The sequence below is a fragment of the Platichthys flesus genome, chromosome 11 (assembly GCF_949316205.1).
Source record: "Platichthys flesus chromosome 11, fPlaFle2.1, whole genome shotgun sequence".
NCBI lineage: Eukaryota > Metazoa > Chordata > Actinopteri > Pleuronectiformes > Pleuronectidae > Platichthys > Platichthys flesus.
The window spans coordinates 14,499,668-14,571,756 of record NC_084955.1 but is presented as its reverse complement, the minus strand read 5'-3'; the positions used below and the strand labels follow the sequence as shown (position 1 = coordinate 14,571,756).

The 72,089-nt window shown below is 42.0% G+C and overlaps 3 protein-coding genes across 5 annotated transcripts; all 3 read left to right on the top strand.

The window, feature by feature from the left end:
- Positions 1 to 24,440: 24,440 nt before the first annotated feature.
- On the top strand, positions 24,441 to 26,833 carry sp8b (sp8 transcription factor b). Its single transcript, XM_062399410.1, has one exon. The coding sequence runs from the start codon at positions 24,471 to 24,473 to the stop codon at positions 25,773 to 25,775; it is 1,305 nt and encodes a 434-aa protein (XP_062255394.1). The 5' UTR covers positions 24,441 to 24,470; the 3' UTR covers positions 25,776 to 26,833.
- Positions 26,834 to 33,416: 6,583 nt separating this feature from the next.
- Positions 33,417 to 39,934, top strand: macc1 (MET transcriptional regulator MACC1). 3 transcript variants are annotated; one of them, XM_062399171.1, is made up of 5 exons: positions 33,417 to 33,529; positions 35,057 to 35,179; positions 35,273 to 37,320; positions 37,693 to 37,881; positions 37,961 to 39,934. In XM_062399171.1, exons 2-5 carry the CDS (start codon positions 35,065 to 35,067, stop codon positions 38,162 to 38,164), a joined length of 2,556 nt encoding a protein of 851 aa, XP_062255155.1. In that variant the 5' UTR covers positions 33,417 to 33,529; positions 35,057 to 35,064; the 3' UTR covers positions 38,165 to 39,934. The 3 variants fall into 3 exon arrangements, with proteins under 3 accessions (XP_062255155.1, XP_062255156.1, XP_062255154.1); XM_062399172.1 differs by having other exon boundaries at positions 33,417 to 33,628; XM_062399170.1 differs by lacking the exon at positions 33,417 to 33,529 and having other exon boundaries at positions 35,047 to 35,179.
- Positions 39,935 to 53,787: 13,853 nt separating this feature from the next.
- twist1b (twist family bHLH transcription factor 1b) lies at positions 53,788 to 55,137 on the top strand. Its single transcript, XM_062399328.1, has 2 exons — positions 53,788 to 54,454; positions 54,626 to 55,137. The coding sequence occupies exon 1, from the start codon at positions 53,910 to 53,912 to the stop codon at positions 54,420 to 54,422; it is 513 nt and encodes a 170-aa protein (XP_062255312.1). The 5' UTR covers positions 53,788 to 53,909; the 3' UTR covers positions 54,423 to 54,454; positions 54,626 to 55,137.
- The last annotated feature ends 16,952 nt before the right edge of the window (positions 55,138 to 72,089 follow it).

The window sequence follows — 72,089 nt, the reverse complement described above, 5'->3', positions numbered from 1 at the left end:
GATTTAATTTGATAACCTGCTTAGTGAATGTGAATTAAATGAGTATTTCACATACAAATTATCTCCTTTCACTGCGCCTGATTTCAAGAATTACTCTTTAGCTTTGCAAAGCACAGATGTCGCCGCACTTCTTGGGCATTTCTGATTTGCTCTGTTTTATGCTTCCAGATGAGTCTTCTTCCTCTGACTTGTAGTTAAGAGAGTTATGCAACTTAGCGAAAACGCCACAAATCATCCGTCCACAATGTCGCGCTTTTAGAGAAACTCTCAAAGGTCAGTCGACTAAAAAAGTTGACCCTCACATATGATGTGCGACTGTTGGAGCCTTCAGGCTGTCAGGTTTCTGTCCTGCGGCGCTCCCTCTAAAGCCTCCAGCTAAACACAAAGCCCCTCTGACCTGCAGATTATTCAGCGTGAGGCCAAAGGGTGTATTTTATGCCTGCCAGTCCCCGAGAGCTGCCTCCTGATGGCCTGATGTGTCCTTAATGGCCCCGCTAAACAGCACAGACAGCGGCGTGATGAGTGGATCGTCAACAATAACTGAAACCAACTGATAAAAGCGACACACACACACACACACACACACATGCTCATGCATACACAGCCTCAGGCGATGATGTCCTACATGACACAAAGCACAAGGTATAAACAAAGACACCAGCTGGAGGTGTGAGCATGAAGCAAACCACAAGCACTGATCAAACGAAACATAGGTGGGCACTTGGTGAAAAATGGCCTCCTGAAAGTTGATATTATGCAATGGTTTCTATAACCATCAATCCAGTGCGGACTGGAGGACTGAGTTCTCTCAGTGCTGGGAAGAAGTGTAATATAAAAGATGAGAAGATCAAGGTGAAACAGGAATGAATAAGTAAAAACAGCATGTCTAAGCACAGGGAATATCCCAGCAGACAGTAAACTGAGGAGCTAAGAGATGAGAAGTAGTAAATTAATCTTCCAGCCATATCTTGCGGGAGAGAAAAGCGCACCAGTCTTTATTTCTTATAACAACTCAAGACAAATGACCACAGCCGGTACATTAGTTCTGATAAAGGACATGCAACAAAGACAATGGCTTTTCAATTCCTGATTTAATCAACCGCTGGCATGACGTACTTCTGAAAATAACAAAATAGATTCATCAAGAATCAGGACGTGGAGGAGGCGCAAGGGCGAGCGTCTTATTCCTCTCGACGGCTGCGATGAAATACACACAGAATAATCAAGGGTCTGCTGCTTCCACGGCTGCAGGCACCTGTGAGATTGAAGCCGTGGACGCAACATTACCAAAATACAGACTGCGCTGAATTAATGAGACCGAACGCTCCAGCGTGGGCACATCCAGCCCGATCTGGGGAGTCTTAATTTATTTTCTCTTTCCAGCTCATCCTTTACAAAAATGACAGTGTCTCCGTATTGATTTTACACTCAGAGATCAATCAAGCTTTGCCCTGACTCAGAGGAAATTTACAGCCCCCATCCCTCCCCAACCTCCACATTCCCATTCAGTGAGCTCTTGGTCTGCTAAAATGGCAGGAGGGGTTATATGACCCCCCACCCACCCCCCCACACTTACACCCACATATACACACACTAAAACCCATCCTCTGTCGGGAGTGAAAGCCTGACCGCAGTTAAAATAAGCTAATCTACAGGAGAGGAGGAGACGGCTTCCTTGCTCAGACTGATCTGAGTCCTCTTTCTCAACACCCCCACCCACCCCCTCTAGCCTGCATTATACTCCCTCACCTCAGGAAAAAAGACGTGTGCACAAAAGAACTGAGGATGAGAGCTGTTTGTATATGAAGGTGACTGCACGCAGGGTGCTGCCAGAGCAGAATATGACTGGGCTGAAATAAAGCCTGTCACGGCCTCAAAATGGCCTGGGTCCTGCTTTAGATGATTGACTGTAATACCTCAAAGTCCCACAAGTGCGGATCCAACAGAGAAATAGATGAAAAACTGTTTTGGGTGTGCGGCACATAACCTTTTCTTTTTTTTAAGCGTTAACTGTGTCACATCAGACAAAAAAGATTAAATAAATGTACCAAGGGCGTTCTCCTAAAGTGTCCTCTCCCACGTTGGTCAAGAGCAGAGAGCGGCGGTACTAGTGATCCTGGCGGGACGGCACGGCTGCAACATTATCCCGGCCTGGCAGGGGCACGCCGATGCCAGCTGTATAGAGATGGCCATGCTGTCACGCTGCCCCCTCAGATAGAGCAAAGGGTGCCAGCGAGAGTCAGTGGTACCTGGCACCGGACTCACACGGCCATTAGCCAAGGCCATTGCTTTGCACTCAGGCCTGGCGGGTTAATCCAGGGTTAATTCTATTGGCCTGTCTGGCAGAGGAGAAGTGAGCAGACTGACAGCACTTCAGTACATTCAATAGAGGAGTACTGGGTCTGTCTGGGGAGGAGGGCTCCCTCTCATAATCATGCTTTTGAGACAGTGATGAATGAAAATGGAAGTTTGTAGCTGACTAGTGGACTGATGAGAAAAGTGTTAGATGGAACAGAATTAAAAGTAATTTGTCCGTGTTCAGGAGATTATCAAAGTTTGGACTTGGACAGTGTTTTATAAACCAACAGACACATGGATCCAAAATATTTATGTACCCATTAATTCCACAAATATCTTTATGTGGAACCTTTCATCTTAGCTGCGCCACACTTAGCATGTGCATTGTTAAGGGCCCAAGGAAGTGCAGTGTTGAATTTGTTGTGGTTAGGATGCAAGATACTCTCAATACCAATAAACTTTGAATAAACGGGACGTGGCAGTGGGCCTTCAGTAAATGGACCAAGTTGTCTTCTTCTACATCCTCAGATGAACTGGCTCAAAATCATAACTTTATAATCTGGTTATGTTTATTTCACCATCTCACAGATTTTATCGATAGTGTAGTGAATGCTGATCTCCACGATGGCATCAACATTCATAGATTCACGAAGAGCAAACATCCAATATATGCAAATATAACAGCAGTTCAGTAAATCACTCAAATGTAAATATAAACCAAACGTGAACAACAACGAAGCAAATTTAACCCCTTGACTATAACATTTTCATTGCAGATAAACCAGGTAGAATGAACAGAACTTGCCAAACAGGCAGGTTTAGAACAGTTACCGCAGTGATGATGTAATTATGAAAAAAAATCTGAAAAGTGTTGGTGCGTCTCAGAAGTGTGAGTGAAATCAGGGTCTTAGCATCAGGACTCATAGGGGAAATTCTGCTTTATGTTTATTTCTTAAATCCACAGCCGCCTGCTATAATGGCCACGAATGTTTAAATCTGAATGGCCACATTCAAAGCGTTATAAAGCCTACACCGTAGGTAAATGCCCATGATTGATAGGGTGACAAAATATTTATATTTTTAAACAAGGCTCTCACATGGACAAGGCTATTATAGGCTTATTACTGTCACACATGGACAGGGTATAACTAAAACAGTCCATCGTTTTAGCAGGGCTTCTACAAAACAAAACAAAATCGAATGAAAAAACAGCTAACACGCTCAACAACATCATATGAACGCAAATGACACTTTATTCTGCGGGAACCAGAAAGTTCATTTACAAAGGACTAGCTGTTGCAATCACAGCTCTAATGTAGTAGTGAGGAGGGAAAAAAAGGGTAATTGGTTTGGTAAAGATCGTTTTCCATCACACCATAAAGCACTACACAATAGAAAAGGTCGCCAATTAAGCAATCATGAATACCAAGTACCATAGCTGATGAAAATAGGCCAGTGGTTTAAATAGATTTGCAAGCAATTTACCTTTTCACAATGTTGGCAATCTGATGCAATTTGCTTGCAATTTTGTCTGCTTTCAGTAGTACTCCGAGCTGACACTACACGGTGCAAATGGCAAAGAGGAACACATAGAAAATGTAAAACTATCTTGGCCACATCAAGGTATCAGAATGGCGCTTTATCAGGAAAATTACAACAATTAGCATAAGTGCTCCAAAATCAACACTTTAAATGTCAGCGCCAAAGGTTGGGCCAAAGAGGAGCAAGGGTGTGCAATGTCCTCCAGGATGGACTCGCCGTGGAACGCAAAGCAATCACCCATCATCTCTTGCCGGTGATGACCCCACAATTGCTGTGACATTCTCTCAGGCCTGTCATTCTTGGCCACAGAGTGTTTTTCCTCTCTGCCTTGATTTCGCTCGCTGCAGAATTGCGACAGCCTCGCGTCTATTTCAAAGTCTAATTTTTTTTCTTCCTCCTCTTAACTTTTTCTTCACCGTCTCCACTCAGCCGAGGACTATTATGTATCTCAGGGTCAGGTCTGGGTTTAGATATCTTTCCATTTCAATTTTGAGGGTTCACTGATTTCTCACATAGAAGATGGAAAATCAAATACAGCAGTGACAGGAGCCAACCCTGTGGATCCCACGATGACTTGATGTTATATTAGATAAATATCAATATACAAATGGTAAACAATATCTTTACGCAAGTATTTATATGTGTTCCCTTCCTACACGGATAAGTTAACTGAAATGCTTGTTTTCTGTCAGTGTGTAAAATGTACTCACCAAATGAAGAATATTTTTAATCAGTCTCTAAGATAAATATATCTGGTGCATTTATCTTATTAATAAATCATCTTAGGACAACCTTATTTATTATATGAATACATTTAGAGAAACATCAATAACAGGAAAACATTCTTAAAACAGAGGTTATTTATTTATAGCTTAAATGTCTGTGTCACATCCAGGACATCATATTTTTCAGCTGCAGCTCACAATGTAGCTAACAGACAGAACATGATACGGATTGGATTAGTCAGTCATCAAATTGCCTCGGAGCTGACGGGAAGTTGTGCGTTTGGGGTTTTGAAGAGTACATCTGACGTTTCTGGCACCTGAAAGAACACAAGTTAGTAACACTCCACCGGACATGACAGGTCGTACCTGTCAGCTTTCAAATTAACCTCTCGATTTTAAAGGTGGCAAGGCGAGGACTTCTCTCACTTGTGGTTAAGTGTTTATGATAACCACTCAGCGTTTGTCTTTGTGTCACACATGGCGCCTTCAGGCACCACTCAAGCAGAACTTCTAGCTCTGGCCGGCGGCCCCTCCCCTCGGACCGCAGGCTCTCCAGTTAAACTTGTCAGGGAGATTGCCAAAGGGGACAGATGTGTGGGCTGTCTGACGATGTCATGACAGAGCAGGAGTCAGAGAGTTTTTACGGAGTGGAGGGAGGAAGTTTTACAGCTTCAGTGATAAAAATGTGGTGGAAAAAAGTGTGTTGCTTGCTGGTGATTCCACTTTTCCATTTATTTGAATCAATAAGTGTGAATGATTTTGGTAAACAATAACATGTCAATCAGGTTAGTTTCCATTAAAGAAGGTTTAGTCATGAGATTCCCATGAGATGAAGAGTTTATTTTTCCTGCCGATACTTAAACAATTCTAGTCGATTTAAATGTAAATAGAAGTGTTCACATCAATGTAGTTCAAGGCAACAAATTATAGTTTTCATGCAATTTCCTCCATGTTAAAGTTGATTTCCAAGACTGTTTATCAAAGGATGAAATTGGAAGGATGTGGTGTGGGTCAGGGAAGAACCCATTGAATTTTGGCGTTGATGCGGATCAGGGGTATGGTCATTGAGAGATTTCCCAGGGAATAATTCATGGACACATTTTTTTACCAAGTTGCACGAAGGGGAAAAAAATAAAAGTGAAAAAAAAATGTGTGAATGCAGAGCATAAAGCACACTTTTAAAAAGCATTGGCTCTGGCTGTGTTTATCTGTTTCCATTGTGAGACATTAACAAGAATTATTGATTAGCCACTGAAATGAATGACCTGACACATTGTGATGACTAGTAGAGGAGTTGACCTATAGCGATGGCATTACATTACATTTAATTTGTACTGTATTGTGTACATGATTAGTAGTGTCAATGTGTCAATGTTTAACATTGCGATAAAAATAAACTATTAGAGGATTAAGAAAGTTGGGTTTGATGCGGCAGTCTTAACGATAAATTGTATTAAAACAGCAAGTCCCAGTTTGAATGAAAACAGAATAGGCTGCGAGCGTCTCCTGTGTCTGTTAATTTGTCCATATGGATTTCAGCTCATTCCATCCCTCTAATGCTCGTCTTCTGTCAATAGCTGCTCAGTGTTGTCTCTTCCTCACTGAAGCTACATTTAATATTTACCAGCATCCGAGCCTTATTAAAGCAAGATGAATTAGCCCGGCCGCAATAGATTTTCTTTCAGGGCCCGAGAGTGAAAGAGAGCAAAGTGGAGCAGAAAGATGAAGGCAGGGAGGGGAGGGGAGGGGAGGCAGGGGGAGAAAGTTTGTGTGATCAGATGATCAGTGTGCAGGGGCCCGGCTCGGGAGCGGCCCCCAGTGTTGGAGGAGTTGCGAGCTCCCTGATGATGGGGTTGCACAGATGGGCTCGAGCCTGGCTCCCAGCTCGCTCCTTTGTATGGACCCTGCTCTCTAATTACAGCTGATGACTGTGTGTGTAGTTGTGTGTATGTGTGTATGTGTGTGTATGTGTGTGTGGGAGGGAAAGTAAGGGGGGAGAGGGAGAGGGGGAGGGGTACTGGGAAAGGGGAGAGGGAGGAGGAGGAGGGTGGGGGCACAAGCAGGTGACAGGACGAGGAGAGGAACCTGTGGCAGATCCCCGGCACCATCAGGCACAACGTAGCCGCGGTCTGACAGCTAATTAGAAACGACACGGATTTCTCCCAATGTAACAGATGTTGCCTAATCAGTCCAGCTCGGGAGAACCCCGCGCCAGCAACATTTCATGCACAATTTAACCATCTAGAAGGGATGAAATACTTAATGCATTGTAAGGCCAGCACAGCTGTTTCCCTCATCAGAAAATTTCCCAGTCAAAAATATGCATGTTTTATGTAACTCTAACCGAGTGATTATAATGCTATAATAGCTGAGAAAAAAAAAATTGCTGCCACACATCTGCCAAAGATTTCAGCTCTACCGGTTACCATAACACCGATGGAGCAAGAGAGCAAATGCAGATTTTTTTTGGGAGACTTGAATATTTTTCTCTCTCTGACAAATAATCAATACGGTTACAAGCAGTTATAAAGATTTTATCTGCAAATAAATCAGCAACTGCTATTTTAAAAAGACATGAAACTGAAAATAAAAACGATTTAATCTTAATTCTGATGTTTTATCCAACAAATAAAGTTTTGATTTTAAGACGCAACCTCCTGAAAATGACTCACTTTAAAATTATCGTTTCGTAGTCATTTGCATTTAAATGTCGGTGGAAATTGAAGCTCAGAGGCCACAAAGGCCAATTCAACCATGTTTTTTTTTACCCCCACTGCAAACTGCTAATCATTATCTACACCATTTAAAGCACATAATATAAATACAGATCTCTATGCCCAGAGGAAAGTGATTGTGATGGTAATAATATGTGCTACTTGCCAGACCACCAGATAAATGTAAACGCGATTCCTCCCTGTTCCTTTCACATCCAACATTCTCCATCCAGATCTTTTTCTTCCTATCTGCTCCGGTGTGTTGCTGTATCTCCTCAACTCTGCATTTTTATCTGATGCACTAGATGACAGGTAATCTAGCTGAAAGTTCCAACAATTGCACACAAAGGAAAAAAGAAAAAGCCCCGGCTGATGAAATCTGAGCAGTTATCACACTAACCATTACCTGTCAAGCCCTCCGCTTCAATTTAAGGGTGCATCAATTTTCTGAAGAGGAAATCAAGGGCGAGGAAGAAAAGCAGTCCAGATAAACAGTGACAAAGGCCTCTTTTCTGCTGCTTTTATTTATGATGGGATGTTGCTGTGTGGGGACCAGCGCAGGGGCTTTATCAGACCAACTGATACATCTCTGATAGCCTGGGAGTCTTCACCCTTGATGAAGTGCTGCACTTGCCAAAGAAGATTTCAAACTCAAATGACTGTCCCTCGCAAAAACCCGCGGAGATAGGGGAGTCCCTGAGCGGCTGCGTGCAGCCGTGTGGAATGACAAGCTGCACAAACAGAGACACAGGCTTGCGTGTAAAACTTGTTGTGTTTTTTAGTTTGTGTGAGAAAGCATGAATTCTACGGAAAATAAATAATCCCTGAAAATGGGGCAGTGATGTTTATGTGACACGTTGGTAACAGGTCACTTTGTAACTCGGTGGCACTTTGCCGCTCGTGTTATATATCTCTGTGTAAAAGGACCAAAGTCTTTATTTCCTCCCCTTGTTTAAAACGGGCCTTGGGAGGATCCATTTCTCTTTTCCGCGTGTGCACAAAAATACAAATACACTGTTTTATCAAACGCACAATCCTATATAAGAATACATATTATCAATTAAAATAATGAGCTGATAATGGTTTATGAAAAGGCAAAGGGGAGATATGAAAAATAAAAAAACAAAGAAAATTAATTAGTTGCAGTTGCACAAAGATACATAGTACACAACTACACAAAGTAAATACATAGAGCACACAAACTCATTAAATTATTTTCTAACCTTCACTTTCTTTTCCAAAAGGCCATAGAAACCAAATAAAGTAAAGTCCTCCCTCCACTGCACTTAGTTCTATCTTATAATTTTTTGTTTCCCTACATTTGCATATTGTTGATAAAAGGGATTCAAACTCCACCTGTAGGCCTTTAGGGAATGAGTTCAAATCCATCTGCTCACAACAACTGTGTCGTATCCAAACAAAACCTGAGCTCAAGTTTCACAGGAAATTAAATGTTGAAGTATGAGGGATCAGACAAGGGTGATTTCAGATTTCAGAATCATAAGAATGATTTAGCTGCCTGTCCAGAGAATCATTTAGTTTCTCAGAAGAGATACAGGAGTAATATCCTGAAAAATAACATCCATGGATCGAAAACTTCAGTTTGGTTTTCCAGGTAATTCACATCCGTGTATGAGTGAGATGCATCACAGCAGCTGATCCTTTGCCACCAGTTTTAAGGCTTTATGGAGGGATGTTAAGGAAGGAGGTGGGACCCTAAGTCAACGGCCCTAATGTTGTGATAGATCTGTGTGTGTGTGTGTGTGTGTGTGTGTGTGTGTGTGGGAGCACATACACAGACTAAGGGCTCCCATGCTGACAGTTAACTGAGTAGACAGAAAAGAACTATAATTAGATTCATCTACTGTTATTGACAGACGTGACAAGACTCCAGTCTGATCAATACACACACTCACCATATTGTTCCAAATACCAATAACTCAGAATATCCGTCCTCACTGCATTAGTTACAGTCAAATAATTAAACGTGCCCTTTTAACTATGGATGATTTTGTGTGTCAAATAAATCTATTTTTGGTTCAAAAAACAAAGATCCTCACATCTGGAAAATATCACTTTGTCTATGGAACGATAAAAAAGGAATTCGGAAATCTTTTGGGCAAAAACTGAAATTTCAGTTTTGAATACATTTTTGGTCAAATTAAGAGGGTTCGGCAACCACCGAATATTTTTTTTAGAGCAAAAATGTTTCAAAAAACCAACTTTGATTGTGACCGATTGCACAGCAACCCTCGGTTTGTGGTTGTCTAAGAAACAATGTTCTTGAAGGGAAGGGAATTTCATTTTTTATTGAAAATTAAAAATATTGAAGAGGAAGACACTGTATCCTCCATCTTCATCATGTGTTTGCTCAGGTTTACCAGTATGTACATGATATAGTGTTGTTGCATGAATGACTCTGGCCCACCGCATCCCGCCCACCAAAAGCTCTTCGCTGTGAGAATCCATTATTGACAATGCTAAACACTCTCCTACTCCCTGCCATTGACGTCTGACCCCCTCTGTATTTTTTCCTCTATTCTGAATCACTGATAGCTTTTTGTTTGCCACAACTGCCCCACTTATATTCCCGCAGACACTCTTGCATTGACTCACTCACTGAGAGCAATGCATATGGCCTCGCAGTGTTTAGTGCATAATCGCCACCATCTTTTAGCCCTAAACAATGCAGTTAGAACCAGTTCAATGGTGACATCTTAGCACCTGTCAGGGATGTCAATACATATTTTGTTCTAATGCACGTCAGAACTTAAGCTAATTGTTGTGCACCAAAATGAAAGACACGTGATAATTGATGCCAATTACCCGACGACGCACATTGTCCTTGTACGACTCACATTGGATATGTTGAAATCCATTCTCTATTCTATTTTTATTTGTTCCTTAACTAATTGACTGAGATGCGCAGCAACACATGAAACTGACAAACACGATTCTGTCCACTTTGTCGCACATTGATTGAGCCACTCTCACGTCCATCTGTCAAACAACAAGCCACAAGCAAATGACCGATACTTTATAAAAAGAAATAGAACGACACAAAGAGGCTGTTATAAACAACTAGCGCAGATTTGCCATGTAATAAAGGTTGAAGCATCAGTGAGAAGAAATGTGGGTTCTAAGTGAGATATTAAACAAGTGGGACGTTCGAGAGGAGAACAAGTGAATATGGTCATTGCTGAGGGGGCCTCATGGTTCACGTTAGCTGTTAGCGGTCACTCAAAACAGAAGAGACGCTCATATTTGATAAATGATTCACATGTATTTTAATTCCGTCTGTCCTTTGACCTCCCGGGCTGGCTAATGTCTTTCGGGTCACCCCCTGCACCCTCACACACACACAGACACGGTCTCCATCATTCTCCCTGACACACACACACACACACACATACACACAAACACACACACACACACACACACACACACACACACCCACGGGGAGAGTGGGCTACAGGAGTCTCAGTTAATGGGATTACCCCAGCAGTCCTCAGCCATCCCTAACCTCACCTCCAGGTCCCACTGTGGCAATCAGAGCCATCAGCATCCTTAACGCATCATGGAGAGTGCTTGTGATACCACGCCGTGGGGATCTCTGCTCTCTAACCTCTTAACACAGCAGCACTCTAACTGGAGCGACCTCTGCTGCTTTATAGCGCTAACCCCAGAGGAGACCTAAACGCAGAATCCACCGGGTCACAGTATAAGACACCATTAACCCCAAACCCCTAGGCTGGACTCAGTACATTTAAAAATCTCTCCTCCGGCAATCACAGCAGCATCAACACCTTGCGGGCTGACCCCGTCACACACGGGCCCTGATACTCGATCTTTAATGCGGGGGTCACCTCTCTAATGGATCTGTATTTGTGCATCAGTGCTACGTGTTGCTGACAATAAAAAGAAATGCAAATTTTTCGTATGCTGCTTTGATAATGAAAACACGGGAACGGGTACACATTCCTTCCTATCCACACTCCCAAACACGATTACTTAGAAATGAAGCGGAAAATGGAAGCGATTTATTAACGAGACATTAGAGGCACTTTTAATAACCTTCCCATCCTGCTCAGCAGGGAGCTGCGGATTACACCACACAGGTTTCGGTGACACCAGAAAGGAAGTCCCCCGCCGGGTGTGTGAAGAGCGCAGAGGGACACAATACCAAGCCTGGGGTTCTCACATCCCGCTCTGGGCCCTCACCCCAGGGGGAAGGACAATGGGTTAAAAAGGCATGAATGTCCTGCCTATCCAGGATATAATGTAGGTGGCTGCCACTGGGTCTGAATGGCCTGACAGAGCAGCGGAGGGAGAGGCACAAAGAGGCCGTAATAAAAGAGATTCCTCGGGTCAGTAAAGCATTGCATTCACTTTGGCCTCCACAGCTCACAGCCTCTCCTCTCGCATTCACCTTTAGACTAAACTGCAACAGCTAGCTATAGAATATATTTAAAACGGCGAATCTATCAGTGAAGTGTAAAAGTTGTTCTACTGTATAGAAATAAATCCAAGTTTTACAACATTTTTAAACCATTATTTATAACTTTTTAAAGAGAAACTAGTAAAAAACAAAAAGGCAAATATCAAAGCTCCTGCTGATTTATAATAACTATTGTGAGTCAGAAGTTGTATTGTCTGTGGTAGTTTTCGGAGGAAATGTAAGGCGTTCATCGGAGCTTGTTTGAGTGCACTTAAGAAATGAGATCCAGTTTAAAAGGAAAGTGTCACTCCCACTAAACGTACGGGAAGGATTAGAGGAATTCCACAGTATCGAGTGACACATGTTCGTGCAGAAGTGTGAGAAATCAACACCTTGATGATTTCCTTTTAAACATCTACGCGTCCGCAATGAGTCTACGCCAAAAGTTCTGCAAAGTATCCAGCTCCATTCAAAACAATTTTCTAAGCCTGTTAGAGTTTTCAGAGAGTGATGTTTTGTTTCTCCTTTTCATTTTGCCGCACAAAATATCACTTACCCGATACAAGCAAGTGTCTCCAGTGACTGGGTCGAGTGAATAACCATTAAAATGCGTAACCATTGTCCGATTCACGGGCCGGGACAATCAGATAATGCAGGGAGTCAAGGGATGATGCCCACACAGACACATGCCTTTACTGCACCCTTAATCTAATTAAAGTAAATAAACTTATAACTGATCTCCACGGTGACAAAACACTGCTGAGGAAGCTAATTTGCTTCCTTGTTGTGGCTCCAGAAACAGATAATACTGTTTTATTACACAAAGGTCACCAGGGAAATTAACTTCTGGGCCAGCAAATAAAAGAAAGGCCCGGGCACTCAGAATAACAAGTATATACTGATTACATTCAATCATGAGAGTCCCAGTTGGATAGGACGCTGACCTTTCTAGCCGTTCTTGTCAGGGAATAAGATATGTAAACGCAGGACGGACCACTTACACCGGGCCATCTCTATGTTGTATTGTGGAAACAATCTGGCGAGGCAGCCACTACAAGGCCGATTGGGCAAGTTATCCATTTGAAGGAAGTTTAATTTTAACAGTTGAATGGGAATTCAAGAGCCCTGAATTGGATTAAGAGCACACCAATGAATTCACAATGAGTGAACCAAAAAGTTCCAGTGTCTGTGTCTCCAGTTTCACACGTCCTAAGTCTCAAGTCACATTATAAGTCGCCCTCCATTAAATTGATAGGACAGTTCCAGTTTCTTCTGCATACATGAGACGATTAAGCGTAAATCGACTCGCCAGCAATCATGCCACGATTACCTTCATTTCTGTTATTGTTTATTTCAGCTTCTACAACGGGCTAAATGTTTCTTTTATTGTACACTTTCATTTCGTCCCTCTCCTGCTGGTGCAGTTAGTCACTGTCTCCCTCTTTCTCCATGATTGATGCTTACAGGTCATAGCAATACTCTTAACTCATTAGTTAGAAAGGGAAAGATGGGAGCACTTGCTGGAGTGAGATATTGCAGGGGAACAGAGGGAGCTATTTCAACGGGCAGACAGAGAAACTTAGCGTCAGTGTGATAATAGCCCCTGAACTATTGCATGTTTCAATCAATGGAGACAGAAGTAAATAAAAACCAGAGGGGAAGATTCACCGGCATCGATCCCAGCTCAACACAGACCTTGCTGACAATCTATGGTCTGGGCCAGTGATGCTCCCAGTCATCCACAAAAATCAATGAAACTCATCCTTTCAATAGCATCCAATTATTAGCACAAAGTAAAGGCAGCCTTCCACAATAAATCAGAACATTTTATTGAAGAAGGACACAGACAAGATGAATGCTAATTGTAATGTGAATAATGTGTGACACTAAAAAACATTACTATTAAAAGAACGTTTCCAACTTGCATCTCATGGGAAGAACGCTGTGCTAATAACAGATCATTTGGGTCTTAAAGGTAATTTTAGCATTTAATAAAAAATGACTCTCCTTAAATTTTATTCAATGTTCAATTCAAGCTCATCATCAAAATATAGTAATTGATAAATCAAATTAAACCTAAATCGGATCTGAACACAAATTTCATTTGGGCCAGCTGAACATATACGAGATGTTAAAAGACTGGTTCATCATTTTCTTTGACTAAACACACGCCTGTAGCTTGTATCTCAGAACTTGGACAAACTAGAACAGCACTCAATACAGTGCATAGCTTAGCCAAGGCCCAGCAGTCAATAGAGCTGCCACCAAATATAACACACATTGATATAGGTCCCCTTAACATGCCTGGTTTTTCATCAAGAGCCATGAATTCTCTGAGAAATCAGGTTAAATGCCTAAACTGCTCTCTCTCACAACACTAAAGAAAGTGATAAAATCCTGCATCTTCTTATTTGTCCAGATCCACCTCATGTCTCGTCCTTCCATCAAGTATTTGTGAAATCCGCTCAGCAGTTTTTTTGTAACCCCGCTGACAAACAGACGTACAAATCAGGGGACAGGGTTGAAAACATAAAATAAAACCCAAGGCAAACCAATGGCAAGTTGTTTTTTATAGTTGTAAGTGATAAAGGATATTTTTTGTGAACTGATCCTTTATTAATCCATCCCTGCATCTTGAGGGACGGCCCTCAGCACCCCCGCTTCTCTTTTATGTGGTCAAATGATCTCTTGGTTTTATTTGTCATTTCATGAACTACATCAGACCAAATGCATCAACCACAAATTGGATGAATATTGTAAGAAGTCTATATGACTACATCTTGCAGTTTGACCCCATGACCAGCTGTAAGTGTCCCCCTCAGGACAGTCAGGTTTTTTCCCACTGCTCATTGCCGTGTACATTAAATGAGGGAAGCAGCCGCTGTTCCCCTCCGCTGGCTCCCTAGTAATAACCATTAATTTCCCATCATAGTTTGTGTTAATTAAAAAAGCTACAGGTTTAATTGCCGTTAAATGTAATGATGTTAGATCTCATGTTCGCGCGTTCAGCTGCCGCCATCAGCAGCTCGTTACTCAGACTCGCTGGATTTAATCAGATCGAGAAGGAAGACTTGTCTCTAATTATCTGCTCCACTTTATCATTTAATCTTACTAAAACAGCTCCTCGCGTGTGCCGCGGCCTCGACTTACAATAAATGAGTGTTGATGATGAAACGCAGCAATTAAGTGTTCTGCCAATGCAATTATTTGCTTACATGTGCTTTATTGTGTGTTTATTTAGACACCGTTTATGTCTTGAATATTGATGTTTGCTATCTTTATTACTTACAAAGTAAAATCAGAGAAAGCGCCTGAAGTGCAAAATGGAGAAAAAAGAAAGTTGCATTTAATTAAAGCAAACTTAAACAAATTGTGTGTAGCTATATCACCGAAAGCAACCACACAAGGAACAGGAGGAACAATATCAGGTAAAATGACTAAGAGCAGAATTTGATTTACACCATTACTCCAATCATCACAAGTTCACCAGTAAACAACAGCTGGAACTGGGTTTACCAAATGTTAAACTCCAGTGCGTGAGCCATCTGAAGTCATTTTACTGTAACAGTTCTGGTAAATGAGCCGTGAATTTCTTTTCGAGCCGCTGATGCTGACCCACACTCATCAAGTTTTACAGATATTAAAAACCAATTATCCCCCTTTCTTCCAAAATGGCCTCCCTACAGTACGCACGGCGAGGTAATTTGGTCTGTGCCGCGACGAGAGTGCGAAACCAGCCGAATAGCCAGCGTACAGTGAACGGGACACTTCCTGTAGTCGGTGTGGGAGGACCGTGGGTATTGCTGCGCTAATTTATGAGCCTCCTCCAGATGTCATAAATCTGCTCTGCTCAACAGCTCATCAACACCACTGCAGTTATAGAACAGTATCTGGTAACTGTGCACACAAGATCAATCAACTACTCTTCATCCTGAGATACTTTTGGGTGGTGTCACCATAAAGAGCTGCTGGAGAGCCGTCAATCTTGTGTTTCCCATTGGCTGTAATAGTTTATCATAGTGAGAGTGACATCGGTTCCTGTATGAAGGGATGCACGAGAGATAAAGAGTAACAAATGGCTAAAATGCATGTGTATGTGTATTGTTGTCATATGATAACTCGCGTGATAAGACATCATAAACACCAGCCATCGCCCCCCCAACCCCCCCACCCCCGCCCTCCCCTACAAGCTGACATCATGGATTTGGCGTCTCCCTCCTCATTGTTGGATGAAGTGCTGCGAGAGCCCTCTTGCTCGTAGTATGGTCGGGGAAGAAAATCTGATTAAACAATTAGTGTCAATTAGCCCCAACCAAATCATTCCGCAAACAATTGGTCTCTAGTGCCCGGCTTAATTACAGGCGACTTTCAGCTCCTTATCATGAGCCATGTCGCCCGTGATTCATGTCCGACTCACGCCTGTCCCTCAAGCACCATCAATTATCCACCAGTAAACAAATCCACCAGGCAAAAAAAAAAAATAGAAAACACCGCTCCAGGTCCCAGGCCTGATTAGCATACCTCTATGTATGCTTGTCAGCTGCTGTTCAACTACAAGGGACCCGAGCCGGGATGTGAGGAGGTGAACAGTCGGCTGATGAAGGGATAACATGAGACAATGATTGGGATGAAGGGAGATTACGGGTTCATGTCTGATTTGAGTAAACAGCGAAACGTGATTTGTTCTGATTCTGCAGCAAACGCCATAAGGCTGAACTCATTGGAAAACAGGCTCGGGAATTAAAATACATCATGCCACATTTGTATTGAACCCTCGTACACCGTGATTGATCCGTCTAATGGGAGTCCCTGGAGATATTTTTGCATTTTTCTTTTAAGTTTGATCATGTAAAAAACAAAGGCGTGCAGGCACATCCAAGTCTCAAAACGTGAGGTCAGAAGTCTATGATTTCAACACGCACACACACGAGTGTCTACCGAACGTACACAATGCACAAAATGTGTGAAGGGGAGCGATAGCAGGCGCGATGACATGTTAAATTACCCTGGTGATGTATAGCTTAATGAACCCCTTGTGTTGATCACGCTCCACATTAATCAACGGCCATGAACAGATTCCCTTATTTTCTCAATGCTGCCTTGATAAACTGCAATTTCATTTAACCTTGGACAGCAACTTTAATAGCTTCCACAGGACAACTGTCAATACTTCCCTGGGTATACAGTGATTAAATTGCAAGGCGAGAAGTGTGTCCCGGCTTCCTCCTCGTGCTCATCCTGCCCCCCCCCCCCCCCCCCCGCCCCATCCCACCCCCACCCTCATCCCCACCCCCTCTTACTTCAAATCACAATTTGTACTTTCTCGCTTGCACAGGCTGCACTTAAAGAGCAAAGTAAAAACGGACATTTTTGGGACCGTTTGTTGCGGTTCCACTTTAAAAAAACACACATTTATTTGTCTTTTACATGATATTATTGTATTTTATAGAAGTAATCCAATATATAATTTGGTATTTTAACAAACGGATAGTTGCTACCCTTTTCAGTGGTAACCTGTTGTTTCCTCTGCGGATTTTGAGCATATCTTAATTCTAAACAGGCCTATAATCTTTAAAGTGACAGCCTGTGTCCAATACTTTGACATGACGAAGATGAGCCGTCTCTGGGGCTAATATTTCAATCACACTTCTTTTTTTTTTCCTTTTCTCTATTCTTTTCTGAATTTCCTTGTTGTCTGTGAGCTCGATGGACAGGATAAAACAAGATGGTGACAGGCAGTGACCTGAGCCCTGTCATAATGATTTTCTGTGATATCCTCCACCCTTGTCAATTTAGCATAAATTATCAGCCATGAAAGGCTCGCGGGCTGATTAAAACCAATTGTCTGGGTAGGGAAGGACAAGGCAACCTCTTTATTGTATGATAAACTAAGTTAATGGAAGAAGACAATCTCCCCTCTGGGAAATCGGACTGACTCTTAATTAAAGCATTGTGTTTTCTCTGCTGGGTAGAAGGACCTTTCTGTTATTCCAACATGCACTTGAATGAAACTTTAATGATAACGTGACGGCTAAACGCAGGCAACAAGTCAGGTTGGGAAAAAAATACATAGTTTTCCTTCCTACATGCAAAGGATGATGCATTTGAGCAGCTTGCAAATGTAATCAACGCCAATCACACTCAATAAATGATGCAACTGTGTGTTTCAACAGAATTGTTTATCAAAAGAACACATCCCTGACACATGGTTAATTACACAGGATCTAAAAACACATGATCAACTCAGGAGAACATCATTATCACATCCTCAGAGGAAAAAGATTCAAGTTGTGTTTAGCATGTTGAATCAATGTTGTCGTGCGGCTTCCCTTGTGCTCAGGGAACAATTCGAGTTTGCCTTACTCTTGTGCTCCTCGGATGACATAACAGAAAAGCAAACATTTCTCTGTCCTGCGCCTCTCGTTGGCTTCCTCCACCCACACTTGAGAGGTGACAGGCGTGCACCCGGATTCCATTATTATCCAACACAGCAAGAATGCCTCCAGGAGGATAATTACTGAAACTTGAAGAGCCAGGGCTAATCCTAAGTACTTCACTTTGTATGACTGCCTCGCCCGCCTGTCTCTTAGACTGCCGCTCATACTGACAAAGTGCAATGTTGGGCTCAGTGAAAGTCAATAAGAAGACCTCATGGCCCACAGAAGAAGCGCTCGAGCCAAATGGCGGCAAAATACACTGTTGTCTCTGTTTATCATAAGCAGCCTGTGTTTGAAACACTGTAATCCATCACCTCCAGGCAAACAAGTAGCCTGGGGGAAAACAGACCGCAACATTCAACAGGGGCCACCCAACAATTTCTAAAATAAATTATTTAAATTCTTATTTTAGTAGTGGTCAGACAGTCTTTTGGTGAGAGGAGAGCAAACAATCCACACACATGACAGTGGGATCTAACACTGGCAGGAGGGCTACAGCAAGAGCTACGATACAACCTGGAATAAAAAGTCCTGACTGTCAGTGCTGCTGCTGTCAGCCGGGCTGTGACTGACAGGCGCTGAGACAGGTCATTAGCGCCCTGCCCTGACATATATGCGTGATAAGACCCACTGCAATTCGGCGGATGTTCCTTATTTAACATACAATTATCTTAATATAGGGAGACAAATTATGTCCATCCAAATTACCATTTACATGGTTTCCATGTAAACTGGCAATGTAGGGACTGTGAACAAAGAAGCCAGTGATCAGAGTTGTTGAATAAATCAACTTTAAATTAAAGACTCTACACAGCCCGACTTGCAATTGTTCCGATTTTATCTGATGAGATTTCACATATATATTTTAATTTACCAGTGGTGATTTACTATGTCTCGTTTTGATGTTTTGCTGCAAAGAGACACAACTTGAAAAGCAAAGTAACCCGGCGGCTCGCTCTCACTCTATTCATCCCAGGAGGAACCAGAGGCTTCTCCAGACAAAGCCAGGAACAGCTGGCTGATCGATACCCGACAAAAGCTCAGAGGTTAGAGCAGTCAAAAGATTGTTAACTAGCCATTTTATTTGCCAGACATTTATATCATTGTTTATGGTTCAGTGCACCCCTTCAGTACTGGTCACGCTGCACACCTGTGCTTGGAACGCTTTCGGGGCCTTTTCACCCACTTTTCATGACCTCATGGGCAAAGGAAAAAAATAAATAATGCCATGTCTCTGAGTCAAACAACATACTGAGATATAGCGAGAGAGAGAGAGATGGAGAGAGAGACAGAGAGAGGGAGAGATTTATATCGACAGAGAGACAGTTATACAGAGTTAAATAGAGATAGAGTTATCGAGAGGGATATAAGTAGATATAGGGATACTAATATAGATAGAGATAGGGAGATACAAACAGAGAGATATAGATGTAGAGATAAAAGGGAGATAAAGAGATAGAGATATTGAGATAGATAGATAGAGATAAAGAAAGAGATAGATATACAGAAAGAGATAGAGCGAGCGATAGCGATAGATAGAAATATATTTACCGAGGGCATTTATGTGCAGGTGAACTAATGGCAGTGGAGGACGGGATGGCCGTGCTTGTATATATGTATACGTGGACATTCCTGCATATGCGTGTGTGTGTGTTTATGTTTGTGCAACCTTGAGTGTTGTTGTTGGTGGTGGTGGTGCTACCAGTGCATCCCAGCCGTTAACACATGGCTCTGCTGCCACCACTCTGGCTCGTGTGGTGAGTGTCTCTGCAGGCTGGCAGAGAAGGGGAGACTCTCTCTGCGGCTCACCCAGGCGGAGAGGGGCTTCCTGCGCATCTTTTGTCTCACCATTTGGGCCCTTGTGTCTGTGGCTGCCCCTGCTCCCGCTCCGGACCCACTTGGCAGCTCACCGTGCAGACGGACATCTGCTCTCTTCCAACCTCCTGGTGAATAGAGAAACAACAAGCAGCAGACCGAGCTCTGCACACTTTAGTGCGTACAGTTACACAGTGTCTGCTCAGACAGTTGCTATCTATCTATCTATCTATCTATCTATCTATCTATCTATCTATCTATCTATCTCACATAGTTTCATAGCATCTGTTGGGACCATTTTCATCTATCTGCCCATCTTTCCATCTATCTATCATGCTATCTATCTATTGCATGCAGTTTCATAGCCCCTGCTGGGTCAACATCCATAAATCTATCTATGTATCTACATATGCATGTATTGCATATTTTCATAGCATCTGTTGGGACAATTTGTATCTATCTGCACATCTTTCTATCTATCTATCTATCTATCTATCTATTTATCTAAATATCTACATATATATCTACTAAATTTACTTCAGGATAAACTGCAATAATACATTATTGCTATAAATTAGTACCAGCATTTTAATAATGTAAACCTTTTTTTTATTGTTGAGAAAATATATATTTATGAGTGTGCAGCCTAAACCACATCTCAGTCTTCTAATTGCTGTGGTAAAGCCACAAGTGATTACCTCCATCTCACGGTCTTCCTGCAGGAAAACCCGTGAAGAGGAGAAGGCCCTCTCGTACTAAATCGAGTGGCTTTGTAAACCTCCACATAAAAAAAAAAAAAAAAAAAGTATAGTCCTCTCTGCATCTCAGGGCCTGACTCCTTTCTCCCCCGGTCTCCTGTGTGAGCGCAGTGATTCTGCAGCACGCAATATTGAGCACACTTTGTTCGTGCTCAGCGGCCCAGAATAACTCGGTCATTATGGTGGCGAAAGGGACAGGTTTTGAGTTTGATTTCATGATGGTAATATAGCCCATGTGCGTAGGAGAAGAAAGCCTTCAATGGGGACATCTGTTCGGTGCGGCTTACAGTTACAGCCGCCCGATAAGAACAACCTGTGCACATGCTCCATCTGAACTCGCACCGACCCTCTCTCTCCCCCTCTGGCTGCATGGCGGCTGAGCGCAACAGGCCACAAAGGAGGGTTTTTAAAAAAAATAAAGAAAAAGAAAAGTGGTGCGCTCAGAATAAATACGATTATCAGATTCTGAAAGTGATGTGGATTAAATATCTCCTGTCGCTGTGAGGCTTCAGCAGCAAGGGAGATGGAGGGGGGGGGGGGGGGGGGGGGGGTTATCAAACTGACCTCTGACATCAGTTTTGCTGGTATGATCACTTGGTAATTTGTCACCAGAGGCCAACATGTCCCCTGTAGCTGCAGCACAGATACACTGATGATCTGCAAATGCCCCTCCACCCTCCTCCCCCCCCCCCCCCCCCAAAAAAAAAAAAAGAAAATCATAATATAGAATGAACAGGAAGGAAGGACACGGGAAGCCATGTGTCCTCTGAAATATAAGTTTTAAATTCCGTTTGAATAAATAACGTGAGCGTCTTTATGGGAGTGTATGGTGAAAAGAGGAGGTTGCTGGATTATTCCCAACTTAATCCCAGCAGGGCTGAGAATATAACATCCCTCTGGTCCTGAGCGCGAGCGGCTGCACGGAGATGTGTTTTTATTCTGCTGAGAGCAAACGTCGAGGGTCAGTCAGTGCACTGCGGAGTCGAGCGGCACGGTACGTTGCTTTTTATTCTCACCGTGTCACATTTCATTCACTGCAACATGACGTGGGGCCATGTTGTGCGACTGATCCGTTTTTGGGGAAATAAAACAATTAACGAGCGACGATACGGATCGATACGGCGTCAATCAATGTGTGTGTGTGTGTGTGAGCGAGAGAGAGAGAGTGTGTGTGTGTGTGCGTGTGTGTGTGTGTGTGTTTTCATGTTATCTTCCATCTGCCCCTGCTTTTATAGGCTACCTGCATTAATGGCTCATTGGGATTGTCTCATTTTCCTAAAACAATTGCACTTGATGCGCAAAAGAGCTGAATCATTCAAAAATAAATATAAACATTGAATTATCCGTTTAATTGCTCCATGCGGGTAAATTGTTTAAAACGTTTCTTTATTTCTAAATTAAATACCACATGTGCTAAAAGGGTCATAATTAATATAACTACATGTAAAACGTGCACGATTTCGTCTGTTCTCCTTTTTTTTTTTACTCCTTCTGCAGCTGAAGGCAGTACAGCGCAAATTAATCCAAAAAAAGCTGTTGTCCAATCCTAGAAACACAAGAATTAATCAGATAGTCCATCGATCACGCTGTGTAATAAAGGAAGCGACACGGGTTAGGCAGATGATGTGATGAATAATCCCTGGTCGTTTTAATTAACTTTTCCCTGTCCTGTAATGACCACGCTGGTCAACGGACCCGGTCAATAAGCATGTTAATATCAAACAAATAAAACTGCGGATGATTAAAAAACCTCCTGCGTTATTAAATTTGAAATTCAAATGAAATGTATGCGTCCATGCGCACTGCATGCTAATGGCGCGCACACGCATGCACACACACACACACACACAGGGACAGTCGCAGGGTTCAACGCTGCTTTTACGCACAACTTCTTATTATGTAACAGCAGCTTCCTCTATGGATTTAACAAATGTCAGCGGGCAAAGTGATGAACCTATTCAATATAACCAGCTTATCATTTCATTTTCAGCCTGACACGCTACACTCTAATAAATAGTCACAGTTAACGTGCCGCAACAACACTATCTATATTGCCAATAAGACCTAAAAGAAATCTACATTTTTGAATTTTCTAATTTTTATAAGGCTGATTTTTTTTCTCCCCCGGGGCCAATATAGCCCATATTGCCCACCCACACTAACTCTTCATCCTCCTCATCCTCGTCTGCCTCATGACAAACACAGCGCGTAATAAAAACGAATCATCCTCCTGCGGAATGCACCATCTACAAGTTTTTAATCAAAACTGTCAAGATAATTGAACACAATTAAAGTAATGTGAAAGTTGGTGCACAGGGTAATATGGGCCCGCGACCAGAACAATGTAGCCTTTATATGTTGTGTAATAGTTTGTGTATATTAACTCTTTAAGGAGTTTTTTCAAAAGAGAATTCAGCGGAGTAACTTGTGCCTGCGGTGAGAGAATATTGTTTCAAATAGGAGCAAGATGTAAGAAATGGTGGGAATAAGGTCATTTTGTGGATTGTGAAATTGCTAATTAAAACAGCTGAGCAGGTTTTTAATACAAATGTGGAATAGGTGTAAGGCCACATAAAGTTTGCTTTCCGTTTTTTGAGGAGAAGAGTTCAAATAAAAACTCTCTTCATGTTGACAGGAATTTAAGACATCGAAGATGCTAAATGCTAAAGAAGAATACTTTTAAGTGAGTTTGGCTTTTTGGTGGTGCCTGTTTTTATTTATTTCATTATTACTAATGTTATTTACCATCACCCTGGAGACACATGATCATCAACCCCCCTCCCTCCCTCTCTCCTCCTCCACCTCCTTCTCCTCCTCCCTCTTGTCTCTAAATTTATGGAATGTGATGTTCTGTAAAAAAAAAAAGAGGAAAAATTTCAATAAGTGGCCCCTTAATTCCTCCTTCCTAATTCACTCTCATTTAACTCTACCTTCCTTCCGCTGTCTTATATGATGGAGGGGGCGGTGGGTGGGTGTGGAGCTGATGTCTGAGGCGCTCTGCTGATGACCTCACGGTGAGTGTGCGGCGGCGGCGCGGGGACAGAGCCGCTGATTGGTCGCCCGTGTCACAGCGCCACTTCAAAGCCGGAGAGGAGCCCGCAATTGTGGAAGAATGGGCGGAACGCGTCATTGTATTGCACACCTCTAAAAAAAAAAAAAAAAAGAAGAAAAAAACCCGGCGCTGTGATTCATAAATATAAAAAGATCCTCTGAGGAGGGCAGTGGTTTTTTTGTGGGATGGCAACTTCACTTCTAGGGGTGAGTTCTAAAAAGGACTTTTCTTGCGGGTTTAATTAGTTCTTGTCATTGTCCGGCTAAGGGGGGGGATTAAACTTGCAGAACGCAGCCTGCAGCAGCGAAGCCAGTTCGTCGGTTGTTTTATTCCCTGCGAGCGGTTCGTGTTCGAGGCTGCGGTGTACACGCGATAAGAAGTTCACGCCGGTGCAGGAAAACACGCATGTTTCCCGTGGTGTCTTGTCTGGCGTGCGTTTGTAGGCGCTGTGTGTCGCGTTTGTCCGCTTTCTGTTCGTCCAGGTAGGAAGTGTTCACCATCTTATGATTTTCTAGACTTTGTGAGGAAACATGATTTATTTAGTGCTCCGCGCGTTCCCGCTCCGAGCGACTCCTCGGAGGTGAAGTGTGTCTGTGATGAACCCGTAAAACTTGTTGGACTGACCCTGTCACTTACAGCTTTTTCTTGTCCCTTCCAGGAGGAGCCGAGGTTAGGATCGACTCCTTTAGCCATGTTGGCTGCAACATGCAACAAAATAGGGAGTCCGAGCCCTTCGCCTTCGGCTATTTCGGATAATTCCTCGTCCTTTGGGAAAGGCTTCCATCCGTGGAAAAGAGCCACCGCGAGCAGCTGCAGCCTCGGGTCCGGCCTGTCCGGGTTCGGGGTGTCCCGCAACGGAGCCGGCATCTCGGACTCTTTCGCCACCAACAGCTCCGGTGGATCCAGCGCCTTTTCCCTCACGTCAGGCAGCTCGCCCGGGGCCCACTTTGGAAACGATTACTCTGTTTTCCAAGCGTCCGTCTCCAGCGGCTCCCAGGAGTCCAGCCACCAGCCGGTCTTCATCTCCAAGGTGCACACCTCGGTGGACAGTTTGCAGGGCATCTATCCGAGGATGAGCGTCGCGCATCCCTACGACTCCTGGTTCAAGTCGTCCCATCCCGGCATCCCCACCGGTGACGTCGGGACCACCGGAGCCTCGGCGTGGTGGGACGTGGGAGCGGGATGGATTGATGTTCAGAACCCTAATGGAGCAGCACTTCAGTCGTCCTTACATTCCGGTGGACTCCAGACTTCCTTGCACTCTCCCCTGGGCGGATATAATTCTGATTACTCCACGTTAAGTCACTCTGCGTTCAGTTCAAGTCCCTCTCCACACCTGTTGACAAGCGGCCAGCACCTGATGGACGGTTACAAGCCGGTGTTATCCTCTTATCCGGACACAAGCCCCTCTCCATTAGCCGGGGCAGGGGGGACCATGCTCTCCGGGGGTCCACCTGCATCTTTAGCGGGGTCCCCGAGGTCATCTGCCCGCCGGTACTCGGGCAGAGCCACCTGCGACTGTCCAAACTGCCAGGAGGCGGAGAGACTAGGACCGGCGGGCGCCAGCCTCCGGAGAAAGGGCCTCCACAGCTGTCACATCCCCGGCTGTGGGAAGGTTTACGGGAAAACGTCGCACCTCAAGGCGCATTTGAGGTGGCACACCGGCGAGAGGCCGTTTGTGTGCAACTGGCTCTTTTGCGGGAAGAGGTTTACGCGCTCCGACGAGCTCCAGCGACACTTACGCACACACACCGGGGAGAAGAGATTCGCCTGCCCGGTGTGCAACAAGAGATTTATGCGGAGCGATCACCTGAGTAAACATGTAAAAACTCACAGCGCCGGGGGATCCGCCGGCTCTGGCTCCGGGGGCAGCGGAGGGAAGAGGGGGAGCGACACCGACAGCGAGCACAGCGCGCCGGGGAGCCCCCCGTGCCATTCCCCCGACCTGTTGCACCCACCTGAGTCCACCCAGGGAGTGGGCATGAACGGCCTCTAAAAACTCCCCCCAGTGAAGTCAGAAACTGTGAAACAGCAAAGTGGCCGAGTTGGACTCGTCCCCGAGGACACGGGAGTGGACATACTTTGGTGTATGCGCAAAAGCTTCACCCTGGGTGTTGTCATTTAATGAGAAACTAGGCCTATGCGTTTCTGTGACTGTTTTCCAAGTGTTTAAGACTATACTAACTGCATTATTTCATAGCTGTTGCCACCAGAAACTTCTCATTAATACATCTGCGGTGTGAAAGTGTAATCGAGTGACTGTGGGCACACTGGGCCAGGGAGACACAAGTCCAACTTCCCTGCATCCTAATCCTCACTCTGTACTGTTCGGTCGACGTGAGAAACACAATATTAGAAAAACACTGCTGTGAAAAATGTAGGCCCTGCAAAGTTGTGTAACTGCTGTCATTCATATTGTTGAACCAAACTCTGGCACTTTATTATCGGGCAGTGAGAATTAGTTTGTTGTGTCCCCTGTGGACGGACTGCTCGGTAGGAACACATACCTGTGGAGTGTGGTAAGATGTGGGACGGTACTGGTTTTCATTATGTCCGTCTGATCCCATAATGGAGGAGCAGTTGTAGGTTTATAAGGTTGTCATATATCGCTGTGCACTCCACAGCCTATACAGTGTGCTCTCTAAATTTGTAAGTAGGCCAGTCGAGGTTACACTTACACTTCTCTTCAAACGTGTTGTATAGAATGAGACATGTAGGTTAGAATAATTACAGCCCGATGTAAAGGTGAGTAATGTATTTGTCCAGGAGACGATTTTGTATAGGTATTTCTAGTTGTATATGGACTCTAGTAAATATTTGAAAATATACGGAATATGTACTTGGATTTTTCTTTGACATGATATGAAAATGTATTTGTGGGGAGTTATATTTAACCACGAGTTTTCTTGTATTTAGGGGTCTATCATTAGGCGCACTTTGAATTTATTTGTAAGGTTTTGAAATCATTTACTGTTTACCCACTCATTTTAATTTAAGTAAGCATGTTGTAAAGTGACTTTAATTTTACAATGATATTTTTTCTCTCCTCCGAGAATGGCTTTTTATGGAAGCCACTCAATAAAGTCAGTCTGAATTCAGAAGCAGTTGATCGACTCACTTTATTTGATTGTTGAGTCGATAACATATTTCCCCTCCCTCCCCCGGCAGACCAGGAACTTCATCGTATATTCTTGGACATTTATTTACTGTTTTAAAATTGAAATATTGTAGATGTCGAGTTTTTTCTTTAATCTCCGTTCAGCTCCTGGTTTTTACAGGTTCTTCAGGCCGAGGAGGAAAAGGGCCTCCAGCAACAGGAAGGCCTCACCCATATACATGTAGATTGGTTTAATCGAGATATTAAGGACAAATACAATCAAGCAATTAAATGGAGAACCTGCTTTAAAAAAACAAGGGAAGAAAATCATCTGTTGCACAAATTTAAATTAAGGGTTGAATCGCGTTATTCTTCCGTAACGTCTGATCTTCAATTGGGCGTGAATATAAAACTTCGGATTTCTCTGAGGCCAACGCAAACTAAACTACCCGTCCACCTGTGTTAACCCGCTGCTTTAGTAATCCCCAATGACGGTGTGTTAGGATAAATATCACTATAATTTAGAATAAGTGCAAAGGTGAATCACCGAGTTTAGTATATATATTTTTGATCTTAAATTATGTTTGCTCATTATTCTACAAAATTACAAACCACAAATGTTTTTTAATCAAACCCGTTACTCGCTGGACATTCTACCCAATCAGGCTGGAGTTTGTTCATTTTAAATTGTGTTGTCACAAAGTGTGCAGCAGGATGAGTATTAACACTAAACTACTATTTATATTATTGACACAAGTCTGTAAATGATTAAAAAGGGGTAAAAAAAACAATTAGTGTGGAAAGTGAAATTGTATAACTTGAAGAATATCCTTTTCCCCTTAAGGCTGCGCTTCGTCTGACCTGAGCAGAAGTTCGAGGAAATCACTTTCTTATTACTGGAATAAAAAATGTGGCGGTGAGCATTTACAAACTGGGCTACAACACATTTAGACATAACATGTGTTTATTTAATTCATTCGAATAATAACTTCAACAGTATTTTTTTTATCTTTATTATTTGCGTTTTGATATCAACCTACTCAGCTCGGCCTTTTTCCTTTTGTGCAACCAGCTTGTATTTTCTATCACTTGCAATCGAGATCCCAATAGAGATAACACTGATAAAGTTTAACTGATCTAAATTATTTCCTCCTTATCTCTGCGGGTTTTGACTCAACAGATGTACGCATGCAGTGATACGGTGCCTTGCGTCCTGAAGCGCCATGGATGGATCATTTTAACTCCGTTAGAAGAAAAATATAAAGACATATAGGATCGTTTCTTTATCTATTTATGTTTTAACATGTTAGGGATACTTTGTGTTTTTGTTTTATGAGCTCCCAGTTAGAAGTGAACTAAAACCAGTATTTTTCAAACTTCTGTGAGACAGCTTTTTACGCACAGCCTTGTAGCGCCATCTAGCGCTCAGCCGCTCAACCAATTGCAGTTTAAAACCCTGCTTTTCATCCACTTGTCCTAAGCAACTTGTGCTTTGAGGGTATTATGTGTCGCTTAAAAAGTTTATGCGAGTTATTTCAGGAAACCTCTCAGCACCAAATAATGTTTATACTTTTAAATGTCTGTTCAGGACTTAGTCTAAAAGTTGAGGCTTTGATTTGAACAAATGTAACTTTAGATAAGAACACATGAGACATTTCGGGTTATGTGTATTATAACAGGGCCTGAATCACCCACTGGGACATTTCAATTTTGGATCATATGTGACAAAATTATTAGTTACTAAAAAAAATCCCCATGATGAAATATTAAACAATTAGTTTCCCTTTTAAATGCATCTTCTTACATGAATTATACACATAAACACCCTGATCCACCTTCGTATATGTGTCTGCGATGATCCATGAAGTTTAACAGGAAATGCTCCAAGAAAATCAGTCAAAGTTTTAAAAATGGCGTTGAGTGAGGTAATTCCACATTTGCTTTCTCTGATATTTAGGATCGTTTCAAGAGACATTAAGATAATGCAGTTCAGTTGATGGCAGTAGACAGATAAAAGCCCCTTGGACCACTTCACTTTTACTATTCACAAAAACTAAATTAAATACAAACAGATATTAAACTCAAAATATTTTGTTGGTTTCCTTGTACTTACAGGCTTGAGGTTGTTCTTTGCTGCGCTCTGATTGTCACAAGACAGTTATAATTCATCGCAGTAGATATACTCCCACAAATAGGCCGGAGGGCAAAACATAACTATACAGTCAAGTTTTCTCTTTATTACTAGTATAATCAGGCAAATATTAACCGTTATATATAGACAATGTTATTTTTGGCCTCTTGTGTCAGACTGCATGGCTCTTTGTTGTCATGTTATTCGTACCTTCTCTCACTGCTTCAACATCACATGGTCCATGAGGAATGTCCCGCCGCTGCCCTCATTTGAATAAAACAGGCCTCAAAGAGGAAGAGCAAGGACGCCAGGATGAGGAGGACGAGGAGGACGAGCTGCCAACTGTGGATGAAGGCCACAGTAACAGCCACAGTCAGGGGACAATGTGGCAGCAGCCAGATCCAGCTGTAACACAGTCATCTAAAAAACAAAAAAGACAAATATTATTATTCTCTGCTGGATATAGAAATTTAGATGCATCAGTGGTGTTGAGGTATATTCTGCTGAACTACAAATATGAAGAGGGATAATGGATTTCCTTGCTCTACCTGCAAATCACGGTGTTGTGGTCATACATCTCACCCATGATGCATCTGTGGTCAATTTTGTGGTTAAAAACCCGACCGCACTGTCATTGTCATCAAACCAGCCAATCTCCGGTGAACGGCAATTTGATAAGGTTCAGAGTTTAGTCAAAATAATTAGCAGTAATTGGTGCAACACTGACAGGGGTGCCCTCACACAAAGCTTTCAGCCATTTCAATCCATTTATGTCACAGGCCGGGTTTCACCTGTCTAACTGAGTGGAACCCGCACAGATTCAGGCTCATTGTAGAAAAAGCTCTGTAGGTTTGCAGGAATTGTAGCATCTGTTTTAATGACTTCATTACATCAATGTCTACAAAATCAATAAGCAATAAGTTGAGGTCCACAGCAGAATCAAAATGAACATTTTTGCTGCCTGAAAACGAAGGTCTGCAATGAAAGGGAGGGAAACACCATGTACTTGTGTCTCTTGTGATATCAGTGTCAAACAAATTCCTCAAGAGTCAAATGAACCAGAATTTGAGATCAAAATACATAATATGATAGTCCTGGATGCAACCATGGTTTTTCTACAATTTCTCAGAAGTTTATCAAAAAAGACAACAGGAAGTGACAAACATCACAATAAAGATTCAAGAAGGTTAAGGGAGCTTTCACTGTGTCTATTGCCATAACAGTTCAGGTGTTAAGCTTCTCCATCAGACTCAGACAAGAGATGCCATACAACAATATATAGTGGAAGATCTGTGACATCAAATATCACAATTTAAAATTAATTTTCTAGCAAAATATCAACGATTTGATGGTTCAAGCTTTTCAACTATGGAGTTTTCTGCTTTTCCTTGCTTTACATTATTAGGAATTGTACATCTATTGGTTTTGGATGTTATGCGCACAAATAAAGAGACATTTTAGGGAACCATCTTTGAGAAACCGTGATCGACATTCTTCACCATTTTCTAATCTTCTGGTTCCAACGATAGATTGACTAATAATTAAAAAAAATTAGAGATTAAGCGATAATGAAAATAAGTATTTGGAAATGAAATATCAACTGGAAAGGATTTTTTGTTACTGTACATTGTACATTGAAACGTTACTTAGAATCACATAATTGTTTGCTGATCAAAAAGCTTCCTGGCAGCTAAGTACAAGCTTGTTTTAACATTTCGTATCAATTGCTAAGTAAATTTCATCAGTGGTGAACGTTTTAAACAACAGCTCCAGTTTGGTCTCTGTGCAACAGTTCTGCAGATCTGCTCAATTGTTGGATTGGTGAAAAATAAAACCTCAACCCACTCTCATGAGTAATAATACAACTGCACACTACACTACACTACACACTGAGTTCTCTGCCGATTTAACGATAGAGGAACGGCGCCACCAAGTGGTGTAAAATATAAACTGCAGCCACCATCTCTTACTTTGAGCATTAAATTCCATTTACTTGTAAAAATATGTATATATATATAAAATGTCAGTTTCTCAGGGAAACAGTATTATTGTTGTGTTTTGTTGGTCAGGGTTTTTAAAGGATTTGCATAGAGTTTGTCAGATTACTGTAAATGGAAGATTTAAACGGTATTGGAAACCCTGGTGAGGGTAAAACTGGCTGATACAAGACATATTCATAATATTATCTGATATAAATGTGTAATAAATAAATACATAAAGTGCCTAATTCTTATTCTGTGAATGGTGTTGCAGATAGAAAAGACTTATTAGAACTATGACTAAATCAACACTTTACCCTGATAAAAGGCCTTTTTATTAGCAGATATTTTGGCTTGTCATACTATAAAAACCACACTTATTAATAGTTTTAATAATGGGGCTGTTCAAGACCATGAGACAGTGACTCAGAAAGCTCAACACAGGGAGTCTGGATCCGAAGCAGATCAACAGAATTCAGTCATCATTTTATTATCTGTGTTTTTCCTGCTCAAACAAACATTTATTAAAAACAAGTTTTTCATTAAAACAACAATGTGCCATTACAGTACATTTTTCTTAACTAACATAATTTGGTGCTAGTACTTTTAATTACCTATTCTCCTTTTGTCAAACTATACAACAGTTGTCTACTATAAGTCAAGTAGTTTTAAGCAAACGTTTCTCAGAAACGAGTAGCTTGTAAACACATTTGTTTTTATGGCACAGATGAATACGCTAAAGCTTTAGATCCACAGCCAACACTTTATTGTACAAACAGTTTATTGTTAGTTGTGACCATTTCTTTGGATTTGTAAGAAGAATGGTGACTGTGTCCGTTTCCTTGGGTGATCTACATTCTCATAAGTGGCCACAAGAGAGCAGAACATGCTCAGTGATGTCTATTGACACTCGCCACGGAGTTATCAGACTGTAAGGATAATTCTTAACTGACCGACTATGTGAAGTATGCAGGGTTTGTCCTTTTCATATTTACAAGGTTAACAAAAACCTTGTGCATGAAGGCCCAGCACAGGGCACTATGCAAGTGGCAGAAGGAAATCCAGCTACGGGTAAATAGATTTGTCATTTAATGGGATATCATGTTCAATAGCAAGAACTTGCTCTTTTGCAGTCCTGTTAATTCGTCCTGCTAAACCCCAGACTGCTGCAGCCACTGACCATATTTGTTACACGAAAATTCATAATCTACTCAGAGGTGCTTAGTGACATTCCTTAGGAGCAACTCTTTTGAATACCAGAGCTTGCATTCAAGAAACACAATAACTTTGAAAGAGGGTTTCTGCAGGTCTTATGAAGTTCAATTATGACCATAATAAAAGCATTTTAAGACCAACGTCAAGTATGGAAAATATGAAGAATGTCCCATAATTGTACACTCACTCATAATATCTAAAATAATAGGTAATGTCATCCATGGTCTTTCTCACAGTCAAACAGAGAGGGATCATTTCTGACCAGGGTGTTTGTAGACTATCAGTTATCAGTTCCATGTTGTCGGGACCACAACACACACACACACATAACTCCAAAGTGCCAAAGCTTATATAAATAAGTAAGATCTACCTAAACAAATGTAAGATCTAGTACAAAATAGTTTAACGAATATAAGAATTCCAAGGATGTAAAATTCAAATTATTGAATTTTAGGCTTATTAAGATCCTGTGGAAAACCTCTGAAATGATAGATAGTAAACATCTGGTTATAACTGTTTATTCACTATAATGTGCTATAGGGTCAGAATATTGGTTTCCTCTCCCTCCCCAAGGATCAAATATGACGCCAACAGGCTCAGTTAGTGATCTATTCAGTCTCTCCTCACAGCAGATGTGTACACAACCTGTTCAGTGAGATAGTCAGACTCTTGTCCTTGACGAGATCTGTCAACCTCTCTGTTCGCGTGGGCTTTGATCGACACAGGATAAACAGCTGCAGTGATAATAGCAAACAGGGAAATCAATAAATAACCAACAAAGGCAATTATAACCAATATCAGAGGGACCAGCATGGCTGCAGGGCTTCGTTTTGTTTTATCCGTCTCGTTAATACACCACAACAACGTATTGCAATCATCAAATAAAAACCAAAATCTCCCAATGTTGTGTCGATTTAAATAACTTTAGCTTTGTGTTTTGATGCTAAATGCTAACCGTGTGAATCACCCTCTGTTTCTCGTGCTTGTAGCAGCTAGCAGTTAGCAGCTGGCAGCAAGCAACACGCTTATCAGCTCCTGTCGAAACCCGCATGTAGTATCACTTGGTTTCAGGTGGGGGCTAACCTGCCACCTGCGCAAACACGGCTGCTGCATTGTGGGAGTTGTAGTCTGCCAAGCCGGCGAGGCCACTCCTCCAGAAGGGGCTGCCTGGGTCGAGTAAAACTACCAGTCCCGAGATGCTCCGTGTCGGGGAGCAAACACAGAAACGTGAGGAGGTGAAGCCCGGAGATACTCAGTGAATGACAGAGGACTGGTTTCTTCAACTGTCAACGCGCCGGAGGAAAACTACACACAATCTCACGCCGACGGTGAGATCACACTTCGTCTGCTTTTGTCTCGTGTTTAATCCGGATTGTTGGACTCTTATGAATAGGAAGTACTCTGAGAAGAGTGTACTTTATTAATATGTAAGTACGCAGTGTATTAACACACACCTGTAGCTAAAGCTTGTAAAGATCGTAATGTCTAAATCTGTGCTGAGAGTTTTGCGTATATGATAATAACTGATAATACAACTTTATTTCTACAATTGTTATTAGACAAGGTCACTAAATGCTTAACAAAGTTCATGAGAACTAAACAACACAGTTAAAAACAAAACAAGGAGAAGAAAGATAACATAATAGAAAATATTAAAAACAAACATCCTCCATTAAGACCAATTTAGACAGACATTACAAGACTTCCCTGTATGTTTAAAGCAATGATTTAAAACAGGTTACATCTAATCTGCCCTTGCATGGATCTTCAGAGGAATAAATGAATGTAAGATTTACTTCAGAATATTAACTACTGATTAAATCAGAATTGTGAAACCTGTTTGTACGACACTACAGGAGATACAGTAGACCCACAAAGTTAAGTCTACCGTGCACAGTTTCACCAGGACAGACTATTTCACTGTCAGCTTTACAGTAGCCACTTTTATTTTGGCAAGCCGTGCTTGGAGAGCTGACTACACTGTGTCATAGGCCTGACAAGACCAACCTGTTTTTGTGCACTGGTGTAAGAGACCACATTATTAATGACTGACTCACTGTGACAAGTCATGAATGGGTTGTGTCCTTTTACACAAACCAGTGACAGGCTGAAGAGTTCAGGCTTTATTCTGCATTTGGAACAGTTTTCTGTGACACACACACACACTTATGCACACACGCACACACACACACACACACTCAGAGAGGAGACCTGCAGAAACCCTGAGGCTCGACTGTGCTGAAGGGAAACGTAGCCGAGACAGTAACAACATAACTTTGCTCCCATGTCTCATTGTTGTGCAGGGATGTGTTGAGGTCATGTGTCACAGGCTTTCAGAATATATGTCTGCTTACATATGTGTTCAGGGCTCCACCGAACTATTACTGTGATCAATGAATCTACCAATTAGTTTCTTGATTGATTATTCGGAAATAAAAAAGGCCATCAGTTGCCAAAAGTCCCATTTGACATATTGTGATTTGTTATTAGTATTCTTACATAGGATTAATATCTGTCTGTCTGTCTGTCTGTCTGTCTGTCTGTCTGTCTGTCTGTCTGTCTATCTATTTAAGAAGATATTGTGGATTAATGTGATTATGTAATAGATTAATTTACTAATTGTTTAATCTCTAGATGAGTTATATTAATAAATATGGTAAAACATTTTACAAATCTGTAAGTTGACCAGTTATCTGTTCTACCCCCTCAGTGCATGTTATGTTGCTATTCATGAAAAGTATGTAGCAATAATTATTGTTATTGTGTTATTGCCCAGTCCTAGAATAAAGTAATGTTTAGATTAGTAAAAGGCGAAATAAGCATTAATCATAACTACATTGCTTTGATGTTTACAGATGTAAATATGGCATCTGGAAGAATAACGTCCTTCCGTCGGGTCGGTAGTCTCATGCGGAGTAAATCTGAGGGGACACTGATTGACCTGGGTGACAATACATCAACAAGCAACAACCTGAATGGTAAATCCCTCAGAAACACAAGCTGGTGTTGCTCTAAAGCTCATATCCCAGTATATTTGTACTTTTAACAGAACCAAACTATTTTTATCACAGGTGGGCATGTGGCACGAGTCCTGCAGAACTCAGAGTGGTCGCTTCTACAGCCAGAAGTCGCTCAATCATCTCAGACAAACAATCCCTTCTGGAACAAACTGTCTGCATCAAACCCGTTCTTAGATGACATCGTGCACGGCAGCACAGACAAACACATTTGCAACACATCAGATGTAAAAGGAGACCAAGAAAAACACCAGGACACAAATAACGATGACGCCTTCAGCACGTCGTCAGATGAGGGCAACGTGGGGAACTTTTTGCATAACAAACACAAAGTCACCAATAGATCCGGGAGATGGAGGAGTGCTTCTGACATCCTGGATGATCTGGAGAGAAAAGTGCCCAAACGGGAGGACAGCTTCCAACCGCCTGCACCAGTACTGAACCCGGACTTTGAGTGGCTGAAGAATGACAGAGAGGCCTATAAGATGGCCTGGCTGAGCCACAGGCAGCTAACCCGCTCGTGCCTAGACTTAAATCTGATGAGCCAGAGCCCCGGATGGGCTCAGACCCAGGCCACCGGTTTTCAGGTTATCTGCAGGATCGGCCATGCCGGAGGCACGGTACAATTACCGGACTCAGGTGTAAGCATGCATATCCCAGAGGGCCACGTTCCTCCTGGAGAAGTACAGGAAGTTACGTTGAAAGCAATGCTAGACCCTCCTCCTGGACTTAACAACAACTACATGACAACCATGAGCCTGCCTTTGGAGGTGGTTCTCACCAACATCAACACAAAGACATGCATCTCTCTGGAGGTGAAACTGTCCGGAGAGGTGAAAAGTGACTCGTCAAGTCAAGTGATGGCCACCGTGGTCGGAATGTTGTCCAACAAAAGAGATGGGCCTTATCTAAAAGTGGACGACTGTTACATTTACAAGAACATGATGCAGATGAAGCTCCAGAACCTGAAGACACATTTTTATGTGATTGCAGTCGCAGAGGCCTCTGCAATTCAGTCGCCCGCTTTGTCGGTGTGGGATTACCTTGACCGGCAAATCACTGTGGCAGTGTATGGTCCCAGGTACATTCATCCATCATTCAAAGTAGTAATAGTGGTTTGCTGTCATGAGAACGTTCCACCAAAGCTTCCATTTTCAGATATATGTCGAGGCAACAAAAACCCGCCTCCGCTTGTGCTGCAGCTGTGGGGAAAGCATCAGTTTAAACCCGACAAAGTGAGCGACCTGCGTGTCAGAGTGAACATCAAGGGCTCATCGGGCTCATCGTTTAAAATCAAACCTGAGGACAAACTGAAAGAAGTGAGACAGAGTCAGCTCAAAATAGGCTCGGTTTTGAAACTGCCTGTTGCATTATCCTGTGCTGGTAATTCAGAAATGTCTCCCTTTGAATTAGATCTACAAGTGAAGGAATCGAACACTGCGACTCTTGCACAATTCCAGGTGCAGTCCCCTCCCGCACCGCCCATGCGATTAGAAAAGCGGTTGTCGAGGAAGCTGGAAAAGCGACCTGAAATAGCGAATATCCCTGAGGAGAGGGTTCCAGATCTCCCCAAATTCAAAAACAAACCTGTGAACCTGCAGTGGTACGGTGTCGCTCTAAAGTCAGTCCTCCGTCAGCCACGTGTGGACTACCTACTGGAGTACTTCAAGGGCGACACCATGGCCCTTCTCTCCAAAGAAACCGTCAGGTCAGTGGGCAACTCGAAAGTAAAAGAGTGGTATATCGGATTTCTGCGCGGTAGGACTGGTTTGATTCACTGCAAGAACGTCAAGCTCATAACCAGAGACCAGGTGATTGACTTCATCGGCATCAAGGTCTACCCAGAGGTGCTCCTGGACAACATGACGTTGCCCTTCAAGAAGCTCACCTACATGTACTCCTCCATCCAGACACTGGTCACTGAGCACATCACCAGCTGGAGGGGTTTAGCCGATGCTTTAGGGTACAGCAACCTGTCGTTGGACACCATCACACGGCGGCACGCTGAATCCGAGGATGATAAGGTGGCGTGTGTTCTGGAGAAGCTGAAGGAAGACTGTCACGCAGAGAAGAGCAGAAAGTTTTTGCATGAACTAATGGTGGTGAGTAGATGAGTACCAGCCACCGCTGTACTGAGCGCTGGTTGTCTTTTTATTCAAGGTTTATTTATATTGAACTTATCAGATGTCCAAATTGCCCAAAATTCTACACTGAACTTCCTTGAGCCCTTAACAATACACATGCCAAGTGATAGGCCGATAAGATAAAAGGTTCTGGAGATGTTTGAGCCACAGACAGACGTAGATGTCATGAATTATTTGATGTGTATTCAAGCACAGTATACTCCCAGAATAATTGGCACACACACACACACACAGTATCCACTCATGCTATAACAATTCCACAGCCCTTATGTTCTGATTTCATGTGTTCTCCATGCATTTCTATGAGCATTTCTGTGTTTTTCATCCCAGGGCCTGCTTAAGATGGACGCTATGAAGCTGGTGGCTCAGCTCATTCAGAACACTGTCATCCTGTCCACTGCCGTGGAGCTCGGGGCCCGGTGGCGGGAGCTCGCTGAGAAGATGGGGAAACTCTCCAGTGCTCAGATCGCCGGCTACGAATCCCCACATCGAGGGAAGAGTGGAGAAGTCGGTGCCCAGGTTAGTGTAATGTATACATTGAATGTGATCCACGTTTTTTATTGTACGTGTCACTTAACTACCCCCTGCTCTGTTGCAGTCAATGTGGAAGCCGGCCTATGACTTTCTGTACTCCTGGAGTCGGAACTATGGAGACAGCTACAGGGACATGATCCAGGATCTGCACCTGGTGTTGGACAAAATGAAAAACCCCGCCACCAGACAGTGGAGGCAGCTGACCGGTGCCCTCATCACAGCAAACTGTCTGGATCTCTTTCGAGCCGCTGCGTACCCAAAGAGCTAAACCTTCTGCAAATGGACTCTGGTGATGACGTCAACCTCAACGCACTTTGGAAAACAGAGACAGATAGGTTTCCTGTTACACTGCTGAAAGGATTTGATGAAGATGTTACTCAAATCTCTGTGTTGTCTGTCACAGCTTTGTGTTTGTGTTTTGTCTTCAAAAAGCATTCGATATAACTGATGTAAATTCAGTCAGGTTCTTGCACTAAATCTCCAGACCTCACTCGATGAGTTCACACTTGAGCTGTGAAGGAACTTCATTTCATCTCGCAATCAGATGAATATTAAGGCATTTGTCCACCTTACTGTACCAATGTATTATTTTTGGCAGATCATTCTCAGTGTTTGGGAATGCTCTCCTGCTTAAACTTAAATCGGCAGTGCATCCTGGGTATTTTGTCAGTACAGCTCGTAACGTTACAGATTGAATGTCAGGCATCATTCATTCATTGCACGCTAGAATAATGAACAATCTCCCAATATTCTACTTTCCTCTGACAATCGTCAAAGCACATGCCACATTAGCTAGCTAGCTAACCATAAAGCTACTTTGCTTGTCAGTTAAGTGAAAGCTAATGTGTGAGCCTCTCAACACATTGTGCCAATACATTATGAAATCAACTGTTACAGTAATGTAAACAGTTTTGTTAAGAAGTTTGGTTCACTCTCCAGTCAAACTTAACAATTGTTGGTTGTTCGATCGTTACAATTTTAAAAGTAGGGAACCATGAGTTACTTTTCGTGACTGTTACACGTTATCAACCTTTCTCTCGATATCAGAATTGTTTCATGCCGCTGTGCTGAATCTGTTCCATTGTATCTAAACAAGGGGATTTTATTACATCTGGCACAAACATCCGCTTGAACGGTGGCTAAATATAATGATGGTTAAAATTTGGAGATCGCAGGTCAAGTTCACTGTGACCTCACAAAACACGTCTTTGGCTATAAGTAAACCTAAGTTCTTCAGAGTGTTATTGGGTTTTAGACCTGTCTCTCCATACTTATGTACGTCCACATGTCTGTCCCTTACTCATGAAGGATTTGATGTTGATAGTTATAGGTCAAGGCCACTGTGACCTCACGAAACACGTCACGCTGATTACAGTACGAGAGGGAGCCGCAAGCACTAGCCTTCTGCACCACATGTATTCAAAGTCAGAAACCCAATACACACTGTGAACACTGTTGCTGACTAACAAGCTCATAGGTTGCAATACATTGACTAAGATAAATATTTACTGTAGTTTTGTGTTCAAGGTGACAATGTTCTTCCAAAGTGAAACACGCTTTTTAAGTTTCCCTGACGCCAGTAAACAAACTGTAAAGATGGTGATTTACTGTGCATGTGTGATAAACTATTGTTGTGTTCTGTTTGAGTGTATTTGTTATTTTTATACAATCATGTAAAATTATAAATATATATATATATATATGTAAAGCAGATAATTTCATGGGGTGTACAATGTGAAAATTATATATTGTTTTTTAGCCCCGTGTTTTTATTGCCAAATGGAGATGTCAGTATTTAGAGTAATTAGGGTTCACTGTGCCTGAAGTCACTGGAAGTAAAGACTAAGATTGATGTTGATACTGAAATGGAGATGTATTACATGGGATACAAATAAATATAACTTGCATTAAGATATCTTACTTAAGATGATATTAAATAAAGCAGCTACATTGAACTTATCCAACTGTCATTAAAACCTGTGCAGGTGAATCACTATATTTGTTATAAAATCGTATTTTAATACATTTCAGCCTCTGTGACATTTGTCTTTTTTTCCATTTTACTATGTTAAATCATCTCATTGAAAACAAATGTCTGTTCCCTGAAGTTTTTCCATTGATTTTCTCTGGCTGTTTGCTTTTCCCCTCACTGTTTGTTTTAGGTAGTTTCAGCTGAGAGCATTGTGTGCCGGTTCTCTATCACACCGAGAGTGCAGGACGCTGAACCCACTTTGCTTTGGCTCACTGAAAGCACCTTGGGAAAAGTAAATCAAATAAAGAAAACGGTATCAACAGGGTGAACTGATTCAATCCCAACACGAGACTGATTGTACGAGAATGCACTTAAAGAGATCTCTGTTAAAGGCTGGTGATAAACAGTGTGGGATAATTTAACAGGAAGGAGTTTAGCAGGAACCTCAAGGGCAGAGTAAGTGATGTGAAAACATGGAATCTGGTGTTGAGTGTGAAGTCAAACAAGATTTTTTAATTTTTTTAAATGAACATTTGTATGATGTGACAAATTAGTTGTACCGTTTTCCTCTCATTAGTCTGTAACACCTTCCCAGACAGCAGGAATTGTGCTACTTCTCCGCCAGTAAGTCAATCAAAATCAGGCATTTGTCAAATAGTTTAAGATTAACTGTACATGACATTCTTCCTCAAGTGTAGAGAAATTGTGGTCATAGCACAAATCTAGTGGTTTTCTGAACAATCTAATGTTTACAAGAGCTTTCACATTAACCCCACTGAGAAATTCCAAAAGTCACTATAAAAAACTGACTCAATAGATATAAGACATTGTTGAAAATCAGGTTCAGTATCAGTAGTTAACATGGTTTCTGTGACCTTAAAGTCATGTACTCAGTTTCAACTGTATTGCCACTACATGCAAGTGTGTACATGTATATATTTTGCATGATGCTTTCACAACAAGATAGAGACTGAAGCGCTGAAAGAATAAGGTTGAAATGAGGAGGGAAATGAAAACTATGTCTGGGTGATCTAAATAAAAAATGGACACTGTCTTTTCATGTCCCTGTTTTTCAAATGCAGCGAGGCATTAAATTTGTGACTAATGAAATGTGACCACTTTTGTTTTGGGAGGTTTTTACAGCAGCAGTGTGAGAGAGCAGATTCTTTTTTATGAGCACTGAGGCCTGTTGAGAGTTTTGGAGAATCTTCAGTGCCTTGACATTTGTATATTTTAAGCTTTATTTAAAGATGTAGTGTATTGATATATTTTGCAATGATTTAAGTCTGACAACTTGACTGAAATACAGGATGACCAACATTTTACAAGACATTCTTGATGTTTATGGCCTTTCACATGGCTGTAGTGGTGCTGCAGGATGATCTCACAAACTTGCAGTTCACCTAGCTCACTTATTTAGGGTTTTGGTATGCAGAGCAGGAGAGAACCCGAAAGTTAAATGTAAACTGTCCATATCGTATACAGTGTTGTGCTAGTTCACACCTCTCATGAACTAGTTCAAAGTTCAGTTCATACAAGTAAACATGAATAGTTCACGTTCATAGTTCACCATTTAAATTCTGAACTAGTCCATAGCTCAGTTCATTTCATAGTTTTAAGGTGGAAAGTGAGAATGAACGACTTGTTAAAGAAAACCTTATCCATCACTACCCCTTGCCTTTACTGACGGAATCTTTATCGGACAGTGTGTAAAAATTCCTCTCGGCATTTCTTGCCATCTGTATATGAGACCGAGAGCTGTTGTGTTGCAGGTATGGCCTGCCCCTTTAAGGAAAGTTTGTAGGGTGTGACGTAGTGCATCTGGGTATTGTGGGAAAATACGTGTAAAACGAGAAGTGACGGACCACCTAGAGGTGCAGGCGACATAGGAGGCTGATTTATCATGACGTGACACATGCAATGTAAAACTATACATTAACGTCACACCATCATCCTCTAACCCCGGGGACGAACCGGAGGTAGAAGCGTCGGGAAAAGCGGCCCGCCTCCTTTCCTCGCCCATGTTAAATACTTGGACTGTCCGCACCGGCAGCGTAGTACCGGGAAGCGCAGCGGCCACACAAGCACATAATCTCCTGTGGGGGGGGCGCTACAGGCCGCAGGTCAGTCACCTGTGAAGACCAGCATAATTTACCCCTGAACCAGCGCGGAGAAATGATAATGATGATGACAAATTAAATATACAAAATTGAAATACAAAATGAAATATAAAAAAAATGAAATTAAATTAAATGACAAACGAAAAAAAAAAAAAAATTGGGCGTGCACATCCTGCGCAGAAGCCCATTGCGCACATCCTGCGCAGAGGCAGGATGTGCGCAGTACATCCTGTCTCTGCGGGGCGGGATTTAAATTTGCATAGTGTAAGATATTCTGCAATTAATAGGAGGAAGTCCTCTCAATGTTAAGATTCAGTATATTGCCAGCTTAAAGATGGGAAAGAGTGGGATCCGAACCCAGACCCTTCATCTTGGTGAGCACACACTTTACCGACTAGGCCTCTGCCTGATGAGTGTCATGAGGAACTAAGCACTCAATATTGACAAATTATTGTGTGTGTGTGTCAGTGTGTGTCCGTGTCATTTTATGCTGCTTTTGATAAACACTTCAGAGAAAATATTTTCTACTTTACGACATATATTTGACAGCCTTATTTAAAAGTTACTTTTATATTTTTGGCTTTCAGATACTAGATGATTTAACATACTTTAATACCTATTGTTAGAGAATAACCCAGTACTTTTCCAACCTTGTCTTCGGACGCCTTACAAGAATCACAGTCTGCTGTGATGTCCTGAGGTTGCCCCCTGCTGGCTGCTGGGTTCCTCTGCTGCTCTAGCTTGGTTTGTTCAGCCTGAGATTAACTAAAGTTGTCCATAAAAGAAAATCTTTAATATCCTTCAAGGGCAATTTGATGTACAACCAGCAATCAGTGCACAACAACATAAACAAATATATACAATGTAAATAAAACACAATATAAAAACCCTATAGACTAAGTAGCAGGGGAGCTGGACAGAGGACCCTCTGCTTGTTGATCTGGCTAGGGTTAGGGTCACCAGAAGCAAAAGGATGTTAAATGACGTGACTCTTCGATGAGCCTTTAGTCAAAAATATAGTGCAGAACGTTTCTGGTGTATAGGTCTTCTGACGTTGGTGGTGTTTAAGAATTTTCGGAAATTGTGCCACTTTACTTTGTTTACCATTACGTGAGCCTTTGTTCTTTATGATTACAGACTCTGTCATGCTGAATAGCTCCACTCTCATTTGGAGAGAACTAGTTTTTGCTTACTCAGACTTTGCTGGTATTTACCCAAGACCCAGCACAACAATTTGCACTGAGCAGCCATCATTTCACAGAACACATGCACTTATCCACTTGCTGAACTGACTCCTCTTACCATCATCTGTGTTCCACTTCCCAGCTCTGTCCTCCTACACCCGTTTCATTTGCCAAAGAAAACTATGATGTCATTCCTCTGAATTTAGGATGGGTTGCTTTCTTTTAAATCACATGATCAAAACAGAGATAAACACAGTCAACACAGCGTATGGGTTAGGGTTAAAGTTATAACTCTTTAACAGCTGGCCAGGCTGCTGTTCCTCAACACGAATCAACCCATTAAGCAGTTATCAATAAACCTGTATCAACACAAAGCTCCTTTGTTTTAATGTGTGTAGTGTATTGAAGATAAAAAAAAAGCTTCCTGTTTCTCCCGGATTGTTTGCAGAACAAAATGTGACGATGAAAATGTTGTCAGATCTGCACATGCTGAAATATTTCCCCAACCTCTGCATTAAAATTCCCATAATGCATCAAGCAAGGCAAACAGCCAGGACACTGATGTTTGTTCGGCTCTGTGCGGAGAAAGGACGTGTTTGCATTACATACTTCATGTCATTCTAGGCACACACTTACTGCAGACTGCATTCCAAGAAGTGTCCCAAACAGATCCAAGCTGCTCGATCCAGGTGGGACTACAGAGAGGTTAACAGGAATTTAATTTAAGAGGAAAACAATCCTGACAGAGCTGTTTAATTTGGCTCTGAACCCGGAAAACAACCAAAAAAATTTTTGTCCTTTTCTGCTTTTCACAGAAATGGGAATTTGTACATTAACTAACGTCCTGGCTACTCCCAGATCACAGTTGGATTCTAAGGGTGAGCAGGCTTCTGCTGTGGAACAGCTTATCAGACAGGCAACATCCTTCAAGTCTTTTATTAAACATGTTTTTGATGGCATTCATTTTAGATTCCTCTGACCTTTATAGTCTTTTTAAACTTCTTATCTTTCTGTTGTTTTGATTGCTATTCTTTCAAGCTTTTGTTTAATCTTTAACCAGTCGACCAATTAAAATGAAATTACTTTAATGTCTTCGTATCATCAAGATAGCACCTATTTCACATTTAAACAAGTTATATCTTTAATTAAGCAATTTGTGTTTTCACTTTGTACAAAAAAAAAGGCAACCTCCAAGAATTTGATACTTTTAATCCACTGGGTGGCGCCATTGTATTGATGTTGGACTGGTTTCAATGCTGGTCAACATTTGTTCAATTGTGCCAAATAAGTTTTTCCAATATCACTGCTCAGTAAAGAAATATAAATATAAGATATTCTCAACGTGTCATCCATCTGTTAAGGAAACAATATAATGCAACAATATAAATTTCAAAAAATTTACATTTTTAATTGTTTCCCCTCAGCATTGTAAACATATCAGTTAAATAGAGTGTGAACATTGCCAACACATGTTACCTCACTTTATCTGTTCATTCAATTTGCAGAATTGTGACAGTCAAAACAATTTGCTCAATCAAAACTGTTGTTGTCTAAAAGACAAAAGACTTATTGCAACAGAACTAAAAGTTTTATTTTACTAATAAACAAATTCAAAAGACACATATAGAATTGTGCCAGTATAAGAAAGTGCTTGAGAGTCCAAACAGGGTCCACTCCGACTCCGGAGGCCAGCAGCCCTGCGAGCCATCCACAAATCATTGTTATGAACAGAAGCATTCCTCTGTCCTCTGGGGTATATAAGGCTTCATTTGGTTTGCCTCCATGATATATGTTGAGGGCAAGAAGTCATTTAGCCTTTCAATTTATTAGCCTGGTGATTTATGCGTGCTGCAGACGTAGCGGTGGTGTCTCCTATGGCCCACCACCACCCACCACAGTCCTCCACCCGCCACCCTTTTCAGATTGACACTAATAATTTGGTAATAGATGATGTGAAAGCAGAGAAAGTTCAGCACTTAGAAGGGACTGGTTCTGCGGCTGCACTTCATTTATCACTGCTGTTTTAGTCACTCAGGAAAGGATTAAAACGAAGGAGACCAGGCACAGCAACCTGCACTGCAGAGAGGAAACCAGCCACAGCAGCACACAGGGCTGTCCCTGATGCTCAGCCATCGGGTTCAAAAGTTGAAATAAATAAACTGAGTTGCTGCATTAAAAGGAGGAATTCTTTGTGTCATTTAAAGTTATAGTTTACCGAAAAAATTTAAATTCACTCATTATTTACTCACCACTCTGCCGATGCAGGGGTGGATGAAGTGTTTGAGTCCATAAAACCCTTTTAGAGTTTCAGTGGTAAACAGCGCTGCAGCCAAATCTAATACAATTGAAGCATCTGGTGACCGATTCTTCAAATGTACAAAAACAACAGAAAATACTAAACTTCCTCCATACTGCTCATGTGGTGTCATCCAAGTGTTAATAACACCTGACATTCAGATTCGACTCGAAACAGTGTTATTTACAACATGTTGTTAGCCTTAATGTCGGCTGATCACAAAGACATTAAGGCTTAAAACAATGTGTAAATGATGATGTTCGAATTGAATTTGAATGTCAGTCACCATTTACTTCAATGGTTTTGAATTTGGCTGCAACGCTGTTGACCCCTGGACTCAAACACTTCACCCATCCCTCCATCGGCATAGTGGTGAGTAGATGATGAGGGAATTCTGGAAAAAAATGAATCCTCATTTTTTGGTGACCTATCACCTTTAACACACATACCAAAGCACAGTATAGCTGAAAACAGCTTGTTTGAAACAATAAAATCTGGGATCTAAATTCCGGCATTCAGGTTGTGTTTCTCCTCGGTCACTACAACAAGAGAGGTTGTTGTAGTGAGTAAACCTGCGGTGGTTTGTTGTGTTTCCACTTTTAGCTGAAAATTTTTGTGGTGTGCGTTACAAGGTGTCGATTTTTGCCCGGAGTTCAATGCCTTTCTTCTGACTAACAGTCGAGCTGGAGCCTCTTCCCATGACCACCGCTGGGAAGGAGGAAGCTCTGTTAGCAAATGACTCACACACACACACAGAGAGAGAGAGGGGGAGAAAACAACCTGAAGTGTTTGGCAGCGTTCAGAGCAGCTTTGTGAGTAATCACCCTCCACATCCTTGGACACCTCACTCTGCTCGCACTCTCACTTTTTCCATCAAGCAGCCTCGCGGAGACTCGAGTGTCGTCATAGCAAAGAACTGTGATAAAAGGAAAATTAGAAGACACAAATAAACCCGTGGCTTTTCTGATAAACATCTGCATCTGCACCTCCGACCACAACAAAGCCCCCGATTCAGTGCGGTTGCTTCACCTTCAGTGGAACCCATGGCACAGGATTTGTCCAGTTCCCCTCGTGTCTGTTTATTTTTGTTGTTGTGATCACATCCTATCTGACACAGAGTTTTGTCAGGTGTGCCATGATGGTGCGGGGGAGGTGCGAGGAGTGTCTGATGTACCAACCCGGACACTCCCAGTTCGACAAGAATCTAAAAACCAGATGGTGAAGGACTGGGAATGAGACATGGGAATGCAGAATAACATTTTCATAATGACCACATCACTGAGTGTCTAGTAATAATGTCCTGCTTTTAAACGTGGCCTTATCCTGAAAAGAAATGCTAACAACAAGAAAAACATGAATTGTTTATAAACTATGGCATAGTCCATAATAGGGTCAAAATGACAGCAGCCCAAATGTGAAGCCAAATGTGAATAAAGCTAAACTTTCAGATTCATCCGCATGTTTGAAGTCTCGCAAACAAACTCTTACGTGCCCATGCTCCTCTGATTGTAAATTCTGAATGAGACGATCGAGCCGAGTGGAATGAAAAGAACATCCCTGATCACACAACCTCCACATTGATGAGTAAAAGCAAAAACACCCATGAGAGAGACAGAGAGTGGGGGTGTGGGGGGGCAAATCCAGCCAAGATCAGGGAGGGGAGTTAAATCCGTCAAAGAAGAGTGTCTTCTTGGCAAATTTCTGTCCACCAAGAGGGAGAACAAGCGGGGCCGGAGGGTTCCAGAAACAACATAACTGGAGAGGTAGCTTATTGTGTCCTGACAGATTGGCCTGCCTGACTCAGAGAGGAGGAAGAGGAATAGGAGGAAGAGGAGGTCGCCTCTTACTGACACACTGGGAGGAGCAGAGGTGAGCAGAAATCCGGGGAGATGGGAACACAGCTGCGGTTCATGATAAGAGGTGGTGTCCTTACTACCTCACATAATTCAGAAATGACTCGTTGCAGTTTGCTTGTTTGGGTTGAAGGCTACCTAAATACATCATCTGTCCACATGGATCAGCAGCTGATGGGATCCTCCTCACTCCTCTTCTGTTGGTTCTGGCGAGTGATGGGAGACCTCTCTCCTTCCTGATCACTCCCCAGGTCCTTTGCGTCGCCACCCCCACACCTCTGCCCATCATCCCCGGCATATTTATCCTCATGTGCAGCTGCAGCACCCTGTTTGACCTCCCCTCTCCTCACAGACCCCTTTATTAACAGGGACTGTGGTGGGACTCCTCGCAGCACTTGTGGTCGGGGGGAAGAACCGCCGCTGGACGACCGATGTTCTGCTCATCACTTACATAAGTCAATGTGACATGTCGTGTTGCGCTGCTCTCCTCCACTGCCAGGCTTATTCTGCTGAGTTTTGCGCCAAAGCTAAAGATAAAAAGGGCGCTCTGGTTTCATTTGCAGGAGCTCTTCATTTATTATTTCATATTGTGCAGATGACTGGTGATTGATTCCAGCCAAGTTTATATTCTTCGCCGAGTCGTCTTGTCAGTTATGTTCATTTATGAAACAATAAAAGCTCATGACAAATGGAAATGACAGCAGTGTTATTGTGATTGTTGATCAAGCATGCGCCCGCATTGCTTATTTGCCTGCACATCAATCTAATATGAAGACTGCTACTCTACAGCATGTGGGTCAGTCTATCTTCAGTTCAGTCACAGAGTAGGAACGTGGCCTATTTTCTGTTGTGTTGGTTCCAACTAAGATGATCTGACAATGAAAAGCAGCAATAATGAGGTCAAAGTGACTTTTAGCTTTTATTTGAGAGCAATTACGTTCCGCATCAGATGAACCACGTTATATATTTTGATTCTTAGCTCCCTGGGTCTTTTTATCATCAGCAGAACCTAATACAAAATGTGGCGACTGGTTATTTGCTGTTGAATTTCATGAATGTACCACTTCCACCATGGACTGATTAAAGATAAGATATGATATTGACCTGGGATTATGGAGGCTACTTGTGTTAGCAGATACAGTTCTTAGTTCTGCAGTCGGGAGCATGGTGTTGTCAGTAGGTTCAGACCCGACCCTTGCTCCTCTCAAGCTCCGCCCTCTAGTCCAGATATGGTATCATCCGGCTCCAAAAATCCAAGATGGTCAAAATCAAAACTCTCTTTTTCAAAACTCTAGTTTCCACCCTTGTTCATTGGATAATTAGTTAGTTAGTTAGTTAGTTAGTTAGTTAGTTAGTTAGTTAGGGTTAGGGTTAGGGTTAGGGTTAGGGTTAGGGTTAGGGTTAGGGTTAGGGTTAGGGTTAGGGTTAGGGTTAGGGTTAGGGTTAGGGTTATTTTGAGAACTGATATCAATGAGTGTGTAACTGAATTTAATGGGACTGTTGGTTTCTACGGAAGTATGTCCTCACTGAGTTGCATACTAGTCTTCAATGTTATAAACAAAATGATTTTGAGTGTGGTTGCCATGGAAATCCTATTTTTAGATTCATCAAAAGACTTTCTGCCCAGATACTCTCTAATAACGTCACTTACAATATGTTCCTATTTTAAGTAATGGCTACCAGAATTCAGTTTCATCTTCCATCATCAGTGTGGTGGACAAAACAGTAAAAATAATGCATAGAGCAATAAGGACAGTGCAACGAAAACAACAGTGACGTCTAAACTGAACAACTTTCTATAATAGATTCAATAAAACCTTAAAGAATGATGTATTTCTTGATGAGCTGAACACAGGCAGTCCAGTCTAAACTCACAGCAGCACCTGTCGAACTCTCACGGTCGGATCAGGTAAAACTACTGTAATTGTCTTAGCAGATATTTTGAATGCAGGGGTCATTGCACTGGTCTCCATGCTGCAGCAGCCTGGGTGAAAGTGTGTGTGGTCTGCTGGGTAGCAGCGAGCTTTACGGGCAGCAGAAGGCACGGCTCAGTGACGGTGAGGTTTAAGATTCAACAGATTGAGCTGATATTCATCTGGCAGAAATAAATAAAGCTAAACGGGTTATATGTAGTATTCAGGGATCCTGCAGGCTTTGGTTATTCCTCACTGGAAAGTATATATTGTGTTGTTGTTTTGTGAGTAAGGTTTGACCAATGAAACTCTCGGAGGAAGCCCTATGTTTGCTTTGTGTGTGTGTGTGTGTGTGTGTCGGTGTGCGTGTGTCTTAAACAGAGATTATACTGCTGGGATGCCAGTTCTTCCACAGACCCCACATCACCCCGAGCTTCCAAGCTGTGAAAACATACCGGAGGTTTGTTGGTTCTTAGTGGCTAATAAGGTGTCATTGTGCAGTGGAACCGTCTGACATCCCACAGAGTCATTAGGATGACATGAATGGATTTAGCAGTTCATCTGTTACACACGGACACATGAAGATACTCATGTGCACCTACATTTTTTGAACAAAATCAACCATTCGTGCTGCACAAATCATTAATTTCTATGATAGAAGACTATATAAAAACTGGCAGGCTTGCTGGATTTTCTCAGACAAAGTCAAATTTGTGCTTTGCTCCAGGAAAACCGGCTTGAACCACGATAAAAGCCTGCAGCATCAAAGGCTTTCTTTTTACAGCTAACTTCAGGAGTCCTGGCTCCTATGTGTCCAGACAGCTTATAAAGGCCAATTCAACACTTCAAATCCTCTCTCCTCACCACTACTGCTCTTATCACAAAATAACCCCCTGATACAGCGTCTGGATTTCTCTGCAGAATGGAACATTTTGAAGTTATTTCTGAGGGAAAACGCTGTCATCCAACTCTGCTGCTTGACCTTGTTAGTCCCGCGGGTTGATTGGAGGCTATCTGGGACTTTTCTCTTTGAAGAGCGCACCCCTGTCTTTTCTCATCTCATGCAGTTGATCCATCTTGGCTGGCTGGCATTGGACTCATTGCGGTTCAGCTTTAATGGAGTGAACATGAATATCACTGTCAATTGTGGGAGCCTTGTACATGTGGGGGACTGTGGTTTGTTATTTCAATAGATATGAGTAGGCTGATAGAGAAACACTGCCTTCCAAGGCCGCAGCAGAGAAAATAGACAGGTCTCTGTGGATCTGGCTCCGGCTCTGGACTTAGTGAGTGAGAGCCTGAGTAGTGTCTGCCTTGATGTGACCTCGGGGAGGGGTGGTTAATGACGCTCTGGGGTCTCTCATGACTGGTGTGTCAAGTTGCATGAGTCAGTAATATACACTTGACTTTATCAAAACACCCACTCACTGCTCATTGATAAGGACAAAGGCTTTCTTCATCTGTCCTCTGCCACCGCTCTACAGGCCAGGCAGAGAGCATCATGGGGCCAATCCCTCCGAAAAACAATCAGCGCTGTTTATCTCGTCTTCATGTTCTTGTAATTGTCAGGCCCTGACAGTCCGTAAGTGACTGATGAAGGTTTCGTCTTTATTAAAGATCAACACTGGAGAAGTTGTCCTGTGGTGACATCATATTCGAGAGGAGCAGCTGTGTTTTCTCAGAGTCACTTCAGCAGCAAAGAGCAGAACTCCGCAGAGAGATCTGCCAAGAAATGTAAATGTGGAGTGGGTGTAAATACTTGGTCTTGCATTATTGGTTTTTAAAATAGGGGATGATGGCGTGTCCTTGTGGACCAGGGTCTGAGACACAGACCATGAAATCGCAATAAACCTGGTTAAAATTCACTCAGACCTACTTAACTTCATAGTATATACATTACAGCACAACGGAAATTCTCCATTCAAAGTCAGTGTCCTGCAACTCAAATGTTTCTTTGGTAAAAGCAGCAAAATGCACAAAAAGTATTAAAAGTAAAAGTACTCAAAATGCAGAGTTGCCCCTGATAGTCTTGATTACCTTTACACGATCATTCTCATAGCGCTAATTTAGAAATTTTAACTAATATAATCTTTAAAAATATGTAATCTTTAATCTATAAAATTTGTGTAGGCATAATTTGTAAATAGTTAATATATTTTGTATGCAAAAAGTGACTCGTGACTGAAACTGTTAAATTGATGTAGTTGATTAAAAAATACAATATCGTACTCTGAAATGAAGTGGAGCAGAACCATCAGGGAGCTTGAAAAGGGAAATACTCCCGTAAACTACAAGTACATCCAATTCTTACTTAAGGGTAGTACTTGGGTCAATTTATTTATAATGAGACTTTAATCTATAAAAAGAGGTGTAATCATATATAAATGAATTGCACTTTTTAAATCTGACATCATAATTTGTAAAGTAACTACTTCCTTCTTTTTATTTGTTTTACTTTAGGCCATTTCTCTCTTTATCTGTGACATTATCACTGAGTGGTCAAACAGTTGTAAACAGTTTAATGTTACAAAAGGGTGTCCTCTCAACTGCAGTGGAGGAGAGGCATCATGGGGTGTAAAGAGGAAATGCTCATGTAAACAACAAGTACTTAAGTCCAGTACTTTACATAACTGTAAGGCAAATTAAAGTTAGAAAAGTACTTAAAACACATATGGACTGACCCATTATTGTGAAACATTAATACTCTGTTTACTCTCTGAACTTTACCACACGTTCAAGATTAGAAGCAAATATTAAGATAAAATCTACTAACTTGTTGCTTCTCTTGCTGTTAGATAGAATAGTGAGGGAAAGACTGGTGGCCTGTTAACCTGTGAGGAAGAGCAGGTAGAGATCAGCACCATGGACAGAGCCAGCAGACAGGTAAGCTCACCTTCACAAGTCAAGAGCTGCTCAGCCTCATGTTTTCTCAGTCAGCATCATCATAAACATTTAAATATATATGGAAGACCCCAAATCTAGGTTTTGAATTAACTTTGAGAGCAAGCAGAAAAGTGAGATAAAGGTGCTCATGTCTCTGGTTAAGTTTTGAAATGTTCAACTGACAAAGAAACAGTGTCACTTAAACAAAGCCTGTGTTTCCCCTGGAACAATACTTCACTCTCAGGCCTCCGCGAAGATGTAAATGGATGTTCACTGGTGTTGTGACCCCTGACCCCGGCTGCCCCCCTGTTTCCTGAACCAGATGCTGCTCCTGTGGACCACAGCCTTCTCAACCTAAACAAAGTAATCCTCCACTAAACAAGATGGATATTGTATCACCAACCCAGTAAATACCAGAGGGCTTTACCCCCAGAGCTGCCCCCTTTTCTCATTCTTGACTGCAACCAGTGGGGAATAAACACGTCTTGTATTGTTTTATGGATGAACAAAGAGACACAAACTGTATTTCCCAACAAAACTACATTTTGTGGTGTATTACAGTATAGAAAACAAATGCCCTCTTGTGTGTGTGTGTGTGTGGGGGGGGGGGGGGGGCAGACATAATCAGAGCATGCAGTGCTTCTCCAAGTAAAAGTTTGAAACTTTGCAGCACTGGCTACATATCAAAAATGTAAGATTGGGATCATGTGTTGCCTATATAAAAGCCTTGTGATCTGACTTGGTTTAAGAAAGACTAGATGGAAACATAAATCCAAAATCCATGTGGGTTGGGTCTGCGGAGATGTGCCAAGTTTGCATAATACTGGGCTTAAAAAAGAAGTGTGAGCTGCATGCACTCACTGGAAATTACAGCAACATAAAGCAGTGATATGAAGGAACAGGCATTTTATTTGGATCCTGATAAATGGATGAAATAATAAAAATATGCATTGGATGCACTAAGACTTGTGGGAAGAAATATCTAGTCATGATCTTTTAGTTTCAAATTGTATTTGCATGGTTTTTAAGTTGGTTAAAGGTACTTTTCGATTTCCCCTGTGAACTCATATTAGTCAGAAGGGACAAAATATTGTATTCACTCATAAAATGTATACATAACACAAATATATAAAATACATATTGTTTTTTGTAAAAGGATATAATAAGTATCATTATTATGATAATATAAAACATATGTATGTATATTTATATGAGCTTATTGTAAAAAAAGATTAGCAAAAATCGAATTGGATTTAATGGATATTATTGTTATTGTGTAAAAATATATAGTCCAATAAAACTCTTTAGCGTAAAATCATTACTTTTTTATAAAACTATATTTTAGTTTATAATGTCATGTCATGTCTAAGAAGTCTAATAAAATGCAACTGAAGTTAGAATTATTATAATCATACCTAAACATATCTTAGTTTCTAATGTACTGTCATGACAGAGCAGCATTCCCTTGTTATCTCTCCCTCCTCTGATTTATTATTAGGAGGGTTTGTGATGGTTCCTTTAGATGCTCCCACCCCTCTCCTCGCGTAATTCATCTTCTTGGCCAATCCTGTCCCTCCCCAAAAAGTTTACGCCGTGCAGCCTATAAGAACTGCCTAAGTTTCTCAAGTATCAGAAAAAGTCTTGTCCTCCCAGGAACTCTATCTATGGATACTTTGGTTTCCTCCAAGCCGCGCTCTGCACCTACAAGCGGACTAACTCTTTGACTTCATGAGAGGGAAATAATTCTATTAGGTGGGGGGAACTCATTCAGCCGCCATCTGCCCGAGTGGAGATGTCTGAGGAAAATATGGGCGAAGAGTCTAGTAGCTCGCCAGTATCTCCCGTGGACAGTCAGAGCAACAGCGAGGGGGAGCAGGACAGTCAGCCCAAGAGGTGTGGGAGGAAGAGGAGGCCGAGCAGGAAGAGCGGAGAGGACTCGGACAGCCCGACCCCTGGGGGGAAACGAGGGAAGAAGTCCAGCAGCAGCGGCAGCCCGCAGTCCTTCGAGGATCTCCAGTCGCAGCGCGTCATGGCCAACGTGAGGGAGCGCCAGAGGACCCAGTCCCTGAACGAGGCGTTCACATCGCTGCGTAAAATCATCCCCACGCTGCCCTCGGACAAGCTCAGTAAAATACAGACGCTGAAACTCGCTTCCAGATACATCGACTTCCTTTACCAGGTGCTGCAGAGCGACGAGCTGGACTCCAAGATGTCAAGCTGCAGTTATGTGGCGCACGAGAGGCTGAGCTACGCCTTCTCAGTGTGGAGGATGGAGGGCGCCTGGTCCATGTCAACATCTCACTAGCATCTGGAGGAAGACTGTTCCTCCCGAAGATGGTACGAATGTCTTTGTTTAATCAAGAGAACTGATTCCACTCTGGGAGAAATGACACTATAAGAAAAGTTCCTTCTGTGCGCCCCAATGCAGCCTGGCGTCTATTTGGCGCAATTGTGCGTAATTCTCCTGCAGAGCTCAGAGATAATCGGTGCCTCGTCTATAACCCACAGGTGACTGCTGAATCTACTTCATCACATTCTGACGGGACAAGCCTGGAGTCCAATGCTGGATACATGGGATCACTATATTTAAAACCAAAGACGACAGGAAAGGGTCCGGGGATGGTGGTTTCATTTCGCAGAGGCCCGACACAGTGTGTTCGCTCACTACACCTCACCCTGATGTGTTTCCCTGTTGTTGACGACGAATGTTGAAAATACCATGTGTGTGTTTTGTTTTTTTACTGCATGCCTTTGGACTACTTTCTGCTGAGGTCGAAGTGCATTATTGAAGCAGTGTTCTTGTGTTGTGGGGCTTTCAACTGGTGGCGAAGCTCACATTTCAGACTGTGTGGATCTAACCTGTGCAAAAAAAACAAAAGTATTTTCAGAAAACATTTATTTATTTATTGGGGAAACGTGTAACATTGAGGAATGGATCCTGTGTCTGACAAAATGCAAACACATTCCTTATTTTTATTATCGTTTTTTTTGTAAATGTTTGTATATTGTTTTCCATTAAAGAAAATTACACGAGATTGACTTGTTTTGTTCTTTTTCTCTCCCTTTTTTGTTTTTTATATATCAAAAATAAATAAAACAAATGTGAATTTTAAATGTCAACACATTGCTTCAACTTCTAAAACAACGTTAATGACAAAAGCTTCCAGAATATACCGCCAGCAGTCACTTGGGAAAACAGATGGAGTTTTTATTGGCTCCAGTAAAAGCGTTAGAAAAACATGCAGCTACGTTTTTTTTTCACTTATAGTAAAGTTACACATTCCAAAAATAATATATAAACCAAGATTTGATAAAACCCTCACTCCTTTTTGATATACACAACTGTTCAATGGAACTTCCATTGTTCACACAGAGTTGTATAAATGTGTACATTTCTGCAAAATACCAAAATAATAAAAACGTGGAGAAGAAAACTCACAGTCAGACTATAATTATATTTTTTAATTAAGATGAAAAAAAACCTCTGGTTTCCTGGGGTTGTTTACAGTGAGATTAAGGTCTGGGCATGAAACTCAACATTATGAGTAAATAAGTACAACTGGAGTCAAGTCGACCTGCAGTTATAAACCCATGCCGAACAACCAAACTGTTGTCTGTCTTCAGTTTTTCATTTAATTTAAAAAGCCCTTTGTTTGTGTTTTGGAAGGTGCTTTAAGAATAAAGTTTGTTGTTGTTATTATTAGAGGTGCATTTTATTAATGATACTACATATTTAGATATTATACCACTAAAGAGGTCATATACGAATTATTTTATTCTTGCACTCTTGCTGCAGATAATTTTTAACAAAATGAACCTAATGGGATAATGTGATTATGGGGCAATTTACAATAACTTCCGGAAGTGACTTTCTGCATCCGTGTATTGTTTTCATCACTAAATCAATCTTCCTCACTGATGGATCTCAGAGGTGTTTCTCACTGTCCAAATCAAAGTGTGCGTCCGTTTGAAGGTGTGTAATTGGCTTGCGAGGCATGTATGGAATTCCCAGATGTCTATGAAACTCAAGGAGGCCGCGAAGGTAACACAGGCTGCAGAGGCTGCTCTCACTGGTGAGTTTGGAGAAATGCTGCACAAACACAGTCCATCGGCCTGAAGATCACTAAACACATTTCCTGAAAAACGTTAAGGTTTTCACTCGGCACCACATCAACAGACAGAGGCTGCATGAGAAATAAAAGCTGCATCATCCTCGTGATAATCACAAAAAACAAGTTTTTGTTCTGTAAAGAAAAAAAAAGGAAAAAAAAATTGAATCCAGTCCTTATGCAACGCTAAATCCTTCAGTAAGTTCCCTCTGCTCCTTTCTGCAGAGGAGAGGAGTTGGCAATCGACGCGATGCAGAGGCACAGAATGAAACCTATTTAGAACAGATGTTAGTATTTTTAAAAGAAGGTCACGTGAAATGAGCAGATGTTCAGACGGTGCAGGGACTCAGCGGTGCAGCAGCAGCTCCGCAGACAGACAGAGAGCGAGCACCGAGCAGAGCTGCTCTCACACGGACACGAACCGAGAGGCTGCCCGCTCCCACCTCCAGGATCAGGCTGAGGATGGTGTTCAGACAAAGGTGGGTTATATATGAAGCTACAGACAGTCCGTAGTGGGTCGGTTCTGACTGTGTAGGCTTTATTATTTAACTGTAAAATCATATGTGAGGATGTGTTTTCAAAGCTTCAAACAGTGACAGGCCTACACCGTCAAAGTTTCTGTCCACTTAAAAAAGTGTGCGTGTGTGTGTGTGTGTGTGTGTGTGTGTGTGTGTGTGTGTGCGTGTGTGTGTGTGTGTGAGTGAGTGGAGGGAGGAGGCTCAAAAGAGGGCAGTATGAGAGATGAACGAGAATTTATGATCTGGAAGAAAAAGAGACGTGACACGAACAGAACTGCATGTGCACCAGTCTTTAAAGGCAAAAGTTAATCGAATTAACTTATTGTATTGTGTGTAATTATTTTTAACTTTGTTCCACTTTTTATGGCTCAAATATTAAAATGTTTGCAAATGAATAATTTGCTCTTATATGCGTTTCAGTCAGAATAACGTTAATTTATTAAATATGTAGGTTGTATTGATTAATTGTTATTTAAATCAGTTTTTGTATAAAACTGCTCAAAATCAATCAATAAACAGATGTTTGAAAGCTTTTATTTAAAACATTTACTAGGGCTATTATAATAATATTAGTATTATGATTATTATTATGATTATTACTATAATTATTATTATTACTATTATTATTATTATTAGACCTTTTTATCCACAGACCATTGACGTGGCTCCTGCACCTAACAGGTGATAGATCGTTTCTCCATGTTATTCATTAAACTAGATGACAAGAAAATACTTTTCTACAAACTTTGCCTCTTTTCAAAAATATTTCAAGTTTTGTCTGGTATTACAGTTAAAATAAATAATAATAAATACATTCATTTGTTTTGAATTTGTAAAAACTGAGCTTTTTTGAAAGCACAGCTTATATAAAATAAAATAACATTTTGACTCAGACTTTATTACGTGAGAGCCCTGTGGAATGACTTTGATAAATTGCTACACTAGATTCATAAAATGTTGTTTTATTTTGTTGCTTAAATTAGTTTATTTCTGAAGGTAACAGGAACAAAGAGCAGGTGCAACACTCAAGGCCTGTTCAGTTATTGTAAATGCATTAACAGATTTTACATTTAGAATCTAAGTCCCTCCTGTTTTCGCAATGAAATGTTTTTCGGTTTGATCCTCATCTTTGACAGTGTCTCAGAAAGTGAATGTTAAACTCAGGAGAAGTTCAGCTGCACAGAGACAAGATCAGACAGTATAGCTGCACTTGAGGCAGGGAAGTGAAGAGGGGAACTAAACAGAAACAGGCAGTGCATTCCTCCTGCATCTGGACTCTGTTGATTATTGAATACATTTGCATCTCTAATGCAGCTCTTTGTTGAGAGGACATTTTATCCACCACACATGTGAGAAGTCAGATCAGTCGCTGCCCAGGAAGAAAACTTAGATCAAGCTGAAACCATTTGAGCAACACGTCATAAGGTCTGTGCCTGGTCTCTCATTCTACTTATTACTGTAAGACTCTATTTATCATAGCAGCTGACTTATTTGCCTGTAATATAACTGGGAATTAAAGGTTGATTTAATATCATGTATTAATCAAATGCTGAAGTAAACTCATTTGAATTATTAAAATATGACTTTTAAAAATAGACCATAATCCATGAGCGTTGTGCATCTCTTTACATACGGCAGCACCTGTTGGGTCCACTGACCTTTGCTGCTGTTGTGAATGAGCAGCAACCTGCACTAACTTCAGATGACAGCGCCGATGAATAACTGTCATAAACAAATGGATCTAGTTTTATATTCCACCAAATATATATTCATTAAAACCAACATGAACTTATTTCTTAAAGTCATCATAGATTACCATCCTCAGGGGATAACACTGATCATTGTGCAAACTAATGGGAATCTGACTTTAAAGAGAGTTTCTCCCTAAAATAAAACATATATACAGTAATTCAGTTTAATCCGAGATGTGTCTGTAACCTGACAGAAAACTGATGATGTGCTCATGCCCCAAAAAAACTTTCAGTGCATCTGCATTCGATCTTTGAAGACACCTGTGATACACTGACTAGATTCAGTCAACACATGATAATACAAATGTGAGAGGGATGGTAGGTTTTGTGATTTGAAAAATAAACTGGTAAAAATGATTGCCGGAATTTTATTTTATGGTTAATTTCCTGACTTCTGTTCATTATTTTCTCTTATTTCTCTCAGAAAAAAACGTCTCTTGATCACTTATTTCACCTTTAAAATGTCTAAATAGATTTACAGGGACTTTGCAGAAGCAACACCAAACACACTGAATGAATTCTCTCCTTTGTTTTAGAGAAACCTTCATTTGCCAGATTCAAAGATTCTGATCCAGAGATTATATAACGATATAAAGCCTCGTCTGAAAAACTGAAAGAGCCTGCAGGTAAATAATCAATGTCAGAGCTTCAGACACATAAAAATGATCTCGAGATATTTGGACAAAAGTGGATGCGAACGATCGCACGCCTTTGGCCGTTGGAGAAAATGCTTAATGGCTGTTTAAAGCTGGTTGAAGGCTTGTGGACACACACGCCATGTTTAAATTGGCACAATGCAGATTTCAAATGAAAATGCAAGGTCAATGCTTCATCACCGGGAAAGGTAGACTGGCGGGAAAGATGACACCATGATCCCGGCATGCCATCTGATTGCGTGCGGGACCAGAACTGTTCCCTGACACGTGTCCAAAGGGCAGAGTCGAAACGTGTGCACCTCGTGTCTAACCTTTTGTTGCGTGTGATGCGTGCCACCCAGGCAGCAGACAAGACACGGATCAGTTTGTTTTAGAGGAATACACAATGATGTCACGGACAGGAAAGAGGCTGGGAGGAGGGCTTGGCACCTTTTGGAGTTGGCTGGATCCCCATTGGCTCGGCAGAAAGAGTGCAATAATAAACAGGCAATCAGGAGGCAGCGTGAGCGTACACAAAGGCATCGTAGAAGTTTGCAGATAATAACAGCAGGTTTTTCACTGCAGGGGGATGATTATTTGTGTTCTTCAGTTGTCCGTAAATAGAGGGCCTCTCACAGGAAGTATAAACACACAGACGGAGTGGAGGGCGGTCAGAGTCCAGAGCAGTGATTTCAAACATACCTGTTTATGTTCAATCAAGATGGAATATATATATATATATATATATATATATATATATATAAATGTGTGTGTGTGTAGACAAATATATATGTATATAACTGCGGGCCAGCTTCAGCGTTGAAACAATGGATTCTTTTCTGAGGGTAGAGGAGAAAAGAAAACCTCACTACAAAATCTTCGATGAGTGTCTCACTTATTCTGGAATTTGAGGGTCCAGTGAAGCTTGTTCTTCACATTTATTGAGTAAATAAATGTCCTTATACTCTGTGGAATTTTAAACTATATCTACATTTTGGATTATAATACTATAAATGTTTTCCTGACGCGAGTCTCAACATAAAAGTTGTAGGAAACGTATTCAAAGGAACCTCCTCTTGGATGTGAATGGAGTCAGAGTACAATTTGTCCCTTATTGAGGCCCTGAGTGAAACATGGGGGTCTCTGTGTATCGCCCGGGGGCTAATAGAGCTCTAATGATGCAGGGTCCCTGATCCTGTCCCCGAGGGCGCTCCCCTCCCCGGGTTTTAATCCCATTGCCTTCATTAACCTGGTGGCCCACTGATCCAACCAACACTGAATGCCAGTACACTGATAATTGATGTGTTGTTACCTCGTGTCACAATGATCTCCTTCTTCCCCCCCTGCCCCATCTCCAACACTTTATTCTCATCCACTTAAGTCGATTCTTCACATGTTGGGTGTTTTGTGTATCACTGTAAAACCCTTGTTCTTTTGCAGACTGACTGAAGGGGAAAGTACATTGTTCAGTCTTATGTGGATACTTTGTTTACGGCAAAAAAAGATATAGCACCATCCCCCAAAAAGTAGAGAGTTAAGTGTTTTCAAATGAAATCTGTTGAAAACTACAATGAAACAAATAGATTGGATTTCCGAGCAGCACAGAGAATGTTTAATTATTCAAATGTCCTTCCTGCTTCTTATTCGACCTAAAGACAACGTTTGCAGCTTCAATTTCTGAAACAAGGTCCAGAGGATCATATTTATTTGGCTGAAACAAACCACAAGGAGGTCAAATGACACATAAACTGTGCTAAAATCAAATATAATTAAATCTAACTGATTTATAGATCTGTAAAATATTACAGGAGCAAGTTTAGAAGTTCATACAAGTCAGACTGAATCCATCTTATATTCTCTGATCAAGACACTTGTTAAATCATCTGTCCTCTGGGTTGTAAACAGGGTTAATTTTTGTTCATATAAATTAATGTTCTCTTTGGGCTTTAATGTTTTATATATGTAATGACTCATCATGTGTTTCCTCATGTCCCAGCAGGAGCATCGTTGCAAGACACAGATTATTGATCAGAAAACAGCCAAGACAACAACGTCAACAACAACAACAACAACAACCACAACAACAAGGGCAACAATATGTGTGTTTTTGTACAATTACTTCTTATGCGTCTCATGGGGATTAACTGATAAAGGTAAAAGTTTTTGTCTGTTAGTGAAAATCAATGTGTCAGAGTGAGGTGTAGGTTCTAGATAAATTGTACTGTACAGTTCATTTGCATAATCAGGATGTGAAAACATTCAAGAACAAAAAAACAAAAAAGCACATTAAAAGTTTGCTGAACTAATTATTCTCTTTAATTTTTTTTTTTTACTTTATTACTTAATACCAACATTATGCTCATATACATGCAATGCTGTGACTTTCTTTGACCTTAACAGAGAAAAAAAACAAATGTTTGCAGTTCTCTATTTAACGGTCCGAGCTGTTATTAGGGTTTAACTGTTGACAAAGTGTGTGCCTGTTTGTACACATGCTTCCAGTGGTAGTCCTCCATTAAGAAAACCCCCCCCTTAGGAGAGACCCCCATTAAGAGCCCTATGTTAATCTCAGCGTCGGGCGACGTAAACCTCGTCTTATCTGCTCTTGTCTCTGTGTCATCGTGCTGCTGACTTCATCCTCCTCAACAGAGGAGCGGCTGTTTGTGACCTCAGCGCTAAATCAAGTTCAAAGAGGAGCACTGGTGTTTGACAGATGGTTTTACACGAGGGCAGTGGGAGAACAGCGTGTTTGGTCAACCTCTGGCTCCCCCTTTGATTCGCAGCTCTCCGTGACCCCCCCGGCAGAGCGACACCACTTAAGGCCACTCATTCAGGTCGCACTGGTCAGTCTGATAAGATCTGGGTGATAACTGACACTACTTTCAGTCTTTGTGTAGTTAACCAAATTATCTGTATTAGTCTGCATTTCAACACAAACATCACGTCCTTTTTTATGCCCGGTTGCAGGAAAAACCATAGAACAGTCGAGTAAAAGTAAAAAAGTAAAAGTTGGAAACCAGAGGACCGAGCCCACTCTGTCACTGAAAGAGACATTCACTCAGACCTCCATTAATTACAGCAGAGTTTAGCTTATGTTAATGTTAACAAGTTTCACTTCTCATAGACAGAAATAAATCATATTCTGCTCCAAATGTTGAAAGTTTGTTTGAGTTTCAATCCACTTGTACCTGCGACAACACTCCAGCGAGGCTCCATAAAACCATCCTGTGCACAGCTCACTCCAGGGGCTGGCACATGGCTCTCCTGTATTTATCCCACGGATGTAAAAGAGGAAATGAAGCTTAAATCTCTGATGCAATGAATCAAATCTTTGTTTATCGTTTCAAAGACTCACTTTGGTGCAGCTGATTGGCAGCCATTCACTTTTCCCTTTTTAAAATATATGAACAAGATGTCAGAACCGCAGCGTCTCGTTTGCGAGAGAGCGGCAGTTTAGTCTGGGCCGTGTTCGGCTGTTTTTGAACCAAACAGTCTGGTACCAGCACACATGATCCCAAAGCAAAGAAATACATGTGGCACATTAACTTTCCACGGACACGACTGGAAACCCATCAGGAAAAACAGCTCGGAGTTTATTCTGTGTTACGAGTCTATTATCACATTATAAGAATGAGTAATGCATTGTGATTAAGCTGCTGTTTTCTCAGGAGAAAACTCAAAGTTATAATAACACGGAGGACGGTGAATTATTTCACAATGCATGCACTTTCCTTACCATGCTTTTTTATTCACGTTTGACAGAAAAAGATGAATTTGTTGAAATCGTGCAACACTTGCAGGACAACTGTGAAAGACAGTGATATGAAGAGAGTTTTAATGTAAACCTGACAAAATGCTGCAGAGAGCTGGAGCTTACACGTCCTTGGGAACATATGTTTGAATCATAATTCAAAAAAACGTTTAACAGAAGAAGTGCCCGTTCCATGTGTTGCGGCGAGTTTCTCACACACACACATGCATGTGCCGTGTTGCATTCATATTATGTGTTATTTTGGTTTGTTTCCCTGACCTTTAACACTTGCCCCAGAGAGATGCAAATGCCCAAAGAACATAATGGCTCCCTTCCTGTGTAAAAACAAGGCCGTAAAAATAGATAATTGGGGTTGTCATGACAACAGGGTCCAGAAGGCCGACGGTGCCGTGTTTCGCTTGCAGAACTTCAAACGGTATCAAAGCTCCACCAGGGTCCAGTGCACGAGCTCTGGTTTGAATTAGGGAGCGACTTCCACAGCCTCTCGTCAAATTCAAGATCAATATGGAGCACCCCCTTCAGAAAAGGAGAAAAAGGAGAAAAGGGCCCAGCGAGACCTGGTCCAGACGGACCGAGAGATCTGGATTTCATTAGAGACAATTATCTTATCTGTTTCATCTCAATGCTGCCCCAAGGGTTGGCAGGCAGACCAGTGGGCTCTTTGCAGTTTGAGGAAGCCTGCAGCCAGCCAGAGGCCTGCGGATCGGGTCATTAAAACACTCCTGCCCCTGCTGCTAGTGATGAAATGTTTTCATGCTTTCGTAAATAGATTTTCTTCTTTCAACCCCACAGGACACAAAAAACACAACTTTCCTTCTCTGGCTGTCCCGGGGTAAGGATGCCCTCAGTTTTGCGGAGAGTCAGCCAAAACATTTGTTAGCTTTGCTCTTGGGTGAAGCTGCGTGAGCGTGTCTGCACTTCATCATCAATATGTAGCCTGGACCCCTTGTTGAGGCTGTGTCATGGCATTTGGCAAGGACACCTGTCAAATCAGCATATACAGTACAGACACAGTTATAACTAAGAAACTCTGCTCTGGAAAAAACGTCAGATAGTTATGCTCACCAGGAGGCACTGTTAAATTAAATTAAAAGAAAAGGCACTCAGTCGTTTTCTGGTTGAGAATTAGGTGAAATGATTGATCCTCGTCTCTCATCCCTCCATTTGACATAAAGGTAGAGCCTGGAGACGTGTAGCTTAGCTTAGCACAAAGACTAGAAACAGAGGGGAAATTGCTAGCTTGACCCTGTCCAAAAGTAGCAAAACATTCTTGCCAGCCGCTCAAAAGCTCAGCCTGTCCCCAATCGTAAGTCAACCTCAGCTGTACATGATAGAAACCGTCTCTGAAAAAAAGTGGTTGATGTTTACTTTGACATTTTAGTTTGGTGCATGTTCCATCCATTAACATGGAGGAGGAGAGACATGGAGGGGTGATGTGACTTTTGATGTCACTTATGGGGCGCTATCATGTCATCCATTTTTTTTTAAAGGAAACGTTGTGTTGCGGATTTTAGCTGAATTATTGTTTTATCAGCATGGTTGGGAAACATTGTTTATTAATGTATCTTGAAAGACACAACAAACGTTGGCTCATGAATCACCAACAGCGTATTTGTGGCAACTAAAGCATCATGGAATTTTGTATGGTTATATTTAAGCACTCGCAGCACAATGCTTTTGGTTTAGCACTGAAAACAACTTAGTTTAAACATTTAACCTGTGTTGGTTGACCTGCTAACTTTATGGAGGCGACACGACGACGGTTTGCATGATGCCTCCTGCTGTTCCCAGTCTTAGTGCTAGAGGCAAAGCTACAAGTACAATCATCTCTACAAGAAGGAAAATAAATGCATTTCTCCAAAATGTATTTAAACTACATTTTTTAAACAAAAATATCGAGCATGGTTCAGCACTTGATATGTATGAGAGGGCAGAAGGTGCAGCTTAAGTAATCTGGTACAGTTTGGCTCATGAGAAAAAAGAAATCGCTGCTTATGCAAGGAATGGATGCCCTTTGTGGTTGAAAAGTGGGGAGGGGGTGACAGGGCACTCAGAGAGGGATATGAGGCCCACGCTGGACCCGGAGCTGAAATCGAGAACCCTCCTCATCAGGGGTTAGGGATCATGGGTAGAGACTTCCCTTCATCACAGCCGAGCTGGGAAATGCGGAGGACAGCATGGGTCAGCTCAGACAGCCCGCTGTGTGCTGTTACCATGGCAAAAATCCCAAGGGCCAAAGAAAATAGATGACAAGCGCAATAATATGAGGAGTAATCACGAAGGTCAGCAGCATGCCATGTCTTTGCCTCTACTCTCAAGGCCACATATTCTCCAATAGTCCCAAAAAAAAAAGAAAAGTAGGAAAATGATTCGGTAATTTGGTCATTTTTCCTCCATCTGTGCAGAAATCAGGAAACCTTGAAGGACGTGCTCTAGAGACTCTCCACGAGCAGCCAGTGAGAGATTCCAGTCCACTTCTACGGCGAGATATTTGCTTTCCGCCTCTTTGTGCTGGGTGCCCTGCAGATGGAATCTAGCATCCCCTTAGAGGGGAAATTTTATGACTTATTAACTGTCAACAGTTCATAACCTCCAAGGAGCTATTAAGCCTTCTCCTGCGGTCACACCAGAAATGCCCGTGTTGTATTTGGCCTGGAAAGATATTTGAATGTTTCTTCTCTCCTCCACCCTGCATGCAAGTGCAACAGAGCGCTCCTCGACGTCAGATCACCGTGTCAAGATAAGGATAATAATGTGTTCGCTTTGGTTTGAAATTACAGGAGGAATAGTGTGGATATAATAAAGGGAGAGAGAGAGAGAGAGAAAAAAAATGGAGACGAATTAAGCAAAAAGAATTCATAGCGATGATTCAACCCAATAACATTTAAATCATCAACAAGCCATGCAGCCCATAGAGAATGGTGATACGATTTTTTTCCCTCCTCTATAATTTAATAGTTCTCACAGCTGCAGGTGAATTACTGAAACAGTCTTATGTAAAGACTAGAAAAATGATTTTCCCTTTCTAACACATTGAGCTATATCGTACTTATATTTATAGTTGAAAAATGGTGTCGGCAGTGTGACTAAATCATTTATCACCGGCCAAAAACAACTCGGATGAATAATTGGCTCCAGATGTAGCTGATTCAAGCGAGATACCGGGGTTCATTTCCTCTCTGTTCTTTGTAAGACAACCTATTACACCTCCCAGGCAGCTGCTGGGTATACTGGCCCAGCCTGAATATCAACACTCCTCAGGTGTCAGGGCAGGAATCACACAACACACACGCAAACGCTAGTCACCACATTTTTTAGGTCATACATTGTTGAATATGAGAAGATGCTGTGTGAACTGTGTGTCCTATTTTAGTCCATTCAAAATATACTGTGACCTCTTTTGTAGAGTGCAACTAAAACCTGCAGGCATGAGATACTTGTACTTTGAGAATTTCCATTTGATGATATTTTATAGTTCTACATTTCAAATACAAATATTGTGCTTTTTCTTAAACTGCATGTGTTTGACAGCTATGGTTGTTAAAATATTTTTAAAAAAATTTCAGAAATAATGTATTTGTATAAATTACATTATTATAAGGCAGTTAAACTTAGCTCCAAGGAAATGTATCTTTATCCATTTAAAGGCACAATGCAAGTTATAATATATAGTCCAACGTGTAAATGAGCCAGAATTGGCATGTGGGCACAAGCCTAATTAACTATTAAATTACTGCTTACACTTCGCACAAGTTAAAGTAAGTCAATCACAACACTGTAAAATCATCATTATACAAATTGCAGATGATACTATTGTATTTGTGTATATAAACTAATGCAGGGTTATTATTTGTAATACAGGACTTGTTTGAGACTGTGTTTTTACAACCTTTGCAAAAGTAAAAGATCTTATTCTACTGCAGAGTTGTTTGTATTGACAAAGTGTAAACTGCATTCGGCTTGAAGAAGTGTGTGTGTTTGTGGGGGGGGGGGGGGTCACATTCAGGTGTGCTGCACAGTTATCATGAAAAGAAGAATAAAATACAAAGGCAACAAACAGTGACCTGAACACACACTTGCAGGCAGTAGCAGTTCCTTTGTTTGTTTTATATACTAAAAGATCTGGGAGGCCATAATTCTCCACCGGCCTTAAAAGCGTCCTCTTCCGGCCCTTTGGGCCCATGTGGTAGTAATTAAGTTCTCCGGCTCGGCCTCGCAGGTGACTGACACTGAGTGACCACTCCTCAGCACCCCTGCATGTGCTAATGAAGCCCAGTTTCCTGGTTGACTTTTCTGTTCTTTTTTTTTTGTTGGGACTGAGATATTCAGTTTAGTTTTCAGTTGCCTGCCCTGAGTGTGGGACCACTTTGACACTCACCAGTTACAAAACGTTTCGTATCTGTATATGTTTTGGCAACGTGAACACTACTATTTTCTTCTTCTTTTTTTTTTTTCCTGGAAGAACCTGGTTATGCTCAGACGTGAAGCGGTTGAAGTGAAGTTGCGATTGCAGGTGGGAACCAGCTCTGCCGTCTTTCAAACTCAGCTACGTTAAATCAGGTTCCCGCTCCAATCCGTATCCAGGCAGGTCGGCGGGAATCGCACGCCAGCTTCAAAACAAATAAGCACCGGCAGAGGAGGTTTCCGAGGACAAAATCAATCTGTGCAGGGATGTCAGGATTGTTTAGAGGAAAAGGTAAATAGTGAAGTGGAGTGGCCCAGAGACTTTAATGCAGTGTTTACACTGTAATTAGTCTTTGCAGAATGAGATTCCTGACAGAGGCTCTGAAACAGCGTGGCATGATAAAATAAACTCTAAACAGTGCCGTTTCAAGACATCCTCCATGGACCATAAACCAAGACGGCCTCCGCACTCTACAACCACCCCTCTCCAATTTTCAGAATGGGTGGTCGAAATTTTTTTGTGTTTTCTCCTCGGGCCCGTCTAATGTGCGCCCTTCTGTTTATACCCATCATTCTCATAATGTCTTTTTTTGCATTTGCATTTTCCCACTGATTTTGTTTTGTTCCTGTCGGTGTTTGTCCCTCGACTTCCTGCCCCCCCCCCCCCCCCCCCCGTCCACTGTGATCCCAGGTTTCAGCCTCCACTTCCATCTCTCTGCAGGCCCCTCCGGACTCTGACTCGATGACACAGTCTACAGCCATGCGTGCAGAAGGGGGGGGTGGAGACGACGACTGGGGCTCATTCAGCAACTGTGTCACTGTCCACCTGAGCAAACACAGTCTTGGGGGAAACAGAGAGAGAGAGAGAAAGAGAGAGAGAGAGAGAGAGGGAGGGAGGGAGGAAGGCGGGGGAGAAACTGGTAGGGGGACCAGGAACCTATTGGTGAGGGAGGGCTGGCGGAGTGACAGCCAGTGTACAATAACATTAGTCTTCCGCTTTGGCCCAAGCGAGCGCTCCTTCTGGACACATCTCTGCCTCGACGTTTCTTCTTCTTCTTTTTTCTTTTTTGTTTCTCTCCCTCCTCTCTTTTTCTCGCGTGGAGCTCCCTCCAATGGAAACACATTCCTGTCATGCCTCACTGCGGTTCCCTGTTTAGATTTCTCATTACAAACAGCATTACACGCATGGGCTGGAGCTGGCCGGAGCACAAACCAGGGAGAGGCCGGGGGACTTCAGTCCTCCACAGCCTCCAGGAGAGAGATGAAGGAGCTAGTGGGTCTATCACAACCTCAAATCATATATATATTAACTTCTTCTTCTTTCTTTTTTTATACATCCATTAGTTCTGAGGGGAAAGAGAAAAAAAGAAGAGAACACAAGCTGTAATAGCAGTCCATCATCAGGAGAAAATGGTTTTAGCAAAGGGAACCTGCTGTGAACTCCAAACACTCTGTAGCCGCCTTCTGTTGTTTCACAAAACTTCAAATGAAACCCAACAGAAACCTTGGGAAAAAAAAAAAAAAAAAATCCTTTGATATTAAACTGTCACGGGAGCTGCCAGTCCATCTTCTGATTTTGAAATCTCGCTGTTACGCCGGGATAGGACAAACCCCCAATTTCCATCCCTGCGATTTATGACTATGACGTTGAGCTGCCTCACAGGACACCAGAACTTTATGGAAAGCAGACCTCCATCTCTCTCTCTCCCCACAGCCTCTCATCTCCGTCCAAGTGCAGCACCAGAGGAGTGGAGCTGCCGCGACCCCCCCCCCCCCCCCCCCCCCCCCCCTCTGTCTAAGTATCGTTGACTGACACCTGACTGGGTCCATTAGTGTAAAGAACCCGGGTTACAAGACAATCCGCCAGGGCTAAAATGATGCCGTTTGGGACAATAACCGCTCCAGAGCTGCTCGCTGTCAAATAACCCTCGACCTCAACTCGTGACTCAAAGTGGGCGCCATGTAATACAGAAGCGAGAGGTCCTGTTCTAGTTGGTTTTCCACCTGTATCGCTTCATAAAACACACACACTGGGAATCTCTCATGTCACAAGCTGAATAAGCTTTCAGACTTTTTACCACTTTGTAGAGAAACACAGTCGGAGCATCCATGTTGTGTTACCCGTCTTCCCGTGCCAGAGGGAGCCTCACGGACAATCTGCTCCGAGTTCCTCCAAATCCATGGAATCGCACCCTGTGCTGCGGCCAAGATATAAGTGATAACAGTGGTCGAGGCCTTTTGAAGATATGATGTGGACATTCTTTCAAAACAGACCCTCTCTTTTTTTCCCGTCTTTATGGAGTCATTTATATATACAGTGATGTTTATGTTTCCTTTCAAAGTCAGGTATTAACGACAGGAGTTTTATTTATGGAGCTGTCATGGATGTGCTGAGATGACCGACTCTGCAATCAAGGGTTGATCGCTCATAAAGGGTTGTGCAACTCAATACACAATAAACTGAATAGGCAGCATATTTAAACTGTGTCATGTGTGGTTATCTGTGCTACACAACTATACTCCACGAGAGCCAAGGTAAAAAAACACTGGATCGTGACCATAGACTATAAAGATGTATCTCTACTTTCTCACGCTATCCAGAAATTAAGCCAAAATATCATTAATATCATCATCTTCATTAGCTGAGCACATCGACTGGAAAGAGGAAACATCCCCCTCCAGCACCTGAACCTCAGCAGACTGAACAAACAAGCTGTGACATGTCAATTAATGCATTTAAGTGGGGCCATTTCCTGTCTTTGTGCTAAGCTAAGCTAACCAACTAATGTTGGATTCTCACTGAACATACAGATGTGGGATTGGTATTGATTTTCTCACCTAACTCTGTGTTAGAAAGCGAGCAAACTTCCCTTATCAGACTTAAACTGAGAACTCAACAAGGCACAAAGGCACATAATACATGTAAACCCTTGAGTAATATTTGAGGTTTATTTTCACTTCGCTAATAAAGTGGCTTGGGAGGAAATTCCCCCAAAGAATCCGAGCTTGTCCAACTCCGCGTCCAGAAGCCAGAGCAGGAATGAGCGAAAGTGGAGGCCACCTGTTCCCCACTCACTTCTACTACGGTCTTGGCATAATGCAGGCTTGTTCATGGCAGATTAACACCCGGCCATGTGAGGTGGCAGTGCCAGCTGAACTTCAAAATGCAAGGGGGAGCTGCCATTAAACCCCAGTGCACCACAATTTGCGGCATCCTATGGATTTAAATCACATGATCCCCTCGAGTGGACGGCGATTTCCCACGTTGTCGAAAAAGAAAACGTTCCATGGCGACCCTCAGCGCCGGCGTGGGCACACATTCCCGTCTGGTCGGGTAACACATTCTTACATTCATTAGTGGTGCGTGATGTTCAGCCTGCAGTGCTGTTCTGTTAAAACTGTGATGTAGCACCACGGAACTGTCAAAGTGCTGTTTCACAGTCTGGCCTTCGCCCACAACATGAAATTGTGTAGTTCATTATGAATGATGTGAATTACACAGTCACCCTCCGGGGCATATCGGGAGCCGACTGCTAAAACTTTTCATGTATACCGTGCTGAAGCGTTTTCTTCAAACCTGCTTTCCCTCAGGACGCCACGACGCGGTTTCACACAGTGAAGATAAACAGCTTTTACTAAACTGAGGCATAATTTAAACACACGGCCGCCTTGATTCGACTCGTCGAAGAACAGGCCTGTAATGAACTCCATACATCATTTAGACTTTAACATTACACAAGCTCACAAATTGTGAACTGAAGATTGAAAGACTTCAATTCAACTAAAGAAAAGGTTCAACTTACATGTTGTTTTCTTCAGTTTTCTTCAGCTTTCCTCTTTTTATTCATGTGCAATATGGAGAACAGTCTTGTTTGTCAGATTCACACTTTTACCAAGGTGACATTTGTAATTTATTTCTACAAAGCTTTCTCAATTAAAATGTCTCAACACAACTTGACCTATATTATATATTATTACTCACATTACGTTTCAAACAATGTACAAACACAGAGAAATTCCCAGTTTTATTCAAGATAATTCTAATAATAAGATCTGCTTTACCTGAGGCTTTTCGTGTCTCTGTGGTTCCTTCGTTATTTCCCCCGGAAGTTAGAACACCCAGTTATCCAGGTCCCTTGTCCGCTGGTCTTTCCTTCCACCACTTTTATTGGTCACTTGTTACGGACCACAACTATTTATCGCCGTCCACTACATAACGCAAAAAAGTTTACTTCACCACCTCATCTGTGAATATGATTTACACCTGAGCCTTGTCAGGCAGATTTTGAATGGCAGTGGTGATGAAGACCAACACTCCCATGATGCCATCTGCTCCACGACGACAAAACTTATTGGTTATTTAAAAAAAACATCATTCAACTCCTCCAACTAAATATGCCTTCCAGTATTCATTTCAAGTATTGGCAGGGAACTCTACACGCGACATCCCAAAACAGGCGTCAGACTCGACCTCGCTTCTTTTCGGTTTATTTGAGTGATGACGTTATTTGGAAATTGCACAGATGAGCGAACATGGCAGCAGCAGCATCAACGGAGCTCGGGGCGTTGCTTTCCTCCGACCTGCTCCGCAGATGCACCAACACGTGCCTCATGTGTGCACGCGCAGATGTTTCCCTCAGGGATTAGCCGGTGATATAGTGTGAAGGACAATCGACTCCCTTGCATGCACATGCCTCGGGGACCTTTTCAGGGGCCCTCGTTTTATTCTCCCAATATATAGATAATGAGAGAGCCCTTAAAACCCTCCTGGAAATTTATTTTC

What these genes read in the sequence shown, in the direction of transcription:
- sp8b (XM_062399410.1), top strand. Translation starts at nt 24,471, where the DNA reads ATGTTGGCTGCAACATGCAACAAAATAGGGAGTCCGAGCCCTTCGCCT.
- macc1 (XM_062399170.1), top strand. Translation starts at nt 35,047, where the DNA reads ATGTTTACAGATGTAAATATGGCATCTGGAAGAATAACGTCCTTCCGT. An exon ending in AACAAGCAACAACCTGAATG is followed by an intron (nt 35,180 to 35,272) that starts GTAAATCCCTCA and finishes TTTTTATCACAG; the next exon opens with GTGGGCATGTGGCACGAGTC. An exon ending in GTGGAGAAGTCGGTGCCCAG is followed by an intron (nt 37,882 to 37,960) that starts GTTAGTGTAATG and finishes GCTCTGTTGCAG; the next exon opens with TCAATGTGGAAGCCGGCCTA.
- twist1b (XM_062399328.1), top strand. Translation starts at nt 53,910, where the DNA reads ATGTCTGAGGAAAATATGGGCGAAGAGTCTAGTAGCTCGCCAGTATCT.